Source organism: Amblyomma americanum, chromosome 11 (assembly GCF_052857255.1).
Source record: "Amblyomma americanum isolate KBUSLIRL-KWMA chromosome 11, ASM5285725v1, whole genome shotgun sequence".
Taxonomy (NCBI): domain Eukaryota; kingdom Metazoa; phylum Arthropoda; class Arachnida; order Ixodida; family Ixodidae; genus Amblyomma; species Amblyomma americanum.
The window spans coordinates 103,728,266-103,800,354 of record NC_135507.1 but is presented as its reverse complement, the minus strand read 5'-3'; the positions used below and the strand labels follow the sequence as shown (position 1 = coordinate 103,800,354).

The 72,089-nt window shown below is 46.9% G+C and overlaps 1 long non-coding RNA gene across 3 annotated transcripts; it reads right to left on the bottom strand.

Moving 5' to 3' along the window:
* Positions 1-23,573: 23,573 nt before the first annotated feature.
* On the bottom strand, positions 23,574-42,485 carry LOC144110577 (uncharacterized). 3 transcript variants are annotated; one of them, XR_013309876.1, is made up of 7 exons: positions 42,325-42,485; positions 40,258-40,309; positions 38,678-38,734; positions 28,472-28,638; positions 27,952-28,015; positions 24,717-24,822; positions 23,574-24,483 (listed from the first exon to the last, which is right to left on the bottom strand). It is a non-coding gene; the product is annotated as an uncharacterized LOC144110577 (long non-coding RNA). The 3 variants fall into 3 exon arrangements; XR_013309878.1 differs by lacking the exons at positions 38,678-38,734; positions 40,258-40,309; XR_013309877.1 differs by lacking the exons at positions 38,678-38,734; positions 40,258-40,309; positions 42,325-42,485 and adding an exon at positions 37,443-37,505.
* Positions 42,486-72,089: the final 29,604 nt, after the last annotated feature.

The following is a 72,089-nucleotide window of genomic DNA, read 5'->3' as shown; positions in this document are numbered from 1 at the left end:
ATTTCCTCTCGTTTTTTGGGTACCAACCGTGGCTGCAGTGGCTCGACAGGAGAAACGGGCCGCCATGTGGTGTGTCTAGCAGATGATCTAAAGCCCTTTCAATAATTCCCCGGTAATCGGCATTGCAGGACGACGCCTATGGGTTCGGAGACTTGGCGCTCACCGTCGGCATCGGGCACGTGGAGCTACAACGATTCATGGAGTGGAACGTGAACCGTACAGACTGCGTCTCCTACGGCATCTGCATGCTCACGCTCGAGGGCAAAGTACGGCAGCAACTTTCGTCGCCGCGGTCAGTGGGGTCTCCTGCTTTGGCGCCACAGTCTAGTGACAGGTTACAGCGTGGACCTGTCTTCACGGCTCGAGGCGGCAGACTACAGAAAGATGTTCCAAGAGACCAGAAGGAAATTATCGGGGCTCTAGGCTACTGGGAACATGCGGTGGTGCCCGTTTTGACTTCGCATGCCGGGGCCAGGCGTCGCTCGAATGGTTGTTTATAAGGCGGCTGTCTCGTGTGTTAGAGTGTGTTAAACTCTTGTCTGATAAACCTGATGATTATGGATTTTTATCGCGCAAGGGCATCTATGGCCAAAGAACGCCATGGCACAAGGCATTTTCCACTTCTCAAGGTGGGGTCAACGACACATTTCTCTAGCCTTTTACCCTAAGTCCAGCACGAGACCACCGGAATGCTTGTACCCATTGTGTCTCCGGTGGCTACCCGGCGGCACTGAGCATCGAACCCCGCACCTCCCGCATGCGAGGCGTATGATCAACCACTCAGTCACCTCTGCGGATGTCTGGCTGATAAACGCTGCTTTTCGTTAAGTTCGTAAAATTGTTACTGACACTAATGTATTGCAGGTATTATGACTGGCAGCTGCACTGAATTTGCGCATTGTTTCTAAAGTGCTGAATCGTTTGTGAAATCTTTTTTATGTGTTCGTGAAAATTACCGTTGAACCGTATTTCCCGAAGAATCGAAATTAAGGGGGCAGTCCAATCTGCAAGCGGTGTGTGTGTGTGGGGGGGGGGAGGGGGCGTTCATGGCATATGAGACACGGCAGCGCATTTCATTGTAATATCTGCGTCCTTGATACGTCGCGTAGAACCGGCTACGCGTCCGACTCTCACTCACGACATATATTGCGAACAAGTACTTCACTTTACACAAGGTCTGCGATCGTATTTGTTTATGGGTAGAACTCAAAAACAGGCACAAGATAAAACGTTTCGAGAGACTTCGCAGATGTTCAGACTACTAGCAATAAACCTAATAAAAAATTGAGACTATTACGCTCCGCCCTAAGTATATGACGCGATAGTACGTATAGGGGAATAGCCACGTATGCATAATTAGTCGTTCTCAACTGTCATTGATACCTGAGAGTCCTCACACCTTTCCTGGTACAGCGTAGTAGTGGTTAAGTAATGCAACCGACATCAACTTAGAAAGCATACCCATGAAGTGGAGAACGACGAGAAGCGCAGATAGATGGATGTTAAACCCTCAAAATTACTGCAAAATTACTGCAAAATTACTGCGTTTCTCATGGTTAAATGGTTTGTTGCAGGGTTATTTGTCGACCTTCAGCTCACATGTTGCATTTGCGACTGATGGCTCGGTGTGTGCAGGAAAGGCAGGCGTAGGTATTTACTCCCAGTCCCTTGACTGGTCTTTTTCTCTCCGTCTCCAAGATTTCACTCCTATCTATCTGGCTGAGTTTCTAGCAGTGGTTCTCGCTCTGCGCAAGGTACCAATTTCTTTATCAGCAGTAATAATAATTTCGGACTCGTTATCTTTATGCACTTTCCTCTCGGCGTCCACTGAATCGCAGCTCTTTCGGATACTAAAATTCCTGATCCCTCCACTCATCACATCAATTCGATTTCTTTGGGTTCCTGGGCACAGGGGTTTTCTATTAAATGAATCAGCTGATGCTTTAGCGAAGGCAGCCTTGAGTGGACCGATTGTTGACCCGCTTCCAACAACTGCTTACAACACGGCGGCACGCTTTCGACGGTACACTGTAATGAACGAATTGGGCGCATCAGCGCTTACTTCCTTGGACGAATTCCAGCACCTACGGTTCCCTTGGAGAAGCTCAGTCTGGCGATCGCGCAATCTTGAAGTTTCCTTCACGAGGCGTCGTTGCCGGGGTGCCGCAACTAAATTTTTACCTCTACAGGCCTGGTCTGGCGATCTCCCCATTGTGTCCGTATTGTGCGGAGCCGGAAACAATAGAGCACTTTCTTCTTTTTTTTGCCGTCGCTACTCACCGATTAGGAGGCGACTATTAGAAGTTCCAATACAGAATCTCAGTTTGCGCCTGTCTTCTGCGGTTGTTCTGTCTCTTGGCGCTTCTATGCTTGGCCATACCAATGGGAATGTTTGCTCTGCCGTTCAAAATTATCTCCTAGAATCAAAACGTCTACCATCATGAGCTTTCGTCCTGCCCATCCCATTATCAGCTTCTGTATTTCGGTTTTTACAACCACTTATAGTAATCCCTACCCATTCTTTGCCTAAATTTTGTTTGTATGACCCCCCTAACCTCCAGCAACCACCTCGGCTACGGAAATTGTGCGATCCAAATTTTGGTAGGTCATCCCATGCTTGCCACATGCAACTGGTCATTTAAATAGTCACCGCCTGGTTATGGCCAATCCCCCTTGTGGGTATGTGCCATTGTGTGAGGTCAACAACAACAACAACAACAACACTGAAACCTGCTTCAGTCGTTGCAAGATGTCCCATCCAGCATTTAAACTCGTGCAATTTACTCTCTCTTGCGTTTGCTCTAGGCACACAAGGAAAGATTGCAGAGTTGGACTGGGTTGGAAAGGTTGATGCTCAAAGCTGTCGAAAATTAGGGCTTTGTACTTGCTTAAACAAGACGCCAGATCGCCCTTGTTATCTTCTGTTACTGTCTCAATGTAAGTGCCATTTTCAAGAAGCTTCCATGCTGACGTTCGTACTTCTTTGAGCACTGCTTTCACAAAAAGGTCTGCAACTTCTTGCCTGGCTGCCACATTCTAACCACAAAGATCCACCGCTTCCTTGTGGTTGCGTGGATTGCATTTAGAGGTAAAAATGACCAGGAAACTATCCACAATTGTAACAGCAATCGTATTTTAACGTAGCTGCCGGAGTGGTCGACCAACTTCAGTGCTGATGGGGTACATTGCGAGGATGAAGAGGATTTTTCGCTCACGGCCGACGCCGCCGACGCCGACACCGGCTTTTCTGCTACACGAGGTCCTGAACGCTGTCGCATTAAAAAGCAAGTCTCTTATCCCCATTGCTACTAGCGAAGTGCTTGACAGAGACCTTGAGCCTTGGGCAAAAGGTCTCAAAACTGCCAGCGGTGACTTACTCCTCGAAGTGTGTGACAGCGTACAGTACTCAAAATTTGCAAACATTGTATCAAAAAGGAGATTCGTCTTTCTGTCACATCAGACGATCTCTGAATACTGTCTGAGGCGTCATCTCTGAAATAATGTTTTTCCACCTGTCTCAGACGGAAATCCTTGAAGGACTTACTGACCAAGGTCTCATAAATGTTCAGCAAATAAAAATCCGGAAGGATAGCAGGGAACTACACATGAAATACATGATCCTTACTTTCAACTCCAGCACACCGCCAGAAAACATTGAAGTTGCCTACCTGAAAATAGGTAAGACCATGCATACCCAAACCACGCCGATATTTATTAACCAGAGGTTTGGCCATGGCCCACATTGTTGTCGCGGCCACAAAACTTGCGTGAAATGCTCCATGAAAAGCCACCAATCGGATGAATGTTTTGCTTGATATAAAAGAAGTGGGCGCAAACGTTGGACAAGCACCGAGAAGAAACACAAATGACGACTGACAGGCGCTACTACGAACTGTTTAATGGGGTGTGACTACTGCGTATAAAAAATATGAGCATGCGCAGACAGTGGAGGCACGCAAGTCAAACAACCGGGTTAGGATATGTCGAAAACGAGTTCAGATAAGCACATTCAGCGGTATAAATCTGCAAAGAAGTATAACTAGCACAGCCGTCGGGTAACCTTTTAATATGGAAGGCCTCCAGCACAAGCCGAGCTTTCAGATTGGCGCTCTTGCCTAGAATCTTAGTGCTCTCAAATCACGCCCCACACGTGCTGTCCCAGCAAGAAACACGCCGCACAAGATTTGAGATTCTGTCATTATTTTCTAAATTTCTCTCATGGTCCCGTAGCCGGTCATTAATGCAGCGGTCAGTTTGGCCTACATAAGAAGACCAACAAGAAAGGGGTAAACTGTACACAACTCCTGTAGCGCATTTGACATAACAGATGACATGTCTCTTTTCACAGCCAATGTAGCGGCAAAGCTTTGAAAGCTTGTTGGGGGCTTTGAAGACCAAGGGTACGTGCTGCCCCACGGTACGCAAACTGTGAAGGAGACCATACTGCATACTCCAGGGATTGCCCGTATTGGAGGAAAGAAAAATAGTTTCTCTGAAAAGTAATGAAAACATTTCTTTCAAAGAAGCAAGAAGGCGATACGCTCAAACAGATTCTCCTACACTCCAAAAACAAACTTCGCCGATGTGGTTAGTGGACGCGGCGCTCCACTTGAGGTTTCGGCACTTGTCCAGACCACTCCACACTGCTCCGCCAACCTGAAAAGAGTCACGCAGACCCCCTTGGTTGGGGGGCCTCAAGACCTCTTCGGACAGGTCGAGGTCTAACTCAAAAGTGAACGTGCCTTCTGCACAGTCGTCCAGCGCCCAGTGCACAGTCGTCCAGACGTGTATGGCAGCCCCGTGCCATACACGTCGGATAGACGGTGGGGCTTCTTGGATCGATAAAAAAATTTGAGGCTCTGAGCAACGGGTTCAAATCTAATTTAATCTATTTTTCACTGCACGATGGATTTCATAATACAGTGGAAGTCTTGAGGACTCGTAAATAAATATAATGACATAAAAGATATATTAAACTCAATTTCCCCTGTTGCTTTATATGTGCAGGATGCCATATTAGATCCTCGTTACGCAATACTTAAGAAATATACTGTATTCCGCCGGGACCTAGAGGGGCGAGCAGACTCTGGAGGCGCAGGCATCATTGTCCAACTGGAGTTGCAGCCCGCCATCTTAAACTGAAAATTAGATTTGAGGCCATAGCGGCCACAGTGGTTGCTTAGAAAACCATTACACTTTGTTCCATATATCTGGAATAATAGGTCGAAGTAGCACACCATGAATTAGAGAACATTTTTGGAACAGCTTCCGGAGCCATTCGTGACAGTTGGAGATTTTAATGCACACTCTTGTTTTTGAGGCAGTGATGAAGCTTATAGCAAAGGTCAGGCCATTGAGAATTTTATACTAATATAAATATTTGTTTACTGAACACCCGTAAACATTCTTATTGGACACCCTGTCCAGAAAAAAATGAGCATTTTAGATTTGTCTTTTAGCTCTCTGTCTGTTTGTAGCAGTTTTAAATAGGATGTTTTAGACAACCCCTATGAAATCGCTCATGTGCGTGTGGAAACCGTCCTGTCATCCCCACCATCAGTCATCCCGACAAAACCACGGCGTTGGAAGCTTCATTTAGCAGACTGGCAACTCTTTAGAGCAAAAGCCACTTTAGAAAAAAATATTTTGAAAAATCTTTATATCAATGAAATAAATGAAAAATTCGCAAATTGTATTCTTGCTGCTGCAGACATGGTTATCCCTCAGTCTTCATAAGTAGTGCGACAGGACCATAAAATGCTGTCGACAGATTTGTAAAGCACAAAACCAAACAGAAAAGCTTCGGTATAATTTACAGATGCCCCAAACAGGAGAACCATATGAACTTTAATGAACCAATAGCTAAAGCTCGGTGCGTACGTTGCAATGCCGAAATAGCACCAAATCACGTCGAAAAAAAATGTGAGAGCAGGTACAGAAGGTAAATGCTCGCTACTCACATTTCACAGTTCTTCCTCTGCCAACAATTTTTCACTGCATCTAGTTCGCCTCACTGTAGAGAATCATTTTTAAAATATAAAAACACAGCTGAAAGGCAGACTGCCGACAACGGGCAGTGCTCACATATAATATAGCAAGCAGTACTTCAATTACACTACGAGAAATTTACGGCGTACTTTCTTCCGGCAACCAGACAGCACCCGGGCTAGGTGGCATTCATTACGAAATGCTCGCACATCTGTCCGAACCCGCTATAGACTCGCGTCTGACTTTTTTAAACAAAATATGGGTGTCCGGAGAGATACCGGAGGCTTGGAAAAATCCATTACTGTACCATTATTGAAGCCGGGAAAGGAACCTACCTCCTCTGGCAATTAAAGGCCTATAGCCTTGACAAGCGTACTCACAAAATGCTTTGAAAGCGTTCTGAACGTTATGTTAATGTTTGTATTTTAATCCTGTGAATTGCTTAACATTCATCAGTGTGGGTTTATTAAAGCATGCTTTACAACTGACCATCTTGTCCACCTTGAGAACGGACTCCAAGAAGCATTTATACACAGACAACACTGCCTTGCAGTCTCTTTTTATTTAGAGAATGCCTAACACAACATGGAGGCTTGGAAGTCAGCGGGAGCTCTGAGACCTCGGTTTCCTCGGTAGGATGCTGAAATTATTGAGTTACTTTTATGCGCGTTAGCTCTCACTAATCGCGTTTCTCGATTTCTTTGGAATTGCTGCCACCTCTTTCAGCGTGAAATTGCCAGTCTAAGGAATTCAAGATGGCGCCCCCTTAGTAAATCGATATAGCAACCCTATTGGTGATTGATTGATGAAATCATTACTGTATATAATTAGTAATTGATTGGTGACGCCACTGATATATCTAATAGGTGATTGGTGACGTCACTTATATTTAGGATGTCGGCCAATAATGATAATTAAATTGACGACAATAATTAATTCATGATGGCAGGTGACTTAGGCCGCCACGTTAATATGACGTCATAATCCAAGATCAATGATGTTTTAATCCAAGATCAATGATGTCAAAAGCCAATGTGCCGGACAGAAGTGAAAAACGTGATTATGACGTCATTTAATTCATGTAAACCAAACAGCTGACGCTCATCACTTCAACCTCTTCCAGAAGGTTGCGGCAACTTTTTTGTTCAACCGTTCATTTCTAGTACCCCTCGGTGCCACTCTTTCTAAGGATTTCACTCAAGATAACGGTGTACTTCAGGGATGCATTTATTCTGCGCTCTTTATAGGAAAAATGAACTCTCTAGCAAAAATAATTCGAAAGTTTATCATGTATTAGTTTATTTAGACGATCTCCAGATTGTTTGTACATCCTGTAGCGTTACATCGTTTGAGAGGCAAGGACAGCTGACAGTAGAGAAACTAATGTCATGGGCAGGCAATAATGGTTTCAAGTTTTCCACGCAAAAGCCAGTAGCGGTTCTGTTCTCTCTTAGAAGATTACTGCACACTAATACCACCGTTTATCAGAATGAAGTCACACTGCCACTAAAAGTTAGGAACAAATGTTTAGGAATAACTTTTGACAATTAATTCACATTCCTGACACACATAAACACCCTCAAAAAGAGAGCATCTCGATCCCTGAATACACTAAAAGTTCTGTCATGAAAACACTGGGGTTATGCCAGGACACGTCGTTTAGAAATTTATCGCTGTGTAGTATGATCTCTCCTAGATTATGAATGTGTAGTTTACGGATCAACAAGACATCGTACCTTAAACGACTGGATGCAATACATAATTTAGGTTTGCGTATTTCCACTGGTGCATACAGGACGTCGCCCATAAACAGTCTGTATGGAGAAACCAACGAATGATGACTTCCACACAGAAGAGCCATACTCACATGCTCGTACATTCTAAAAATCCGTTCACTGCAAAATCATAATCAACCAATTGCTACAAAGTGCCCATCCGGAACAGTCTTTAAGAACCAACCGCAAGCTGCCCGGCCACTGCTGTTGCGATTTGAAGATATGTGCAAAATCTTCGGCGTACTAGACAAATTGCCAAGCATTCCTTGAATACCTGATCCACTGTCACCATGGTACAATTTCTCTACAATTTGTGATATCACTCTTACACAGTTCCGTAAAACATAAATTCCACAACAATATATAACACTACAATTTCTTGCACCCCGGGAAAAGTACAGTATTTTAGAGATTTTTATACCGACACGGTTCATAAACATGTTTATGTTATAAAGAACAGTGGTGCAAGGGAATGGGGATGAAATACTAAGGCTTCCACCGTGTGCATTCATTTTCACTGCCGAACGTTACGGCATTTCTGCAGCTGCAGAGAAAATAGTAAACGAGAACCTCACGAAGAGTATTATTTGCACAGATTTCCTAAGCGTACTTACATCTCTTGATTCCAGAAATGCAATTACTCCTCCAGTTGGTTGCATCATACACAATATTGTAACACCATAACTCGAGGACAAAACATAAAACTGCTGAGTCCCGAGTTTTGTCGGAATGAAAGGCAACGAGAGAGCAGATTTTTCCGCTGATAATGCATGTTGCAAAGAAATAAACTGTAAATATGCCCTTTTAGGATTGCGGGAACATAGTACAACCGAAATTAATTTAAAAAGTCAGCCGACTCAGAACTACTTATCAAATAATAAACTACAGTAAGAAAAGTCGGTTTTAGTGAGTGGAAGTAATGAGTGCACCAGGAACGTTTCAAGGAAAGATTCTCTGCTCTCTCCAAATAGGCCACACACACCTTACGCACTGCTTCCTGCTAACGAAACAAGATAAACCTGTTTTTGAAGAATGCAGAGCTGAACTTGCGGGTAACCACATTTTATTCGCTTGTGCGAAACTGAAAAAAAAACGAAGGAAAAGGTACTTTAATAAATTTTATTACGAATGCATTCCATTTTATTTCACACTGTTTTAGGAGATAATGCACTTGGAGACATGCCTTGCGCTCTTGACTTTTTAAGAGAACCAGAAGTTCTCGACAAACTCTTAACTTCTGACCAATTGCCTTGCTAAATTTTTGGTTGGTGCCAGCCTCTTTCTCACTCATGAGAAGAAGGCTGAAGTCCTTAATTGGTACCTTGGGAGCTGGGAGATCCTTGCCCAGCCAAGGGTAACTACTCAAGTTACATACATACATGCATACATACATATTTTATTTTTCAAGAAATTGGAAAGGTATCCTGAGCTAAAAGCCATGTGCTTGACTAGGCCTACGAGCCCCAAAACATGGCAATAGCGTGTGTTTACAAACCGCAACCCTCTTTACTCCGTTTACGCTGTTTACCCAACCCTCTTTAAAGATTTTACTAATAGCCACCTCCAAAAGTTCTTTTCTATGTGATCACTAAGTGGTGCTAACTTTTTAGGCCCTGTGCACCACCAATGAGTTTTCAAAGTTCTTTAAATTTCAGCAAAAAGCTTTTAATATCTACTATTTGCTTTATCGCGTGATGGCCTTAGCTGGCTATGTGGCATGAAACACAACACAACATTTATATTCATTTCGATTTGTTTGTCAAATCTAGAGCACGTACTACGTCAGGCTCGAACGAATAAGTGACCTCTGCAGGGGGTGTAAAACATATAAGGGCTTCATTTCAGCTTAAGTACAGCCTCAGCACCTCCGTGCCGACCAGAGAAGTCCTCAACCCCCTGAAATCACCAATAAGCCTTCTAGCTTGAGTGGAGTCCAAGTGTGCTCAACTCGTTCGGGATATGGGTGGTCGCTGAAGTCGCCGATGCGCATTTCGATGTCGAGCAGTGCATTCGTCGGTTGGCCATCGCCATGAAGATAGCTTATGCAATGACTCTCGATATGGCGTCCCTTGGTCTCTATGCACTCTTCGGCCATGTAGAGGAAACTGCTCGAACTTGCAAACAATGTTTACGCCTTTTAAAAAGTTAATTTCTTCACCTCACCCCAGGTTCCTGGAACCAGTACAAATGCCTGCAGAAAGGTAATACGCATTTGCGGATTTTCTCCTGAACCACAGCCGGAGTTTAGCATTCACAATGGAAAACAAACGCAACGAGCATGGCAGCAATGTGGGCTAGTTGGTTGTACATTTGGTTTGAATATCGCACGGCACACTAAGAAAATGACAACTAGAACATGGGACACAACAAGCGCGCACTAACGACTGAGGCTTATTCTGGCATGAGGGTACATAAATATATCCATGCACATGCTGAAACAATCAATTCATTGCCAACGGCTGTGTCGCAGGCTCCTTCGTTTCTTGATTAGATGTAACTCCTCACTTGATAACAACACCTAGGGTCTGCTTACGCACTTGTCTTCACCGGCCTCCCATATCTCAAAGGCTTCTTTTATTTCTCTTTCTTTGTTTTCTTTCTCTTGTCACGCGGCGTGAGCTACATGGGTCAATCAGGCAGATGTCTAAACATCAGGTTGAAAGAGCACAGTAATAACCCACGAAAAATAACGAATCCTAGAAACCTCGCCCCCCACTGCGCAAATCACAAATGTTCACCTTATTTTGATCAGACTACAATTTTAGCTCGGGCAACGAAAAAGAAAGAAAGAGAAATAAAAGAAGAATTTGAGATGTGGGAGGCAGGTGAAGACGAGAGCGTATGCACACCCTCGGTGTTGTTATCAAGTGGGTAGTTACATCTAATGAAGAAACAAAGGAGTGTGCGACACAGCCGTTGGCAACGAATTGATTGTTTGAGCATGTGCATGAAATGTGTTTATGTACCCTCGTACCAGAATAAATCTCAGTTGTTAGTGCGCGCTTGTCCTCTGTCCCCTGTTCTAGTTGTCGATTTGTTAGTGTGTAGCGCGTTATTCACACCAAAAATACTCAGCGAGGACCTTCAGTTTCTATTCTCGAATATTTCCTGCTTGAAAAGAAAGTAGCTTGCCACAGCCATGCTCTTTCTCGAGAACATAGTTTGACCATCATCACTTATTGCAGCGTTAAATTTTTCCCTGAAACTATCAGCGACTAGTTGAATTTATTCAGCGTGCTTGTGTAGTCATCAGGCGTCGTGTTTTGAGGCTTTTTCACCAAGCTTGTATGCAGTGGACTTGCTGACCGGTTTTATGATGCATGTACCACCCGTGTTCTCGTCAACAAGAAACTTCCCTTCATTAAATGCTCCTTTGCAGACTATGCACCAGCAGCACTCCTTGGTAACCTCAAGGAGAATCTCGTGACCTATACCCACCGGAATTGTCTTTTCGACTGAGTGCGTTCTTTGGCGGTCCGTTCGGGGTCTTCTGGGGAGAAACTAAGCCACTGAGATACATTAGTGGATCCGTTCCGGTAAGTCCGGTCAAGCCCATGCTCCTGCAGATCATGGAAGCAAGCACGCGGGGTCGCCTCCTGAACAGCAGCCATCGGTACAGCATTCACATCCGCAGACCCCAGCTAACCGGTTGCGAAGAAGCACTCGTACCCCGAGACCACCCCGAAGCGGCAAGATACAATGAGCGTCGCAATGGCGCTGCCATCTGTAGCGACTGAAAGACATCGCAAGCTGCATCGCCATCTCGTAGGGATGATGAATATCCATTAGTTGTGCAAAAAACGCCTTTTGTGCTACTGGCAGTCAGTCTACCGGGAACGGCCTTTGCTGACGATTTAGTGCTTCTGGCAGAAAACACCCCAGACCTCCACGGGCTCGTCATGCTGAGCGCCACTCACCTTACTGGTCGTGACCTCACTTTTGACCCTAAAGAAATCCACGGTATTTCAATTCTCTGGCATGCCAGAGGCGGATGTGGTGCTCCAGTTTGACATGATACTGATTCTACGAGCTACTGAATACCAATACTTCAGAGCCACCCTCTCTTCGTCGCTAAATCACCTGAGAGAGCACAAGGATCACCTTAGGCAAGCCTGCCGGAGAGCCAGTGCCACGCTGCGCCGCTTTGCAGAGCAGGGATGTAACAGGCGCCTCCTCGTCCATGTCCATGTATTGGCATTTGGCAATGCGGTGGTATATATTTCGGCCTGCACGTGACTGCAACTGTCGGCCTGTGCTGACTGCAACTGTATGTATTTCGACTGGAGCAGGGGCAGCTCGAAGTAGAACGCGCGGAACAGTAATACCAACGACACGTGACTGCTGAGGCTATCCAAGGCGACATTAGGTGGTCGTCGTTCGAGGTCCGAAAAATCAGCATGAAGCTGACCTTAAAGAGTCAGCTTCACCAAATGGACGGCCCGAGGTGGGCGTGCCGTGTGTTTGTGTACATCGGTTTCAAGGATGGCGCGACCACGAGCACCTCATGAGTGGGCACGCGGAGCCGCAAGATTTGATTGCTCGCTAAGCCACTACAAGTGAGGCGTGCCAAGAGATGAAGTTGGGCGGTGCAGCACCGCGTTTGAGAGGCCGAAACCTCTCAATTGTGCGCTTCTATGGTGCAAAAGTCAGCGCTTGAGCTATACCGTGCCCGCAAGCCTCCTATATACTTGTCAAGGCCTGCTTTCAGGTTTATGACGTCATGATCCTCGGGATCTGCCAACAGCGCAGGACAGGACGAGGAGGAATAAAGATTTTATTGAAATAGCAGGCAGGTTCTTGCGGTTGAAGCCCTTATTATAAGGCCCCACTGGTTCTATCGGCTCGTTCGGCTTGGTGTAAAGTTGTCTGGTGGCTTCCCAGGTCCTGACGTGCGAGTCGCGCCTCTCACGACCTTTCAAGTTCGTTGCGTGTGACGACAGGTGAGTTTCCTTCTGCTGGTCTTTGTTTGCAGTGCCCAGTGATGTGTTTGAGGGTTGGTGTGTCACCGCACCAAGGACAGTAGTCATCGTATTGGGACGGATGTATTTTGCTGAGTCTATGTTGGGATACTTGTTTGTTTGTAGGCGTCTCCAGTCCTTGGATGGCCAGCTTGTGAGCTTAGGATGGGGGGGGGGGGCGCCATTGTCTGCCTGTCGCGTCTTTGGCTGTCGAGGATATCTCGCGGTAGCGTAGATGTGAGGTATTCCTCCCGGGTCGATGCGTCCGCGGCTCGGAAAATTAGTCCTCGAGCCAGGCGGTCCGCCCGTTCGTTTCCCTGTACACCTTCGTGAGCTGGGCACCATGTGTTGATGTGATCTTCTCGAAGACTAGTTCCTAGTATGCCTAGGACGCTCCGAGGGAGGACGCCCCTGAGAAACAGTCGGCAAGCTACTTGCGAGTCAGTGAGAACGCGTGCAGATTGCCTCTTGCCCTCTGCCGCGCATATTGCTAGTGCTACGTCTGCCGCTTCGGCCACGCCCGCGCTCTTGGTGCGGATCGTAGCCGACGTGATTGCTTGGTTCCCTCTAGTGACGACCGCAGCTAATGCTCTCAGCCTCAAGGGGTAGGGAGTTGCGTCTGTGTAGTGAGTTTTTAGATCGTTGTGTAGCCGTTCGAGTGCCAGCGCTCTCGCTCATCTGCTGCTCCGGCGGCAGCGACATCACTCCGCATGCTTTGTCCGCGACATTCCTCCATGCTCCGTGGTCCTTTCGCTTGGCTGTTAGGCTTCGTTGCTGCCGCCGAAAACGTGGTGTCTTTCTTGTGCGCGCGGTACCTTTCTTGTGGATGCGGCCGTTACCCAGAAATGATTTCGAAACAACTGCGTATACTAAGATAAAACTTTTATATCGATTCTATTTATGCTGCTATTTTTTCTTAGCACGCATTTCTGAATGCTGGAGAATATTATTCGTGCTCCTGCAGTTAGCAAACGATACGAAGCGTTGTGGATTTATCTAATTACTTACATCGCTGTTACTATTATCGCTGCTTTTCTGTGTGAAGGAGAAAGTGTTCGATACGTAGAATATTATCTCTGTAGGAATACGGTCATCAATTCGAACCGAAATGCATCGAGAATACGACGGCATATACCGACTCAAGAAAGGGAAAGTCATAGAAGTGCCATTTTCCGTGCCGCGCCTGCGACCGGAATCGGTACCGACTATATTTTCCAGCTGTTCTTCGTATCTTTGGAACGTACAACTGGCATCAAGAGAGGCGCTTCATGCCAAAAGGAGCCGGGGAGAATCCTCTCAGCTTTCTCGTGCTTTTGAGAATTTGGTCGCTTCATATGCTGAAGAAAAGAAAAAGAACGCTTTTCAACATTTCAAGACATGAAAATATGTCTTCAAGGAATTTCAGTGCCAGAACCTTGGGCAGTCATCTATGAGAACAAGTTGATAATGTTCCTCAACATTGTGAACTGTGAACCAAAATGAACCGTCACTGAAACCTCTGTGATTGTGTTTGGGACTTGCACGTCAGTGCATGATTTCAAGGTGGTTCAGCTTCAGTGAAGAGGATTGGGAACAGCGTTGTGCCTGAAAGTGTTAATGAAATGAGTTCACTGCTGTTTATTTTTGAAAATCTGCGCATGCTTTCCAATGAAAGCCAAAGTTGCGAGCACTTGCTGGCTGTCATAAATGAAATTCTTGGTAAAGCTGAAACTTGTTTAGCACAACACAAAAAAAATGCACTAGAATATTTGAAAGACCAACTGTTGTTGTTCAGTTCAAGTCGCATACAATATAGCGCACAACATATGGTGTACACGTGCGTGTTATACACGATTTAAGCTCATGTTTACAGGTTTTTAAGGAGCAAGAGCAAACAGACCTTGCCTGATTCAAGCACTAAAAAAAAGGTATGCTCCTCCTTTCATGTGTCTCCTGAAGCAGAGGCCTCAGAGAGAACATTTCTGCAATATGTCTCGCGCAGGTTCAAGCAGCTGGAACCCCACAAATACCATGCGATCCTGATGCTGGACGAAATACACATCAAGTCAAGGCTTGATTACAAGGCAGGCAGCATTTGTGGTGTGGTGGTCAATTCATGTGAAGCTGCAACATCAGCTCATGCATTCATGATACAGAGTCTCGTTAGTTCATTGAAAGAAGTCGCACATATCCCGTAAAACACTGATTGCTGACCAGCTTCATAACATTTTGGAGAAAGTCATACCGCGCGTGGAGGATACAGGTTACAAAGTTGTGGCAGTTGTCTTGGACAATGATTCACTTAGCGAGAAGACCATCATGATGGTTTCGCAGCCGCATAAATTAATAATTGTTTATCCACAGGCAGAAGGTCCTTCACGACCGCTTTTTTATCTGGTTGGTGCTGTCCACCTCTTGAAGAGCATGCAAAATACTTGGATAAATAAAAAAATCCAGGTACCTGCTTGTTTTACCCTTATTTTGACCTTTCGAGCAGCAGCGTAGGTCCTGATTTTGTCCATTGGGCGTCATTCAAAGATGTAAGGGAGCGGTACAAGCAAGAAGCAACAAAACGTTTGAAGACCTGGGTATGAATTAACCTCGAGAGCACTCAATCCAAACAATTTGGAGCGCCAAAATGTGAAGCTTTCGTTAGAGGTTTTCAATCCGTTTGCAGCGGAAGGCTTGAGAGATAACAAAAATGTATCAGCTCTATGTCAAGCAAAAGTGATTACGATGAAGCTTGCTGGGGGAAAAAAATGTATTGAGTTCCTCAGTGTGGTTCCGACTAAGGGAAGCTTGTCAGAAACGTCATCGCTGAATCTTTGCCGGAGCATGATGAAATAACACCATCCATCAAAGGGCATACTTACGAGCAGTTTAGCAGCTTGCTAGCAAACTGTGCGGCTAAGATACATTTCTGCAAGCTTTTCGAGGAGAGGAGTGACCTAGCACGCGTTGCAGAAGAGAGGAGAAAAAAAAGAAACCTCGTATTTTCAGTGAAAAATGAATAATAGTAATTCACTGTCTAGCAAAGCTAAACAGCATAATTCAGGCATGCTTGGAAGGTGAAACCAATCATTGTAAATTTGGTCTACTTACACTTTGTTGACTTAGTTGCCCGTGTAGTCTGTATTCTATGCTCCTAACGGCAATCAATAGCAACGCTTATTGTGTGCTGTCGGCAGCTGTAATATTAAACTGTTATACACATTTTATTTTTCCTGGTCTAGGAATTTAGGCATACTGTGTGATCCCTTCTATTCTGGGGTATAGTGTCTAAATATTGTTCGCATTTCGACGTGCTTTGACGAACTGATAACTGCACATGATTCTTTAAAGAATCCCTCTGTATCTAATTTGTGTTATGACAGGTGAACGTTTTTGATACGTGCAGAACCTCACTCCCTATCTAGACGAAGGCTGTACGTATGACTTAATGGAGCAATTTGACTTGCCTCTGAAACAGAGGAGCATTACATTTCAGGGCACTCATGAGTTGGGCGCTCAATTTGCTAACTCTGCCCTTTTGAATGCTCTAGGTTGCATTGTGTTGATGTTCTGACTACAGCATTGTGAATACTCTATGTAAATGTTGCGCAAGTCAATGCGGTTGTCATATGGGGCCATTTTAACGATTGTTCTGATTATTTTGTTACTTAACTTGGTTCTTGGTGAAGAACCGTGGCGAACGACGCCCGGTTTCAAGCAAGTAGCGCACGTCGTCCTAATGCTGCTGCGAATAGGCTCGACAGCTTTCTCAACTCAATATTCCTGCCCCACTCAGGCGCCCCCTGTGCAATTGTTAATCACTCTTTATTTAATGCTTTTGCGGAATACAACAAGGAGCCTGAATTGCTTTTGAAAAAAAAAGGAGACAGAGAGAAACCCTTTAATGGATAGGCCGAGAATATAGCCGACGTGTAAAAAAGCTGGCATGCTACTCGATGGGTGTGTGGGAGATGAAGACGGATGGAAAGCCGCACGAGAAATGTTAAATTAAAAAGAAAAAAAGAGGGAGAGCATAAAGTGCGGTCACTAAATGCCTAGTGAGGTGCATCGGCGAGAAACGATGTAACATAAGATATGACGAAGTGCGTAATCTGATATATGGGCTAACAAAGTCCACTGCCAGAAGAATGCATGACGGCAATATGCTAGATAAAATTAGAGCTTGTCAGGACGTCCAATTGTAGTGAAATACGCAAATAAAAAGTTCATTGCATATCTCTGTTGCCTAGGGCAGGATAAGGGAAATAAACGCTGTTCATGGTTAGATGCACAGGGGAGAGCTTTTACATTCACTGTTCGTAGTACGCTCGCTCGTAAACATATGCAGGGCGCTCAAGCCCCTTCGATCCACGGATCGAAGGGGCTTACGACAACGTCCTTCATGACGCCGCGTTTGTTGCGGTTTGCGACATAGGCGTTGGCGGCCGGCTCTACCTGTAGATTGTGAGCTACCTCAACGGCAGCTCAGTATGCATGTCTACGCCTGATGGAGAGACTGCTAGTCATCAGGTCTACCATGGAGTTACACACGAAGCAGTGCTCAGCCCAACTTTATTTAACGTGGGGTTGATTGGCCTACACTTCGATACTCCACTTTGATGTGAGCCATTGAGTTAGGTAGAGCGGAACATTGGGTCAAAAACTAACATGCATAAAACCAAACAAATATTCAGCGGTATATGAAGGGAACAGCAGTCAGTAGGTGGTAGCCAGGTGCTGGAAGTGGTAAAGGAAAACGTCTACTTGGGGCAGGTAGTCACAGCTGACCCAGATCGCTAGAGGGAAATAGCTAGAAGAATGGAGTAAAGCCCACATGACAGGTTCTCTGAAATCATGAATGGCTGTTTAAAATTATGCCTCAAGAGAAAATAGTACAACAGCTGCATCTTGCCTGTACTCACCTACGGGGCAGAAGCGTGGAGGCTAATGAAAAGGGTTCAGCTCAAGTTAAGGGCAAGGCAGCGAGCTATGTAAATAAAAATGATAGGTGTAATGTTAAGAGACCAGAAGCGGTCAGAGTGGGTGAGGTAACAAACGCGGGTTAATGTCATCTTAGTCAAAGCCACGAAGAAGTGGACTTGGGCAGGGCATGTGATGCGAAGGCGAGACAACCGCTGGTCCTTGATGGTAACGGAGCGGATTGCAAGAAGAGGCAAGCGTAACAGGGTCGGGACGAAGAAGGGTGAGTGGATGATATCAAGAAGTTTGCTGGGATACGTTGTCTGCAGCTGGCAAAAGACATGGGAGAGGCCTTCCCTGCAGTGGGTGCAGCCAGAGTGATGTTGATGATATTTGGTCTTGTGACTGAAGCAGTGATCAGATGACATCTGCATCTACGCTTTCAGCTTGGGACGCCCGCAGATGCGTAGAGATCAAGAGCTGTGTCATCTGCATCGAGGTAGCTACGGCTCAGGGTAGCAGTAGAAAATTGTGCTGGGGCTATATTCATGCGCAAATCTGCCTTTCACTGCCGGATAACACTCCACAGAGCTGAGATATTTTGTCTGCGTTTAAAGACTTTCGGTCGTTATATCTGCCCGCGGACGGTCATAGTTGACGCACATCAATATGCTCAACCAAAGAGAAATTTATCCATGTTCTTCGCTTCGTAGCAGGCATCAAACAGGATCTAACGGAGCGTGGTATACTAAGGTTTAACCGACCTGTTCGGAAACTACTTTCGATGCAGCCTTCCAGCACTTTCTAATATTAGCATTTCCTGCTAGCGGACGTCAGAGAGCGTTGAAGTGCAGGCGCTTGAGGTATGCCTTGCATTCAACGATGCATATCTAACAATTGCACGATTGAGAAAGCTCATACCTATACAATATATGAATATATCTGTCGCACAAATCACTTCGTGTATTTTCGATTACTTACCCCACACCATTTTGACCCACTCATGAGTCATTTTCGAGTGTCATCAGGCTATGCACACCTGTATAATCCCGTCAAGCCACCATGGGGAATGGTTCAGCGTTTGGTATGCCTGTATGTTCCCGGCACTCTAAATAAATCCATGATACTAGTCAGCGCACTGAAGCAACGTGCTCTAGTCTACATTTGGTGAGAATATGAAAGTACATTCTCATATACACAGACAAGTCTGGGCCACTAAAAGCATCGACAGCAGCTATGATGATACCCGCTCCGCAGAACACCCAACTTTCTTCTAGGACATAATTAAACTTCAACCTCAGTTGTGCTTGTGGTCCTTCGCATAGTGAATCAGCCTTTCTGTGGGGAAAGTTGTATATATTCAGAGAATCAGAACCTGCGCTGCAAATTTCAGGACATTTCCTTCCACACGGCCTACCAGTCTCTGGCACTAGATATCACTGACCTCCTCTCATCTCCTCAAGAACAATGCCACCCCATAGAGATTCAGTTGATGCCTGGACAGTGCGGGCTCGACCAAAATGATAGGGCCGACGCTGAAGCAAAGAGCGCCCTCAGCAATGGCCTCCGTTCAGCTTTGCCTATCTTAAGACCGGGCAGCAGTTTTCTTGTTTCGGACTTTATGAAGAGTGCGATGGATAGACGGCTAGACTGGGCGCAACCAGATCCTCGGCACATCCGCCCTAAGAGACTGGATCTGGCAATCAGTTTTTGACTACCCCTGGAATTACACGCCATCATGCGCGCTTGATGCATATACTCCGTTTAGACGTCGCTACTCAACGGATTGTTACATTTTTTTTTCATAGCCAAGGCTGTTGAGCATGTAATAGTTCTGTGTACAACATATACGCGCCAAACATTAATGTTGGTGGCTTTCGTGGAGAGTTTAGACAGCAGGACACTCTCGGACGACTTACTGCTGGGCGCTTGACTGCAGAGTTGGAAAGCGGTCGGCGTAATCCGGACTTTTTCACGCTTTTTGAGCGACATGGTTTTTGGCTTATCGTGGTGATCCCGTGGAATGTGCGCCTACATATTCTCGTCTCTCCTTTAACCACATCGTCACCCATCGAGACCCTCTTTCTTCCCCTCTTTCTCTTCCCCAGACAAGAGCAGATGGCCAGATATTCACCTTTCCGGCCGACCTTTCTGCCTTTCCAATCATTACACTTCGCTCTCTGTCTGACTTTCTGTGGACGAATGGTTTGTGGGAGGGATGGATGAGTTTTGGACACGGTTGCGGCTGCCGCGTTTTGGCGGAAACGACACTGAAAAGGCGCCCGTGTGGTGTGCGATGTCATCATTCTGACTACGCTACTGCAGGACGAAGGCCTCTGCCATGCCCCTCGTTTTAACCCTGCCCGGGGCCAGTTGCGGCATCCTTATCCACGCAAATATGATCTCATCCGCCTAACTCTCTTCCTCTCAACTCCTTCGCTTGCCTTTTCTTCGAATCCAGTTTCTTTCCTTTAACGACCATCGGTTGCCTTCCTTCGCAATACAAGCCATGCACAAGGCGATGTCTTCTTTATTCCGACTAGGACGCCATTAACCAGCGTCGGTTCTCTGACGCACAATCTTCTCTTCCTACCGTTTAACTTAACACCTATCATTTAACTTTCCAAAGGTCACTGAGTTGTTGTGGATTTATGCTGAATCATTTTCTTTCGCCTACATTCATAGGTTATTACCGGCAATATACAGGTGTTATACACTTTTCTCTTCAGGAAGATAGGGAAACTGTCATTAACGATTTCAGGCTGTTTTCCAAATGCGTTCCCCTAGTTCTGAAGTGTTGTGATTATTTCTCTCTCGCGGTCCGGAGCTGCGGTCACCAACTGCCCTTGGCAGACGCATTCTCTTACCACTTAAACTGCTTTTGTACCGATTGTGAACCGCTTTTCTTTTCGAAACTGTTCAACATTACTTTCTGCACTTTAATATTTAGACCCATTGTTCTGCTTTGGCTTTCTAATTCATTGATCATGCTTTGCAGTTCATCCCCTCAGTGGCATAGTAAGGCAATGTCATCAGCGAATCGCACATTATTAAGGTAATCTTCGTAAACTTACGAGTATAACATTGCTGTATGCCGCCAGCTATATTTTATTGATGAGGAATCTCACACCTAGTTCTCGTCTGTCATCTAACCAACATGCCCGCCTTTTAGCACTGCGGACGCCTCATCTGTCCTAACCTCACTAGGCCGTATGATATCTCATTTATTGCGCTCTAATTCCTCCAACAGCACTGCTAGAGTAGCGTCATAGAATAAGGTTTTAGTGTTAAGCGTTGCCAGGCTCAGATTTAAATGGCAGCCTGTCCACATTCAGGGATTGACTGCATCCGCTGCAGCGTCAAAATTTTCATTGCCGTCTTGGTCGGCTTCCACGCAGCTAGAAGGGTGGTGGGGGAGGGGGCGGCTGAGAGTCGAGGGTGAGAGGGTGTTTTCGTATAGATGGCTATGACTAAGCACCACACCATGATCCCTAAATCCTGGTGATGGAATCTTATGTCGGAACCGCGCCGCTTGCCACCGGCATCACGCCGCACCCCAGGTCTGGTCATGCAATGCAATCTACACGCTGCTTCGAATTTTTTTTAAACGGCGCGAGGGGCATAGTGTACCACTGCACGACTGTTGGAAATTCTCTGTGAGATGTTACAGAACATTAAAAGGTCCTCAGGTGGTCGAAATTACTCTAGAGCCCTCAAACACGGCACCTCTCTTCTTTCACTACCTCCTTTCATTCACGCTGTGGTTGAGGTGTTAGCCGAGAAGTGATACATTTACCACGATTTTGTTCCCCTCAAGACTATATCTTTTAAAGATGAAGTGCAAAAATAATGACTACAGTATATAAACCCAAGAAAGGTAGGCTAGTGCAATGAAGCCTTCGTTGGCACACTACACCAGCCATATTCCACGCATAATCTGGTTTTCGTAGTCTGCTGCAGGCTCAACCCTTTACTGGAAGTTGCGCGTGGCGGAAATGATTTCAGTTTCCACTTAGATTGATGCAAGTTTAAATTGGCGTGACGCACAATTTTTTCTTAGCGTGATGGTTTCCTCCCTCCCACTTACCTGCAGCTATCATGCAACGCGTTTCATCTTGGCAGTGTACATATATTACACCGCATTCCAAGGCTATGATTTTACTTACGTGATTAACTTCTTCTAACACCGAGGCAGCTGGTGAGACAATTTGTTTCAGCTACGCGAAATCGGTTTTGTTCTTTGCACTTGGCATCAGCTCATGGGACACTGTGGTCAAAGCGCTTTTCTCTCTTCTACTTGGCTACCTGCCATGGGGACAGGCGGCAACCTGCCTACCGGGTTGTGGCAGCCTGCCATCCTCAAGCTTCGACCGCAGACTGCGAATCTCTTGCTTGCGAGAAGATTAGTACTAGTGCATTAAAAGAAAACAAAGGGATGGCCAGTGCAGGGCGGCGATTAATTTGGACCTTCGGGTGTTTTTTACCTTGCGCTGACATACCATATCACAGGGGAGTCTTTTGGCATATTGTTTCTCCCCAAAATTCATCGCTGCCCCCGGAGTCTCATTCCGCGTTCTCATGTTTAGCAGCCGACCGGATTGGGTCTTCAGGGAATGGTTGAAGGAGATGGAATGCAGAGAGATTAGCCGGGAGTAGCAGCAGTGAGTGCGAAGCGACAGCTTGCACAAGTGTGCAGTTCGGACCTGCTAAACAGCCAGCCACACCACAGAACAGCCCGTAATTTCTCGCCAACAGCTTCTATTCTAGGCAGTTGCGAGATGAAGTTTCTGGAGTCTGACGGTAGGAGCCACCTGTACCCAGTGTTGGCCTCAGCACTAGCTGCATATCAGCTCTCTGCTGACCACCAAGAGACTGCAATACAAAATAATCATTTCCACACCCGAGCGCGCAAGTACCTACGGGCGAGCACACACTTTTGGGATCTTCTTCTAAATAGAAATTTTTTTAAAAAAGACGATTGCTCAATAATCTCAGGCATCACGGCATGCGATGCTACACGTTCTCTCTTTGAATAAGTGGGAAAATTTTTTGAGTGCTGTAAATGTGTGCCGGTTGAATGTGGAAATAACTGCGCAGCGAAAAAGGAAACACGTACAAAACAATAAAAACACGGACAAACGCTGCAGTCATAACTTATTTACTTTACTGATGCATGGAAAATATAAATTCTCCGCCTGGCATGCGCACAGAATACAGAGGCAAAGAAGGAAAGACACCTGCAAACGCCAACATAGAACATTCTACATCGTGTGATGCGTGCTATCTTTTGGCATGAAAAAACGTCAGATTCCTATCTGAACAAGTAAATTGAAGTATCGCTTGTGCAATTATCGCTGAAACCTTAAGTGATTTTCTGATCCCTGACAATTTATTCGCGCAAATTCGGATGCCTTATTTCATCCTGGTGAAAACTACTTGAGCCATGCCATTAGTTCTTTCTGATTACAGTAGGATTCATAGCAAATTTCATTTTTTTTTCAGTATAGAAAAAACAATGCCAACAACTACATTTCAAGTTCATAAATTGGTAGTACTCAAAGTATTGGATGAAAATTGCCAGACACTAGTTTGGCTTAATTTTATGAATAAATAAATTTGCCTTGGATAAGAATAATCGGATGTCAATTAATCCCAGAAATTTGTTATGCAGATAGAAGAAACACCCCACTGTGAAGAAAATAGCTTTATTTTATTCCAGCTCTTAGCTTCAAAGCAGTAGTTTAGGTATTGAGGTCATCAGGTGTGAAGAGGCAATATTTAAAAAGCGTCGTATAGTTACGCGCACATTTTGTTGACCAGTCGGATATATGTTTCATCACTCCTCGTAGGCGTCAAATGATTGACCGCATAGGTTTAAATGAATTGTGTTTTCCTAAATTATGATTTCATGGTGACCAAATCTGTGGTTGAGTGATGACTAGGAGCTTCAATAGGACGGCTTTGTTTATTTCTTCGTGAATTTTCTGCATCAATGTATCTCTTCTACAAATAAGCGCATTGAAGGCGCTACTAGCTCCTTTGACGTAGCTTGAATTTCTCAGAAAATTTTTTCCGAGGACGCCACCTTGTATACTCTGGGGCAGTGCTGGCGGAAGAGAATGTCGACAGCACAGCGAGATCCCGGTGATACCTTCTCATTTTTGCTCAACTAGTTCCACAAGTGCACACCGTAGCTATTCTCTGTTTTCTTAAGGACTGAGGCGGTTTCGTTGGGTTTAAAAACAGCCTTCCACTTTGCGCAAGAAACGGCTAAGAAAGTCTCCGGCTTCAAGAACCGCACACGATGAGAAAATACGCAGTCTTATAGCAGCTCAATGAAAAGTGCAGGCCCACATGATGACCAATTCTGAGGTTCGTAAACTCGAGCACACTTATCAATGAGTGCTCTGATCGCCGGATGCCTCGCATCAAAAAACTGAGTGCCATTGGCGAGATCCAACTCGTCCTTTTCAAAGACTAAGCTGTTCCTTATGCCTTTAAGTGACTTTAAGATGATCGTGTCTGGGTCCAGGTAGACGCCACCTCGCTTCCACATCACAACTGAGCGCAGGAAGTCTCTAAGGTGTTCCACGGTATAGGGGCCCGTCTTGAAAGCCTTGCTCTTCGTCAGGCTGGTCAAGGGAGTTGCTGCAAGCTCCTGGTTTACGTCCAACCGCTCCGACTTAAGTTATTCAGTGAAGACACGATGTTGTAGTACGCGCAGTCGGTAATATTTCCGGTCGCCAGTAAATGAACAGTGAAGTCTGGATTGTGCAAGGAGGCCGACTCTATGCTGCAGGCTACCCTAGGGTTCAGTGTTCGCCGATTGGCAGTTTCCAGAAACCATATGTCACTGCTCATCGCCTTCGTACCTGGAAGCATTAAAAAAGGGAGGCACATAAATCACACATCGTTTAAAAGAAATAGATGGGCAGAATCTCTAGACTACTACAGTGTTAGCTTGAGTGCATGGAAAGATGACGTAAAAAGGCGACAGAGAAGGGTGTACGGAGTCACGTCCTCGATCCGATCTTTGGAAGGAATTTAACGAGACTGGATTCAAAGCTCATGCTCATGCTCAGCTCATGCAATGTGAGCTACTCACCGACGTAATATATCGTTTTTCTTAAAATGCTGCATCTTTCTTCCCTGGCCTGGTAAAATGTGCGATTATGTTCCTGTTTTCCCAGCTTTCTGCAAAATTTGGCTTCCTAGGGATACAAGACAAATTTTCAATACTCTGACATGGTTTAGAATAGCTGGTTATTGTGAGCTAGACTCTGTAACATGGTCAAAGCTTCACAAACATGTCTGCAAGTGGAAGCTCCGCAAGTCAGGTACATTTCAATGAAATGCGTAGCAATAAATTACTCATTGTAACGCTCATTGTAACGCTTATCGAGCGGATTTTGCCAATTACAATCGTAACACATGCAACTGATCGTTTTCAGCAAGTCCTTCTTGCAACTGAGATCACAAGGTACTTGACGCCCTAAATGAAGTTTCCAAAAAAACCGATATAATCAAATTTGCGGGAACTAAAGCGCTACGTCGTGATGTTGGTTAAGCAGCAGCGAGACACGCTCATAAGGCCCTTTGTCTATATAAAGGATGGCTTCACAGAGGAGGCAGTTCTCCGTGCACGTAAAGACATGAACTCTCGTAGATAGCACGGCAGCATCCGTCCAAACATGTGCGCATATATATATATATATATATATATATATATATATATATATATATTATCCTCGAAGAATATACCCGGGTGTTTCAGCGAGCACTTTCAATGTTTCCAAAAATAGGCTTGTCTGGGTAAAAATATGACTTCGCGGCATATACTGCTACAAGTGTTCGCGGACACTAGAAAACCGGTGGATCGTCTTAAGGAGTGAGCATGTTAACTAATTTTTAATAATTAACTTTTTAACAAGTATAGTTAGGCACATAGTTGTGGTTAGAGATTTGTAGCCAGTCGTTAGTAATAGCCATATCAGACTAGAATTTCGTAACCGCGATTACCCTTGCCTCTGTGACTCGACAAAATTTGGCTTTTTCGACTAGTTATGTGCAGTGGAAGGGTTGCTTTGCCTGTATGCTTTCGAAAGTGCATGTGCTTTCGCACGATGCATCCAAATTTGTCGAGTCACAGCGGCAAAGGTAATCGGGTTTTCGTATTGGTAAAAACTGCTATGGCCATTACTAAGGACAGGCCACAAATCTTAAATTGCGACCAGTTGCCTGCCTGCGATAGTTAAGAAGCTATTTTGTCAGAAATTCGTTAACCAGCTTACTACTTAAGACAATTCACCGGATATTCGTTTTCCGCCAACACTGGTAATACTATGCCGCAAAAGCCATCTTTATACCACAAAAAGACTACAATGAAGTAACAGCGCTAATAACATGGATGAAGAGCAAACAGGACGAGTGCTAACTGGCAAATAATGTTTAGGGACGGTAAAACAGAATATTTCCAAGCCGAGCAGCAACAAAACCGCACATTCCTCAAAACTCAACCCAGTACACATGCCCTGTTCAAGAAATATAAGCTCATTATCTGTTGAAGCAATGGAAGGGTCACTGACACATTCTCCTCTATAACCTGATGTGTCTGGCCTCAATTATTTCCCGGCTGATCTTTGCCGGATGGGCATCTCAAATAACTGTCTGTGAAAGAAAAGGAGGACAGCCTTTACACCCCTTACAATGCGTAACCAGGTTTGATCACCTAACAACCTCTAGTGATCTCTCCTGTTCCCGTATCCGAACATGAATACATCTGCCAGCTTGACCCACATACACTTTGTCACAAGATAACATAATTTTGTACATCACACCCACTTTACAAGGAACATAAGCATACTCATGCCTCACCAGAGAAGTGTTTCTTTCACGAACCTTTTTCCCTGCTTTGGTCTTAACACATGCTAAATATCTTAGACAACTTATTCAGTGCTGAGAAGACCACACCATCATCATTCCTACCTTCTAGCCCCATTTTTCAAATTATATGACAGCCTATGTACATATGGCAGAACCACAGGTCTTTTAGCTTCTCGCTGTCCAACCTCCTCCTGCTGCCACAAAACTGCGCACGACTGTTTTACTTTTTTCAGCAGCTCGTGACACTTCCTTATCACGACGTGACTGGGAAACATTGCGTTCACTAGCCTTGTTGCTTGTTCTTGGAAGCTAAACCGCACGCTATGAAGGCATGATTTCGGGAGGACGGGCCCCAGGCTGGACACAGCCTGGACACTGAGATTTCTGGACCACACCTTGATGTTTCTTAAGCACTCTGTGTGTTGGCGGTATTCGCATAGGACTCCTAAGCCGCTGCTTGATTATGGGTCTCATCATTTGAAGCTTGTAAAAGATGGCATCTCTGATTTCAGGCTGGAGTCAGTCCTGCCAAAATCATGCTTTCACGGCATCAGGTTTAGCTTCCAAGAGCAATCAACAAGGCTAGAGAACGTATGGTTTCACAGTGACGTCATAATAAGAAGGGGTGACAAGCTGCCGAAAAAGTAAAAAAAGTCTTGCGCAGTTTTGCGGGAGCAGGAGCTGGTTGGACGGAGAGAAGCTAGAAGCCCTGTGGTTCTGCTATGTGCACATAGCCTGTCTATAATTTAAAAATGTGGCTAGAAGGTATGAATGATGTTGGTCTGGTCTTCTGAGCACCAATTAAGTTGTCGAAAGTATGTCGCATGGTTAAGAACAAAGCAGAAAAAAGGTTCGGGAAAGAAACACTTGTCGGGTGAAGAAGCATGAGCATGCTTATGTTCCTTCTAAATTGGGTGTCATGTTGAAAATCTCGTTATCTTGGGACAAAGTTTATGCGTGTAACGCTGGCAGATGTATTAATGTTCGGTTACGGGAACACGAGAGCTCTAGTGAGAATCAAACTTGGTTACGCATTGTAAGGGGTGTAAAGGCTGCCACCCTTTTCTCTCACAGATAGCTATTCTTGATGCCCATTCGGCAAAGACCAACCTGGAAATTATTATTTCCAGACATATCATGCGATTAGGGGAAGAATGTGTCTGTGATCCTTCCACTGCTTTAACAGGTAATTTGGCAAGATATCTTGAACAGGGAAAGTGTACGGGGTTGAGCTTTGATGACTGTGGTTTTGGGGCTGCTAGGCTTGGATATATGCTGAGATTTCTTCGCTAAACGTGAGTTTCGAGTCAGCGCTCGTACTGTTTGCTATTCGTACACGTCTTTAGAACTGTTTATTTATTATGTCACTCTAATAATATGCCCAGATATCTCTTCTAAAAATACTACTTTCAAAAAAAATTTTTAAAGTCTTTCCTCAAACCCCTGGATAGACTTACTTAACAGCAGTTCCCAACAGAAGACCGCAACGAGATATCACCCCCGGCCTTGCGACTTGACTTTCTGCGGTAAATATAGCTTGGTAAAGAAGCAGTAGCATGGATGAGCATGCAAGTTTCTATTGGCTGAAGAGGCCAAAGTATACCGGACCCTAAACGATACGCTGTTAGTGTTGTGACGGAGAAGAAGACGATGACTTGTGCAGTGCATGCCGGCATTGAAACCATTCTATAGCCATCTGTCATCTCATTCATAGGCTTGCCGCCGCGTAACAGCATTATTTGTGCTGGCTGAACCAAAATTCCCAGTTCTTAAATGCGGAATCAGTTTGAATTTGTTGTGTTTACTTTGGTTCATAAACAACCAATACGAGTTTTTTACAAGTGTCAGTCCTTGAGTTCCAATATTTCATTTATAAACTTTTGTAGAACTTCGATTTTTCAAGATCTCTTAATGTCGCTGACATGGCCTCTTTGCGCTCGAGTATGTACGTTAACACATTCAAACGAAAACCTTTACCCTTTCGTTGATGGTGTAGGGGAACCGCTATTTCACAGTTGGGTTCTAACGTGTTCGAGAACTCGCCAGAGCTTGGGCCTAGAAAGCGCTGCACTGAAGTGCGAGAAGGCAGTCGTTGTACCATTTAGACTCAAACAGCAGGGGCTTCAGAGTACTGGAATTGCCACCTGAAACCGAGTGTTTTAGAATCGGTCACCGGTCATCCTGAGCACAATAATACAAAATACCAAAATTGATTATCAATATGAAGCACTGCTAAGCTTCTAATATGGCTGCTCGACAGATGATTAGGCTTACGTCTTAATCTGGTGCGGGAAGCACTAAAATGAAATGTGCGTTTACACCAGTATGCGCTGCTGCTACGCGAGTTTGCTGCCTTTCTGGAGCAAATAATCTCTCAATGCAGGTTATTGTGTGTGCTGCGTCGTTAAAACGCGTGCTGACGTTCATCACCGTACAAGCCCTCTTCATGAAGACATCGACGTTATGATCGAATCCATGCGACAGGTTTCGCTGGTCGGACATTCGAACCATTCGACTGCAAAACCGCTTCTGACATACACCAATGCGGCTGTAATTGCCTGTTATTGTAATTGGATTAAAAGTAGAAACTGCTGTGTGCAGTTAATTTCACCCTTATAGTGTTTCGTGGAACCCGCTTGGATGCAGCAATTTTGACTGAGTTAAAGCGTGGACAGGCCCCGAAAAAACATTTTACATAAGGGATGAAAGATGGAAGAGATTCCGAAAGAAAAAAAGATTTGAAATTCGCGGCAAATTATTCTGAGCATATTAATATAGGTGATGAACGCCGCCTCAACGTCGCCTTGTTTTCATCATGTCCACTTGATTTCCCGATCAATTAGGTAACTGAACCGCTTTAGTATTTGTTATAAGTTTATGGATGCGAAGCAGCGTTTCCATTTTCACTGGTTATCGTTGTTGTGTCAAGGTCTTCTGGTTTGATTTATGAGGGTTTAACGAACCAAAATGAGGGACGCCGTTGTGAAGGGCTCCGGAAATTTCTACCACCTGGGGTTCTTTAACGTGCGCTAACATCGCACAGTGCACGGGCTTCTAGAACTTCTCCTCCATCGAAACTCGATCGCAGCGGCCGCGATCGAACCCCCGTCTTTCGGGTCAGCAGCCGAGCGTCCTAACCACCGAGCCACCGCGGTGGCCTCGAGATCTTTTCATTTAGACAAGTGTTGCACCAATTAATTACGATAATGGTCTGAAATCTTTTCACAATGCCCTGTTGTCAGTAGAATGGGATATGATCACTAACCTTACAGATGCCACAGAGGCTTACGATATGTTCATTGATATTGTGACCCGCTATACCACAAAAGCTTTCCCTCTAGAAAACATAAAAAAAAGAAAAAAAGCTGGAAGTCATGGATTACAACTGAGTTAAGCAATGAAATGAAAACGAGGGAAAAGCTATACAAACATTTCTTTTTCGCACGAGATCAGCCGATGACCTTGTCGCATTCAAGAAGGATCGCAATAAGCTAACAAAGAAGCTGCGACATGCACACGCAGGATATTACTCATCTTTCCTGGATATTAAATATCGCCAACACAGTGTATACTGTGGTCAAGGTAGAACACTCTTAAATCGTGGCCATTCGCATAACGCTTTGTCGAATTTGCAAATTAACGGTAAAGAGTTAGCTGGTATTAAAGCAGCTGACACGTTTAACCTATTTTTCACAAGTATCGATAGTACTCGTTCTACATCCTTTCGTGCGAGTAAATATCTATGCTCTCATAATGACCCATCACAATACACCTTTAGCCTGCCAAGTAGGATGACGTTGTGTCTTTTCTAAGAACTTTAAACAACAACAGTACCCCTGAGCTTGACGGTTTTCTGGTACGCCCAATTAGTTATGCAGCTGACATTATTGCTGCAATTCTCGTCGGTATTTTTAACATGTGTTTCAGAATCTGCAAATTTTCCAGCGAAAATGCAGTCTGCCAAAGTGAGCGTTCTCTATAAATGGAGATCTTAATTATCTGCAAAATTGAAGGCAGGTATTGAGTTTTCTGATCTTTTCAAAGGTGTTTGAAAAAATGTTGCATTCAAGGATGTCAAAGTTTACTGAAACACACAATCTGTTAACATCACAACAATTTGGTTTACGTAAAAACGAAACTATTGAGGTAGCCTTGCTAGAGCTAGAAGAATATATATTAACGGATTTTGAAAGCAAAGGTTTCACTTGGGGAATTTTCGTACACTTCTCAGACTTTGATTTAGTTGACTATGCCATTTTGCTAGATAAATTATATCATGGCGCACGAGGACAAGCATTATATTATATCAAATTTTACCTATCCAACAGAGCACAAGTATTAAATATAGGTACCTTTACTTCTAGGCCTACAAATCTCTCTGGTGGAGCGCCCAAGGGAAGTATTTTAGAGCCTCTGGTTCTTAAATTTTATCTTAATGACATTTTAAATATCTCTCAGAAAAGGTTCATTATCTATGCAGAGGACCCCAGCATTTTTCTGCTGGTAATAATATTCATCTCCTCCTAGAACAGTGCATTGAAATCCTGAGATGAATGGTCGAAAGTAAATTCAATGAAGATAAATGAAGGCAAAACAAACGCAGTTATATTCAGGCCAAAAAATAAGCATCATCTTCCGCATCAAAAATTGCAATAAACTTACGAAGCATTGAAATAGCTAACATCAAATGCCTGGGTGTTATCTTCTGTGTGACCCTGTCTTGGGATAATCACGTTGAGGAAGTTATAACCAAAATAAGTCAAACAACTGGTGTAAGAGGCCGTTTATGATTGGATCCTTTCCACACGCGTTAAACTTTGGTTGTATAATTCACTTTTCTATTCACATTTAAAAAATTGCCAGGTAGTATGGGGGAATACAACTTCCACTAATCTAGAACATATCCAGCTTATACATATATTATTGTGGGCAGAGAGAAACCTGATACAGGAGAAATGCCTTAGACAAACATATAACACCTCCTATAAAGCATCGACAATAACTTTAACAGGTCTAGCGTAATTCCTTGCCGCCGTTGTGGCTGAGTGGCTTCGGCGCTCGGCTGCTGATCCGAAAGACGCGGGTTCAACCCTGGCCGCGGCGGTCTCATTTTACAGAAGCGAAATTCTAGAGACGCGTGTGCTACACGATGTCAGTGCACGTTAAAGAGTCGCAGGTGGGCGAAATTTTGAGAGCTCCTCACTGCGGCATTCTCATAGCCTGAGTCGCTTTGGAATGTTAAGCCCCGAAAAACCAGACCATCTGGCGTAATTGCAGCTCGCAGTCTCTACATACATCGCTTTAGTCACGTGTACAAACTGCAAATCATAGAGGTATCAGCAATCTAGCTAATCTCTCCCAACTGTAATGGAAAACTCCAATCTATATCATAAGACCAGGACAGCCTAATACCAACAACGCGCTCAAACGACGACGAACAGTACCTTAAGTACATTGTATTAACACTTTTTAATTTTTACAGCTCGATGCGCCTTTATCTTATTATATGAACACACAAGGAACTCCGGCTGATGCATTCAATTCGAATGCAATAATCTCTGTGTTTATATCTGCTTTTACATCTGTTTCATGAAGGCTTTAAGGAATGTGAGAGTGAGCAAGATGGGATTTATGTATATGTACAGTGCTATATGTATATGTTTATAATATGTGCCTATGCATGCATGTATGCGTATGTGCTGCTGAGTGCGCCGAACTAAGGCATTTCAGAGTGGTAAAGATGTGCAAGGACAGCTTTTTTCTACAATCCTCCGCTCTGTGCATTTCCCTCCTAACAAGATGGCAAACAAACAATTCAATTTAAAATCACGGGTGCCGGGAAAAATTTCAAAGTGTCTCTGATTCTCTGAAGCATTGGAGTGCTGTCGCATCTGGGTACCTAGACTAGCCCAACAGAAAGAGATGTAGTCTGGACCCAACGAAGTGATTTATATTAGGAACGAGAAGAGGGAAAGATGAGCGGAAAGGCAGGTAGGATAACTAGGCGATGCCCAGTATGCGACCCTACGCGTGGAAAAGGAAACGAAGGGAGGGCTAGAAATGGGAGAGAGTAAAGGGAGATCACTTTTTCGCAGGTCCGTAGGCCATTACTAACAGGGTGCAAAGGACACGCACTGAAAGTTTACTGCTTTGAACTGAATCCTGATTTCTTCAAGAGCTTCAAAAGCGCCTTCACAGCTGTCCACGGAGCAGAAGACTTCGTTCAAGCACCCGGAACATTGGCTTTTGTAGAAAGACGAGAATCTAAGTGGTGGAGTGTTGCAGCTAGGAGGACCCGCTCACCCTCAAACCGGTATCAGTAACTAAGTAGGTGCTCAATTGCATCTTTGCACCGTCAGATGTCACACGCAGGAGAGTTTGACATTGCGACTAAGTGGGAGTGCGAATTTGTAAACTCCACTCCAGCCACAGACGAACCAACAGCGTAGCGTCGCAGCGCGAGAGCCACACGGCAGAGGGGTCGAGGCAGTGCAAACGGCATGCCGATGTTTCAGAGGCGGACGATGAAGCTAGTGTTTCGTTCCAGCCAAGGACTCTCAGATGTCTAGCTGCGTCGGCTCTTGTTAGTGGTATCTGAACAACGTAGGCACTGCCGTAGGCCGATCGAACTGCAGCGTCAGTTACACCATTTCAGACAATGTCACTGCGTCCTGGTAGCCACGCGAAAATGTTTTCATGGGCAGACGTGGGCAATGCTCTTCGGTTTACTTTTCCTCTCACCTTCGCTTTTGAATTCATAGCCCTCCCTCGCCCTCATTTTGAAAAGTTATCCGGTCTTTCCTCACTCTCACCCTCAGTTCGAAAAAATTGCTGGTCTTCCCTCGCCCTCACATCGTCGGCCCTCCCACAGCCTTAGTGGCAGTCGATTTAAGGCGATATTTCTGAGTATTGAACATACAACACAAGCCCTCAAGGCATTACTGGAAGACAGACTAGATGCTTCTACTCTTGTGTGTGTGCGTGCCAGTGTGTTATTTATTTGAGCTAATACGTGAGACCAAAGCGAGACACTTACCAGTTGAGCCCCAAAACATCACTTACTGAATATATATTCCCTGCACTTATAACATTGCATTGCTATCCATAGGCGCTGCTAAAATTGGTGATTCCGTTGTTAAGTGTCTGTGTGAAAACTTATGTACGGCAAGAATATTTAGAAAAATCAGTTGCTTCTACAACGACAATTCCAATAAATGCTTAGCACATTACTGACTCAGAACAAGGAAACTGTGTAGGCCGCCTAATGACCATTACCGAATTACACTGCGATAGCACTGTGTCTTCTGAATTTCACTGCTTTTAATTCCCCGCCATTGCGTGCGGTTTGCAGCATGCTCGTGTGACGACGCTTCAAAGTGCGCGGATGGAAGGTGACGAAGACCACGCTTTAAAACTACAGCGTGGGAGACTAGCACTTTGACACGCGTGAACGCGGGTACGTCACGAAGACAATGCCACCACAGCTCGAGAGCTTGGCTGTTTGTAAAAGCCAGATATAAACATTTCTCCCAACTGATTGTTCATCTGAGGGATGTGAATCACTGACCGGCTTTAAACCGGACTGGCACTCCCTCTTGGTGGTGTGCTAAGCCTTACCTCACGTCTAGAGCTCTGTTGCGCTGTCTTTTTTCGATGTGTTTCGTGGCGTTTATTAAACCTTTGTAAATAATTTAGTTACTATAAATTCATTATATACTCATTATAATAAATACCATGCTTGAAAAAAACCTTTGGCAATGGCGTAGTGGTCTGAAGCAGAGCCAGCGGAACTGACTTTTTATTGCCACCGCGGGTTCGGATCGCGCTCCACAAGCTACAACGTTTTCCATTTTCTTAGTGTCTTCCCCCAGTGTGATGCCTGCTTTTCGCTCCAGCGAGGCTCTTATACTATTGCTTAAAATAAAATATTGTTCACACTACTTTAAAATCAAATGGCTCGCTAAATGCAGCATTTGGGCTGAATAATGGTAATCACTAACTCTTCGATTCTGGAGTCTGTCTGTCCGAAGCCTGCTTCCAGCACGTGGGCCACCTTGTTCACGTGGCGTTTTCACGCCACAAGCTACCCATTAGATTGCGAGAAAAGTGCCCATCGTGGCAGTTCAATCAATGTTTTTTTTTTTTTTCAGGCGATGTTTATTGCCTCAGGGCATAAAATGAGAGATGAGTAAGATGCTTAAATAAATGAAATAATGGTGGGCTGATCTAATGAAATCAAGAAGTAAACGATGGTATAGACCCTGTGTCTAAGCAATATAGGAATTAATGATTAGTCGCCATTGATTTCTCAGGAACAACATAGGTCTCAAAAAGAACGCGGGTGGAAGCACCTGCCATCGCAGAGAAGGGGCGCGGAGCTTAACCGTAGAACATCTGCGCAACGTGCGGAATACGGACTCCCATGTATCTGTGAATGTAGAGAAGGACGAATTCTACCGCAATAAAGGTCTGAAATGATACAATATCACGCAAACTTACAAGAGATGATATATTAACCAAAGTAAGCCAGTTCAGGCCAAGCAAAAGCTAGAAAATGAAGATAAACCATGCAAAACTGGGGCTAATGGTGCTAGCGCACAATAATTCGTGGTTTACTCCAAGCTAAATCGCTCGCGAATTTTTTCTTGCACGTTTACGCATTACCCAAATGCTGAACGTCTAATTCCCTACAATGCCCGAAAAAAATTTGGAATTATGTTCGGGCTGTAGGTTCAACGAAGCCATTCGTCTGCGGGTTGTGCGGCGTCAAGTGGCGAAAATGGCCAGAACGAAGGCGCAGGAGCTCTTCCACAACGTCGGCCGTAAACTGGGGGCCACGGTCACTGCTACCGACGCGAGGAGTTCCATGACGGCTGGCGACAGCGCCAAGAATAAAGTCAGAGACAGCAGCAATGGCGGCGGAAGGTATGGCGTCAGTTTCGCAGTAACGGACGAGGTGATCAACGCGCACGAGCGGGGAAATGGGCCTAGCAGGTAAAGACCCACTTGCTGATATGGTGTGCTGGGAGGCGTCACATGATGCAAGCGTCCCAGCGGGGAAGTTGTGGGAAGTTTCAACCGCTCACATTGCACGCAGGTGCCAACGTAACGCTGAATTGTGGGACGCATTTTTGGCCAGTAAAAACGTTCGTTGACCCAGTTAGGGGTCCTGGCAAATGCGATGTGCCCAGCCATGACGTAATCATGCAGTGCGTGCAGAACAGAGGAGTAGAGAGTAGCCGGAACGACGATGAGAAAGCGCGCTATACCGGACGAGTAATTCGTTCGGCAGAGTAGACAGTCGCGAATGCGAAAAGCGGTTCCAGTTGTCGGGCCTCTTGTTCAAAAACCGGCGCCAAGTGTTAATCCTTGCGTTGTTCGCTCTTTAAAAGTGCCAATAAGCGTGAACTGTTTACAAAAGTCTGCTAGTATTCGAATGTCAAACTCGGCCGAGCGTTCTACCATTGGCGCTGGTAGCAGGAAATCTGTTCCCGCTGATGGCAAAATCTGGCTACGTGTGCGATCAGACCACAAAGTTAACAGGTGAGTCGGGAGTATGCTCGGGATAACACTCCTCGCAGCCAGTGCCGAAGGGGCCGTCGTACTCCTGCTTCGTATGATGGCATTGCGGACGAGATGGCGCAGTGGGGCAGGAACGGGTGATACGAGCACCTTCGTTGAAATCGATGCGAGGTTCACAGGTAGGGGCGTGACTAGACAAACTTCAATGAGAGCAGCGCTGGGCCGGAGCTTCCTGTAGAGAACAGCTCTCTGAGAGAACTTCACTGCGGCGCCTAAGATCTCGATGCCGAGAGAGTTCATCACGGACAAATTGGCGGATGACGTCAAGAAGGTACACAACATTCACAGGGTCATGGTTAACCACGCCAACGACGGTGGTGACACTAGGCAGTCGGCCGAACTTCGGAGTAATGCGTCGGAGGTTAAGAACTTCAAATGAGCGGAAATGCTTGAGGTCTGTGGCAGAATCCAAGTTGTCTTTACTAATACCAAAAATGTGATCCTATGCGATGCCCTTTAGGAGATTGCCGCCAGCGCGGTCTTCTTGAGCATCCGTGGATTAACCACTTTTCAAAGCTTCAGTACCTCCTCTATGTATGTCGAGCGTGTCTCACAATGTACTTGCGCTCTCTAGAACAAGGACAGCGCATTCCATTTTGGCAATGGTATCCCAGAAGCAGCTGCGTATCTCTTCCACAAAATGGTACCGACTCGTTAAGGACGCTTCATGGCCTTCAAACCAGATTAACGCAGTGCCTTCCGGAAATAAAACGGCACTGGCCAGCTTAACGATGACATGCCATTGGTTGTATCTGCACGCCTACTGGTTAGTGGTGAGCCACTCATCCACGTCTTCGCCATCCTTTCCAGGAAAGGTCGTTGACTGGCGGTAGTGCTGCCAGGTGCACACTGCTGCTCCGGGGTAACTTGCGCCGCCTTTCTAGGATATTTTCGCAGGCAACAGGGGCAGGTAAGTCTTCCGCTCCGGCGATGTAGAGGGCCGTCTGTGGTGATCGACCCACTAGCACCTTCATCACACTGTTATAGGTTTTATTTCGAAAGACTATTTACGAAGGCGGCTCGACCAGTGCTTGATGCGTCAGCGCGAAGATACCGATATTTTTTTTGTGTCCCTATTTCTTTGTTGTTCCTTGAGGATCCATAGGTAACGCATGACAATATAAAACACGCACCAGCCTCGATACAAAGATTTTAGGCAGCGGTAACCAAGGAAGCTAAGCTCACTGGAATTGAATCAGAAGACGCATTTTCAAAATTGTGCGTCATATTATACTTCCTACAGATTCCGGCTGCAAAGTCAGCCTACTACCTCGCAAGGTTCTAAATAAACTTCTCAGAAAAGTTCCTACTGACTGTACATCCGGCGCCTACATTTAGGTTCGCTGAAAATAGATGTTTCCCTTACCTCGGAAAGTTGCTGCACGGTGAAGTGGCCGCTGCTGAAAAATAAGGCTTCATTGCGACCTCTGTAAGTAAAACGTTGAGCCCATCGGTAACTAACCGAAAGCAATCACCGAGCCTCAAATCAGTACTCTAGAACGTCATATGATTCGTGGCGCAAGGATTCAAATACCAACCTGCATTATCAATTCCATCATAAGCCTGCAGCCTGAAAGTAATTTGTTGGGGTAAATAACATGTTACCGCAGAGTTCGAGCATTAGCGGCGAAAAGGAAATTGAGCTGCATTCGTATTCAACCCGTGGTGTGTGCGTGTTGACTTCACATGGGCCTCGAGAGTGACTGAATTTATGGAAGCTGTGTGGCAGAGTCCGGACCAAGCCGGATTACGCTGAAGCCATCGCTAAGGTGGTACAGGAGATCGCAATGCGGGGCCGACTATCATATAATAATAAAACATACCTTACAAAAAAAACGGGGCTACGGTGCCACTGTTACCTGCTAAACTATTATACACTGCTATTTCACGCGACAGCGAGCGTATAGAGCTCGTTCGGTCGAAAAGCCGCTTGCGTAGTCGGCACCGCTTGCCGGAAATCATCGAGGGCTGCGTAAAAGAATCGTATCATGATAGTTTGTGCTTCTAGTGATTGATTACTGGTCGGTGTGTAATAGGCGATGAAGAGTTGATGAAATATTGTAATTAATTTATTAAATAAAGAAAAAAAATGAGAAATTGGGAGTTCAAATGTTTGAAAATGCTCGAAATAAAAAGCCAGCGCTTGGCAATGCTAAAAAAGAAAATATAAAGCGTGTAATTTATCCATTGTTTTATTGGGAACAATTGAATAAAATGGGAAATGCGTTCAAAGGTGTGTCAACCTGCTCAGAATGGAAAGCTTAAACCCCAACGCTATCGCCTCATACCCTTAAGCTCCGCACCCATGTCTTTTTACACGCTATGAGCTTACTAAAGACCTGAAATTACCGATATCGAAATTCTGCGAGACTTTGGGGCTTTGTATATTTAGGTGCTTTTCTTGAGTACTTATACGTGCCAGACTCTAGAGCTAATGCCGGTGAATCGGCGTTTAAGTTTTCGGATTAGCATCTTAACATATTAAAATGCAATCTTTACCACGACGCTGCATGCTGTACATGGTACAAAGTCTGTTACATTGAGAGTCTCAGACGGGTATCATCTTGTTCAACACTTGCGGGTGCAGTGAATTGCACAGACCTTCTATCCGGCTTTTGTTCGATGCAGAGCTGGAGACCGGACGCCTGGTAAGAGGTTCTGAAATGGAACGTTTTAAAATTCGCAACATTGGTCAAGCCAACAAAAAAAATCCAACCTGGCTACCAAGATAAGGAAGACAGAAAGGGTCGTGGTCCAGGAACGACAAAGAATAGATACAAAATAGCAACTACGGTGTGCAGTGCGTATCAATTTTATCACACCTGAATCGCACAAAAAGCTTGATGGAAACATTTATGAGTAGCGATCGATTAGGAAACAGGCTGTGAAACAGAACGCTTGAAAATTTCGGAAACGGTTACTCACAGCACATTGTATCAAAGATGAAAGCAGTCTTACCCCTGATTTCAAATGGCTTCTGTTCTTACGTGAACAACTTGCTTACAGCATTAGTTTGATTAAGGGGTAATTTTGCTATCGGTTTCGGTCGTGAAGGGTTGTGTCCTATTTAGGATATTAAGGCGACAGACATTTATGGTTCATGCTGGCGTCCGCCTGTTAGATCACGTGGCCTAGGTGACGTTACCTTAATATCACGTGACCTAGGTCCACGTGACCTTAAGATGACGTGAAATCACAAGCTCACGTGACATCTAGTCGGAGCGCGTTTCGATGTCACGTTTCGATGCCAGCAGCTATTCTCTATTGTGAACTGAATTCAAGCGCGGCAAATTCAAATCAGTGCAATGGGTCGCAAACAGCTTCCGCCTTATCGCAGTTAATAGATATCTAAGTGCCTCCCGCGAATTTTTTCTCTGGTTATCGCTGCTAGTTCGCGGCTGGGTCACCCAGTGTTTTCTGCGAACTGCGTGAGAAGAATGTTTCAGAATTTCGCGTTCACTCATAAAATTTATGCAACGTTCAGGAAGGTTGTGGCTGCTCATTTCTTTTCGGTCAAATGTTTACAGTTTCAGTGATCTACTTTACATGTAAGCAAGCTCGTATTATAAAAAAAAAGTTGTTGAATTGTTTCGCGTAGAAACCGACATGAAGTCAGCAAGCCTACCATTTCATTTCAGTCGCATGTTCATGAAGTTGGATTTTTTGTTACACCTTTGCAGAAAATAGCAGCAAGGTCTTGTGCTGCTGCGTAGTTGAATTTTTTTATGAGCGTTGCGTGCATGCATAAGGCCTGCATTACAGCGGCCTTCAAGAATGCGGATGTTCGTGGAAGAAATAATGGGCCTTTGAAAGCACGCCGAACTTAATACGACATTGAAAATAGAATCGTCTGCTTGGTCACTTTAGACACAAAAGAGCCACCTTTCAGGATTTGACCGGAGTCCGAAGGATGTCTGCCGTTATGAACGCGGAGCACCACATTTAGAGAACCAGCGGTTGCCGTATGAAGCCCAAGCAAATGCAATAAGCCTGGAGGACTTGCGATGACCGTCAGCTTTGATTTCGATCGTGTGAATCCGGCCTCTTCCTAAGATAGTGGCGTTTAAAAAATTGACATTCATGAATTCTCGAGTGATCCTCCGCCCGCATACAAGGACCAGTAACTGTTACTTGCCCTAGGATGATTTTGTAAGTGTAGAGACGTCCGTCGCGGTACGCACCGGCATCAACCTCACGATATTCGGTGACCGTCCAAGGCAGGTCTGAGAGTTTCTGCAGGTTCAAGGAAAGAGATCAGCCTTTGGATGAGAGGCTGTTTCACATCGAAAGACCCATTACCGACGGCGATGCGAAACTGTGCTGCATATTGTTTATAAGCCACTGACAGCCGAAGGCGAAGCATTTGCACAGCAGTCATGATCAGACACAGATTTTCTACGACGGTCGGGATTGAAGCCAGTCCTTTAGGTAGAATATTTTGGGGGATCTCTGCCGGCTTTAAAATGTGTGCGGCAAAACTCACTGGCCAATTTAACCTGACTCTAAAGAAGGGTACGTCAGCGCAAAATACGGGACGAAGGAAGAGAACGACACACAACGCGCTAACAACTCATGTTTAATCTGCCAGGAGCAAAATATAGACCCAGAAAATAAACACAACAAAGCAAAACAATCAATCTCAAGTCAAGAGGAGAGGTAGGTGATTTTTTTCTCGATCAGGTGAAAAGATGGCTTGCTGATAGAATTCTGGCCCCTCTGCTGAATGATCAGTGATACGAAAACTTCCCTCCATTTCTAGGCTTTGTATATCTTGACCACGGTCGTGGGCCCAGGAAAGGCCTGCAAGTTTTTGAGAGACAGTTCTTACAGTGTGCAGCTTGATTGCTGCCTGTGCCCATGTTAATTGATCTGCCATGCCCGCTTAATGTGGTGTTCTGACAGCGAACCGTTCGCCCTACGTATGTTATGCCACAAGATAATAGCACATCATGCACGACACCGCACTGAGAATCGGAGTATCGTTCCGGGTTGTTCGGGTCGCTTGAAAGTCATAAGGGTCCGTCGTTGTTGGCACGCAAGAGGAGGAAAGCCGAACGGCTTGTTCCGCCAGCATCCGAAACAGCAGTCATGCCGTATGTTCACAAGCTTTCACATCGTATAAAGAAATGTGCGGGACGTGCTGGCATAAGAGTACTTTTTAGAGCGAAGCTGTACACCTCTACCGTCCAAGGAAATTTTCGTGTCGTGGTAAGCAACAAATGCCGGGATAAAGAAAAACACGCTTGAAAATGCACTTCTTTTGCAAGCAACAAAACAATTTTACTGAATTGTAGTGCGCGTTTTAATATGTAGCACATTGCATATTTATGTATCAAAGGCGCTGCGTAAATCTCCTAGTTAATTTATATATACAATGGGAGCACCGTCCGACACGTTCCTGTAAACATTATGTTTGCAGCTACTTTGAAAGGGGTTGATGTCATTCGAAGCCCTCGTGTGAAGTGCAAATCACATAATGTATGATAACGGCGTCTGCAAGCAAATATTATTAGGGGACGATAAAAAGCACGAAAAATAAAGTGTCCCTACCCGTGCGAGTGCAAAGCACGTTCCTTCTCCCCGCGTGTTTCCCTGTAAAGATTACAGTGGCATTTTCGTGTCATCGTTGTAAGGTAAAGACGCCAGGCTAAACACTTAATGCAAACAGCATACCTCGATTGAAATCATGCATACAGCAAGCAGCTCAATTTCATTTCACATGTCTCTTGTTTGACTCTTTGCAGAGCCACGTGTGTGAATTTTCAAGTCACGTTGGAATGGGTAATATGGTGTCGATTTGCAGCTTCGCTTTCCAACCACCTTCACAGCGCGGATGAGAGCCACATATTTTTTTGACTCGAACGAGGTGAGTGCCTTGTGATAGCATATCTTCGCCTAAATTGGTTTTTGAGAGAAAGGATGAAGGCGCAGTAATTGTCTCACGTTTCGGTGGAAACCGGTACCACGCCGTGAGGCAAGGGAGGATGGCGGGAATGAAAGAACAAAGAGAAAAAGAGGTGCCGTAGTGCAGTGCTCAGAAATTTTGACCACCTGGAGATCTTTGTCGTGCAATGACATCGCTTAGCACACGGGTGCCTTTTGCGTTTCGCCTCGGTTTTAAGACTGAATTTTAAGATGCAACACTACAGTTTTGCGGAATATGTGATCCTTATCAAGCCAATTTGCAACTATCAAATTAGTAGACTTTTCCCCCTTCTACAAGTTTGAACTGCTGGCATTGAACTTACTTGTGTACTTCTTCTACGGGCCAAGTGTCCACTTCCAGGAAACAGTGGTCAAGACAAGGACCAAAGAAGACACTAAGAAGATAGCTTGCTGACGGTTGAATTGTTTCATTTTCCTCAAGGTAGTGGCACTTGAAACTGGCTCCAGGACGGCTGCGCCAGCCACTCGACTGGAAAAGAAAAATAATTATTGATATGTTTAGTTAGGCCAAATGCGAATTAGGCGTGCTAACAATTCGGTTTCTATTTCGGTTTTGTTGTTGAGATCTAATATTCGCGGAATGCAGTGGCTCGGATAGCTATATTGCTTTGCGGAATTGGTAATTTTCTGGTTTTGTTTTTTAGAACCCTGGGACTCCTCTCTTAGTGTAGTGGAGCAGCTGTTAAGAGATGCAGCACTGCCGATCGGGGGTACTTGAGCAACAGAGAAGAGAGAGAGAACAGCAGTTGGCATCCTTCATATTCACACACACACACACACACACACACACACACACACACACACACACACACACACACACACACACACACACACACACACACACACACACACACACACACACACACACACACACACACACACACACACACACACACACACACACACACACACACACACACACACACACACACACACACACACACACACACACACACACACACACACACACACACACACACACACACACACACACACACACACACACACACACACACACACACACACACACACACACACACACACACACACACACACACACACACACACACACACACACACACACACACACACACACACACACACACACACACACACACACACACACACACACACACACACACACACACACACACACACACACACACACACACACACACACACACACACACACACACACACACACACACACACACACACACACACACACACACACACACACACACACACACACACACACACACACACACACACACACACACACACACACACACACACACACACACACACACACACACACACACACACACACACACACACACACACACACACACACACACACACACACACACACACACACACACACACTGCGCGGGTTGCCTATATCTGGGTGGACATGTGCGCTGCCGGCTACAAAGACAAAAACAAAAAACCGAGAAACACAATTTAGTAACGTGTATTATCGGGCTAGTTGCTTCAGCGTTTTTGAAAAAGACGTTGCGCTACAAGTACACCAGTAAAAAGACGAGGAGACGAAGGACGGGCACCAAATTCCAACTGTTTATTGCGAAAGTGAAGCCCTTGTATCTATAACATCCAGCTCCGCCAACTTAGTTTCTGTGCCTTGTCGTTACTGACGCTTATCGCAATGCACTCTCGTGCTGGCATATAAAGCAAACTCAGCCGCATACAAAATTGCAAAAGTATCGCTCACACGCAGGGGTGCTTTTTCTTTATGTGAAAGGCTTCTAACACAACCTTCGCTGTATGCTCTTGCTTCCGCCTAGAACCTTCGTCCTTTCCATTCGGGGCTCCCACATACACGTGCTAACATGCACAACCAAATTTGCATATTTATCGTGATTGCTTTGTACCTTTTTGCCGTGCTCCCTTAGACGGTCATTGATGAGTCGCCCCGTTTGCCCTATGTACGACAACCCACCGGAACGGGGCATCTCGTTTACCACTCTTTCCACGCTGCGGACGTAGGCTGTATGATTCTCTTCTGTGCAGCCGCGTGCTTCAGAACCACAAATCCGGGGTGTGAGTTTTTACAACTTGTCAGGAGCAGAAAATATCAACGGAATCTTGCGTCTGTTAACCACTTTCTTCAGATTGTGTGACGTATTCTGCCCATATTGCATACCTATTGGTTTGGCCGTGGAGCCCTACTCTTCAGAGATCTCTGGAGAAGTGCCAGGTTATGTTTTTTTTGAGGAGGGTTTCAGCGACGGCAGTCAACACCACTCAAGGGAAGTGAGTAGCCAATAGGCGGCCTATTTGGTTATATAAACTAGCATGTTTCTGGCGCGGACCGGACTTTGAGAGCGAAGACTGATTGCATGAAGACGCGAAAGCCCGTTACACATTTCTTTTATTGCACCGAGTTGAAAGGGGACAGTTCCTTTCTAGTCTGGGGGTACGTTCTTTTCGAGTACCCCCAGCATAAATGGTTCTCTTGGAACACCAGTTTTAAGTCTGAGAGCTGTAGTTGCCTATCACTTGCGAGTTTATTTGTAAAACCTATCAGATCAACAACGACTAAATCATTGAAGCATTCACTTCAAAAGGCTCGTGTAAACCAGCATTTAAAAGGATCACAAAACACACATTTTGACAAATTAAAAAAAGTCCTTCTAAACACAAGTGCGCGATTTACCTGTCCAAAGCTGCTAAACAGATTTTTTTTTATAAAATAGGGACGACACAAAACACAACAAGATAAGGTTGCTAGTTGAAAACAATAAAGGGGTCATTGAGATACTGCTCGAATACCTTCAAAACATTTTCCAGGTATATCGGCGGCATCTCGGAAGGGCATTTGTCCTCTAACTTCATTGCAAGGTTGAACCGTTGCAAGGAGCTCAGCATGTGGCACAAAGTAAAGATAATCTTCTTAGTGGAGTGAAAAAGATGATCTTGCTCCTTTATGTGCTTCTAAGAATTCGGCAACATCAAGAGAGTTTTTTGCTCGCAAGGGGTCGCCTATATTAAGAAAGTTTACATTCCTTTGCAAAACACTGATAACCTTATGCTGCCAGTTTAGGGGTACCTTTATTATGTGTCCACAGATACACTGCGTACGGTCTTGCAGTGTATTCGGGCGTAGCCAGCACCTCGAGAGCGAGGAAACTTTTTCGTCATCAGGCGCAGCGTAGTGTCGGCGCACGTCGGTAGCGGAACCCGTGACAGGTGGTACACTAGTTTTCCCCGGCGAACAAAGACCATCCAGGCGATTTGATGGAGAAGAAAGAACTCTGGGTCGTAATACGTCTTCAGCCGGCTGACATGGACAGTTTTGCGGCCGCGGCGACGCAAGTCCGCAGAGGGTGCAACGGGCGCAGCGATGTAATTGACAGGAGACCCTTGCTGGAGAACCAGGTAGGGGCTATCATATCGAGCAAGCAGTTTCAGCGAAAGGCCGGGAGTTGTGGGAGGTACCCAGAGCCACACAAGGAAGTCGGTTGGATAGGATGTGGAGGCCCGGAGGGTCGCGGTCATGCTTTTACTGCCATTGGTTCTTCGTGGTAAACAAGCGAGTGAGCTAACGGAATCCTTCGGCGCACGTGGTCATTCCGCAGAGTGGCGTGGACTCGCAAACGTCGGGGCGGTAGCGAAGAGTATCCATCGTGCAAGGCGGCTCACGGCCGTACAGTAGAAAGGAGGGATAGAATCCAGTGGTTGTTTGCGGTACAATGTTATACACGTAAGTGACGAAGGGAAGAACCTGATTCCAATTGGAGTGGTCGGCGCTGATGTCTATGGCCAGCATGTCACTGAGGATTTGGATAAAACACTCTGTCATGCCGTTTGTCGGAGCGTGGTAAGACGAAGCAGTTCTGTGGATAATGCGGCGTTCCTTAAGAGGGCCTCAAGAGCGTCACACAGGAAAACGCATTCACGGTCGCTGAGCAGTTCTTGAGGAGTATCATGGCGAATGATCAGTTTGTTTAGAAGAACAGAAGAAACGTCACAGGCGGAGACAGACGGCAATAGTGATGTTTCAATATAACGGGTCAGATGATAGACGGCACGATAATATAACAATGACAAGCGGGAGTGCAAACAAGGGGCTGTAGAGGTCTATGCCAACATGATCAAACAGGCGGGTAGGACAAGGTAACAGCCGCAGTGAAGCAGGCGAGTTGTGACGAGGAGCTTTACGCCATTGAGAAGACTGGCTAGACCTCACAAAGTGGCGAAAAAGGCGGGACATGCCACGCTGCAAACGCAGACGCGTATAGATTTTCAGTACGGCACCGTGTGCACACTTGGGGTCCGCATGGAAAGCAGCGCAAATCTCTGTGCGTAGATGGCGGGGAATGACTAGGAGCCATTTGCGTCCGTCGAAAAGGTAACTGCGACGGTAGATTGGGCCATACTGACTAGAAAAGTGACAGATTTACGGTGGAGTGCTTGGGACGAATGAGCTGTAGAGGTACTCTAAAGATAGTCTAGAAGAGCGGCGATCCAAGGATCTTTTCGCTGCTCTCTGACATACATACAGTAGAGACAAGTCGGAAGCCGACACCTGGCCGGCAAGGCCAGCCAACAGAGGGCATGGTGCTCGATGACGATGTTGAACGGGAACCGTAGACGTATGGACGAATACGATAGCAAGGCGATCGAGTTGGTGATACATATTTGAAAAATTACAGCGCGGAACACGGGGGCTTCAAGGGCAGAAAACACAGAACAAGCGCTGAAATAAAGTTTAATCACATCAAACAGGCAAATAGAAGCGAACAGGCAAAAACCAAACATTAAAACCACAAAGCACGTGCACTATGTTGGGTCAAGATAGGAAACCTCATTGTCACGCAGGAGCTGGGATGGTTTGCTGACGCACAATCTTGATTTCTTTCTAATCATGTAGGCTTCTACGATTTCTCTGGTGAATTGAGCGGGGTGTTTACACAATATATCACTATAGTACAAGGCAGGAAAACATGATTTACACTCTCGGCAATGATCAACTAAATTCGTGGAGAGGTTAGAATCTTATGAGTTTAGTTGTTCTCTCAGTCGTGTGTTAATATACCGTCGTTTTTGACAGCTGTAAATTTGACCATTCAGCGATTGTCCTGTGTTTTCTACCCTTGAAGTCCCCGCCTTCCGCGCCGTAATTTTTCAAACATGGACGAAATTTGCCTATGGCCCAAAAAATGCCGAAACATTCTCTTTCTCTAACAGATTATTGGGCCCCCGCTTTGTTCATGGCCCGACTGGCATATGCGACCACATAGTATGGAAAACCAAGTTTGCTTTGTGTTAGAACGGCACCTAATCCAATACCGTTACCGTCAGTATGAATTTCAGTTGGCGCAGTCGAGCCTCGAGATAGCAGGCGAAACCAAAAGGTGGCGCACAGTGTCGAAGGAGTCATCGCAAGCCGGTGTTCAAGTGGAGAGGTTGCCGCTGGCGGAGAGTAGCTTGGTCAGGGGAGTGATGATCGAGTCGAAATTCAGGATGAAACGGCGAAAGTAGGAGCAGAGGCCAACGAAGCTACGAAGCTGGTTCTTTGAGGTCGTAAGAAATTAGAACTGTAGCGCAACCAAGACGAACACAAGAAAGGGGCACACAGGGCTAGCGCTGTGAGGTCAGCTTCAGAAATTCGGCAATTGCAACAAGTTTGCCGAGGTCGGGAAGAATACCGTGCTAAGAAACGATGTGTCCCAACCAGGAATCATTTTTGCTCAGAATAGGTCCCAGCAGGATGTCATGTTTGTGAGTTTTTCATGAGAGGAAAACTGAGAGAGAATTCCGTTTACTTTTGGCGTTATGATTGTCCAGATTCAGCAATTGCAAGTACGCGGAGAACTTATGCAAAGAAGAAGACGCACATTCGCACCACAGATGATAGCCCTGCACTTCAGCCTTTCTGCTATCGCCACGGTATGCCTGTGCCCGACGACAAAACAGCCCTACCCCTTGCCTTCAGTACGTGTGGGAGTGGCAGCTCCTCATCTTCGATCGGATCCGAGAGCCAGAAATTCCTTGCGCACCCTCGACAACCGGCGTATTTGCTAAACTTGAGGGTTACCTTGTCACGTAGCACAGCTTTGCCGTGGCCCCCTCGCAGTCTCCGCGCCACAAGCCCCTGTGTACTGGCCTTCAACGATTCGGTACTCCGGGCCTGCTGAACCGCCGCCTAGTCGTCCTTTCTCCCCAGACAGTACGGTCCGTTCTAGACACCGTTCACCTTCACCGAGGCGCCGTTCCGCCTATCTTATTCGACGTCGCTCCAATGCTACTCAGGTGCAAAACTAGGTGCTGCAGTTCCTAAGGAGAGAACTGCGCCCCGGCGAACTTCTCAAGGCCTTGTAAATCACTTAATCTTCGTGAATTTCCTATCGAGGACATATCTGTCTTGGCGCTTGTGGACGCCGGAGCTGCAATTTCTGCTATGGACGAAAAGCTTTCGGACTCATAAGAAGGGTAAACACGCCGATCACGGGGCTATCGCTGCGGACGGCCAGCGCTCAGCACATCAAGCAGTCCCCCGCGCTCTGCTTGAGTTGTAATGTAGGACTCCTTCTACACAATATAGTTAATCGTGCCGCCTTCTTGTTCCTATGCTGTTATTCTGGGATGACATTTTCTTCCACGCTATGATGCTATCATCGACTGGGATCGAGGGGAAGTCTGGTGTGCTTCTCTGGCGAATCCTTTGCCGGACGCTACTCTTTGTTTTGCCGGTGTTAAAGCCCTCGTTGCCGAAGACATCAACATTCCCCCATGTTCTTGCGCTCTTGTTCGCCTTTCTTGCCACTCTGTCAGCAGCGATACTTTCCTCTTCACTGCAGCCCACACTTTTCTGTACCGCAAGTGTCTTCCCATGCCATACGCCGAGCTCGCTCTGCCCGCTGGCCTCTCGATACTTTTGGTCTCTAAATCATTTTCTTACCCTTCCGCTTTGTGCCTTGGTGAACGCCTCCTGGTGTGCAGCCCATCGCATTTCTTCTCATCCGTGAGCAGACTGACGATACACCAAAGATCGCAATGAACGCGCTCAGCCCACCTTTCTCTGCGCCAGATCCCTCTTCTACCGAATTTTTCTTACACCCATGAGTTGCCAATCTTGTTTTGAGCAGACGCAGTTTGTCTGCGCTGTTCCGTGGAATTCTCGTCCTGTGCGCGCAAGATCCATTCGTAAATCCACATATTTGTTTCGATCAGACGTATAACGTCGAGAGTTACTCGAGGATACGTTTTTATCTTAGGGAGTTACTTTGTTGGCCTTATGCGGGACTTTGAAATCCAAGCCAAAACGTGAGATCGCTAAGCCTCGCAAGCACTTCGGCACCGGGCCCGGCGTCCGTCGCCGTGTTCCACCTGACCGGCGAGCAGCTACTCCGCTACGGCTTCGACGATAGATGTGGACCACACTCATGGCTGCGCCCCGAGTCTGGAGGATTCGGAACTGTTCCGAGCCGCAGCAAACAATGCGAGACGAACTTTGGTAATTCGTAGCCAGAACCTGGATGCAAGACGATATACCTCAGGGTAGGACAGCGTGCACAAGGCCACTCGTCTCCGGAGGCGTACAAAGATGACCGGATATCCCCAGCGGCGGATTCCACGAGCCGCAAAAGGCCCCCGAGACTGCCTGACCTCGACAAGCATGAATTTAAAGTGATTATCAAGCCCACAGACTCTTTGCACCTAAAAATGTGGGCGGAGAGTGTACACACACTTAACCTCGCGTTCTAAAACGCGTTATGTGGCAAGACGCTACGTGCCAAAAGTTGCATCAGTGTTATCGAATAATAATAATAATAATAATAATAATAATAATAATAATAATAATAATAATAATAATAATAATAATAATAATAATAATAATAATAATAATAATAATAATAATAATAATAATAATAATAATAATAATAATGATGATGATAATAATAATAATAATAATAATAATAATAATAATAATAATAATAATAATAATAATAATAATAATAATAAAAATAATTTTATTCAACAAAACTCGATACAATAGCAGAAACCAGGTTCGCCTAAGCCATCATTGTGGCTTGTCACGCGAAGCCTGACAGTCGACAGCCAAACTCGGCCGCAAAATTGTCTATATTTTTTTTTAAAAGGAGACACTAAAGATACAAAACAGACAGTAAGTAATATCACATCAAACACAAAATAGGTGAAAACCGAAAAGTTTTGCTGTGCATAGAAATTGAACTATACAACTTAGTTATTCTAAGTACCATTTCTTTAGATTATTGCGAATATCACGTATAGACTCTCAGGAATTAATTTCAGAGGGAAGAGCATAAAATATATTTGGAACATAATAAGCTCGAGCATATTTACCAAATCTGGTCCGCGCGCGAGGAACTAAAAATGCAGGAGCCTGACGTAAAGGCCGGGGAAGCACAATGGGGACTTTAAAATGTATCGCTCCAGAAATGTTTTAGTACAATAATAATAATAATAATAATAATAATAATAATAATAATAATAATAATAATAATAATAATAATAATAATAATAATAATAATAATAATAATAATAATAATAATAATAATAATAATAATAATAATAATAATAATAATATTAATAATAATAATAATAATAATAATTTCTTTTTGGGGAAAGGAAAATGCGCAGTATCTATCTCATATATCGTTGGACACCTGTACCGCGCTGTAAGGGAAGGGATAAATGAAGGAGTGAAAGAAGAAAGGAAGAAGGGGTGCGGTGGTGGAGGGCTCGGGAATAATTTCGACCACCTGGGGATCTTTAACGTGCACTGACATCGCACAGCACACGGGCACCTTTTGTGTTTCGCCTCCATAAACACGCAGCCGCCGCGGTAGAGTGCGTTTTTGTGGAGCTAAAACGCTAAGGCGCACGTGTTGTGTGCGATATCAGTGCAGAGAAGAGCACTGACATCCAAGAGCAAAACATAATTTTTGCGGCAATTTCCTATGTCGAAGACGCCGCAGTATTTGCGAAGATCAATCACATCAACTTAGAAGGAAAAATATACAACCCCAGTGCCTACGTGAGCACACCGCAGGACTCGTGAGAAGGGGTGGTGCACGGTATTGACCCCAATGCAACAGATAAGAGACCTAGAGAAAGACTTTTCCTCGGAAACCCACGAAATACTAGGCGTCCGAAGGCTCCACAGATCCAACTCGGCAGTGATACCCTTCAGTGGATGCAAAGTCCCTTTCTTTGTAATTTACGGGTGGATCGAACGTGCCCTAGGTCCAAGTCAAGATCAAAGTATAGAGAGCATCGCAACTCGTCAGGCCGATCGAGACCGGAAGAGTCAAGGCATCGTAAAGAGCAGGGGACCACCAGGTCGGTCTCCTTTGCAAATCAGGGGGATCCACCTGCAGAGGAGACGCACATGCACCTGGGAACGCGGACCTTCTTCTGGGAAGCAAGACGACTCAAGAAACATCGTAAAGGTGGGCTATGCTGGGTTGCCTTCATCCTTCCCCGGAAACACGATATCTAAATGTTTAACGACCTGAAAACAGAAACTATTCAGCTAAAAAAACAGAACGAAGCATTGCGAGTTAACTTAAATTGGTCGAGCTGCACTCACAAACAACTCCCGAGAAAACACTCGAAACCCGGCCAAACTCATAGTCAGTTTATCAGCGCGTCATTGCAGAGCTGAGGGCTGACAGGGAAGAGCAAGATAAAAATTCCTACAAGTTATGCAGATGGTCAAAAACGAGCTAGCATACGAATCTGCCAAGACCAGGAAATACATCAACTCCGCCATTGAAACAGTCCGAGACGAATTAAAATATGAACTCAACGAGTGCAGCTTCCAAACTAGGAGATCCAAATATGCCGACAGGCACCCTCTTTTAGAACAGGAGAATAATAATGGACATGACACATGGGGGACAGTAAACTGATTTGGCAATGGAATTGTTAAGGATTCAAAAAGAAAAAAAAACAAGCATTACATTTTTTACCAACATGTCGGAGACGACACCTGCTGTAATAGTACTTCAAGAACCAAATACGGTCATCAGCATGAAGGGGTACAAAACTTTCCAACACGCGCATAGCCTAGGAATATTTGTTCACTACGAGTTTACCGCAACGTTCCAAGAACCACTAGCCGAAAATATCTGCGTTGAAATTCTTCCCATACACAGGGGAAAACGCAACTTGCACATACTGAACATGTATAGTCGCCCCAGGGACTAGTGTCGTTAGATAGCCACGCTATTAAAGAATTTTATCAACAGGGGAGGTAAGAGCTCCCTCGTCATAGCCGGTAATCTAGATGCGCCCCATCAAGCATGGGGATATCACTTTAACACGCTGAAAGGTAGGAGGATCCTTGAGATCGCTAACAAAGAAGGGCTCACAATCTTAACGGATCCCCTGAAACCCACCAGAGGAGGCCATAGCACTAGCAGAGACACCTGTCCAGATCTCACGCTAGTGGAAAACTGCCAGCAGACCACCTGGTCTAACGCTAGGGAGTCCCTGGTCAGCGATCACTTCATCGTCGCCTGCAATGTTCATGGAGTTAATTGTCGGAAACCATTTGACAAGGCTAAGATTGTGAAATGGGACAATGTGAAGAGATGAAATCGCACGTCTCCCGGACGAACATATCACAGATATTGAGGCAAGGACAGCGCGGCAGATGAAAACCGCCTCAAGGCACTCTGTGACAGTGAACACGGAGGAAACTCCGGCGGTTGACACGCACCTGTTACATCTGTCTGTGGGAAGCCCGGATATATCTAACAAGGTGGTGTAAAAGGCAAAAGGTAAATCGCAAGCTGAAGATCAAGATTGCAAAACTCACCAAAGAAGCGGATGACTACGCACATAACCTCGCCATCCAAAACATGCTCAAGCTGCGTGATGAGCTCAATGGTAGAATGGGAACGGCTAATGCATTGGGACTGCTCAGATGCCTTATCGAGCCGAACGCAAACCAAAAAAAGTAAACAGACACGCGCTGTAAGGCCTTGCACACCTAAAAAAGGGACAATGAAGCCCTGATTGCAAAACTTGCACTGAAATTTCTCGATCTGGGATCCTCGTACCCTCTCCCTGCGTACACCGGCGCAGCCAATCTAGAGATGGACCAACACGTTACGGTTGAATAACTGACGGCGGAGCTCGAAGTCACGCGTAAGAATACCGCTCCTGGTCCAGACCAGATAAACACCAAGATGATCTTTAACATGGACGACATCTCCTCAAGAAAATTAGTGAAATACTTCAACACGCAGTGCTGGAACAAGGGCCAGATCCGCGACTCCTGGAAACTGGCTTTAGTACGGTTTCTTCCCAAGCCCAAGAAGCCATGCGATATCGTTCGCTTACGACCGATCTCTCTGACGTCGTGTCTGGGTAAACCGTTCGAGAGGGTCGTGAACGCCAGGCTGTAGAGACTCCTGAGGAATGATGATATTCTCCCGGTTACGCTGAACGGATTTAGGGAAAAGCTTTCTACACCGGATATTCTCCTTCATATCACAGAGGATATTCTGGGCAAACCCGGCAGATGACAGGTGAAGGCCATCCTTGCGCTCGATTTGAAAGGGGAGTTTGACAATGTCAACCACCAGGGAATACTGGAGGACCTTAACTGAGTCAACTGTGGCGACCGCACATATTACGACCTGGTGCTGCAGCTGTAATGAAGGACAAATTCAAGACCGGCTTCAGGAAGCAGCGAATGTCGTGTGCCAGCATGCGGCGAGGCAAGGTTTACCATGCTCTCCCTAGAAATCCGAGTGGCTCCTGATCGACCGTTGCAAGAAACTGAATAAGACACTTTGACCGTGCACTCCCTCTGTCGCTATTACGGTCCAAGGTATGAGCTTTCTGATCAAAAACGAGATCAAGATCCTGGGAGCCATCATACTCAGCGGCAACACTAACACTCTTACAATCAGACAGCTCCAAGCCTATTCCGGACAAGCCTCTAGAATGCTACGCGGGGTAATCAAGAAAAGAAATGGGCTAAGAGAGAAAGAGTCCCTAAGGTTGGTTCAGGCTTTCATTCTCTCTAAGATGACATTGCTCACCCCGTACTGACGGCTCAGCAAAAAGGAGAAAGTCCAACTGGATGTTATTATTCGAAAGGCAGTTAAGACGGCGCTGGGCCTCCCTTTATGCACATCCACTGAACGCTTGCTACAGCTGGGTATCTATAGCACCATCGACGAACTAAAAGAGACCCACCGTGTAAATAAAAGTGTCAGGCTCTCAACATCTAATACTGTAAGAAAAATATTACTAAAGCTAAAAATCCGTCCATCCTGGGAAGTCGCCGACAAGACCGACATGCCCATGCAGATGATATCACACATCACGATTCACCCCGTAGCAAAGCGCATGGATGACGAATACAACAGATGACGCAGACTAGCCAGAGCTTGACACCTCTCTAAGCGGTGGGATGGAAGCAAGGACAAGATCTACGTCGATGCGCCTGGACCCGTTAACGGGGTCGCGGCAACTGCAGCAGTTTCACCCCGGGGGGATAAATTGCAAGCAGCCTTACCCAAACGGTGGATACCACAGCGGCTGAAAAAGCAGCTGTCGAATGACATAAAAGAACAGCGAGGCACCGATTATGTCCGACTCACAAGCAGCGGTACGCAATTACCTCAGAGGGCGCGTCGGCGCTCTGTGTTGGGTTATTTTGGAAACGTATAATCTTTCCAACGTCGACATGTTCTGGACGCCAGGGCACATCTCAACGATGGGCAATGAAGCGGCCAACAGAGCTGCTAGAGCTCTCCTCCTCCGAGCGTCTGTCACGCAGCCTCTCTCTCATAAAGTTAACAACCCCTCACACTTACTAAGCTACGTAGAAATTACGGAGTACTATAAGATCATAAAAAGGAGGTATCCTCTTCCTCACAAAACCCTTAGAAAATTTGAAGAGCACATATTAAAGTGACTAAAAGCAAATAATCTGCCCAGTACCTACTTGATGAGAGAATTGTACCCAGATGCCTACGATTCGTCCCGCCCCTTCGGTGGAGCAGATGGCGCACTATTTCACGCAGTTTGGCAATGTCATGAAAACCCAGACTTGGACAGCAATCCCGATTCTACATATGAACTTGAACTTGAACTTGAAATTTATTTACAAGAAAGGCTGGTGGGTCAACCGGGCTAAAAGCTGTAATCAAACAGCTTGACGAGGCCCAGGCAACCCTTACAAGGCAGCATAGACGAGACCACTAAATAATATTAATACTAATAATTATGATGATGGGCGCTTGGAGGCAACCCTTCATAGCCCCAGTCCCCTCGACCAGAAGTCGCTGGTTGAGAAGGGACCAATTATGATGGCGTCCAATGGGTTCTAGTAATGAGCCCTCCTAGTATTTTGCTCTTAATAAATGTTTTTCCTCCTCCTCTTACACCCTATCGACGCCAATCTTGCTCCGCTGCAAAGGACTCAGCCTCTTGTCCTCCTTCATCAGTTTCGCACTTCCTTCGCCGGTCACAATTGCTTCTTGGTCCGAACTTCCACTGTCACCCATCGCATCAACACTGGCGCCCAGGTGCCGCTGCGGCAGCGCCCCTATCGTGTGTCTGCAATCGAGCGCCAGACTATTGAAGAGAGCAAGTCGACCAAATGCATCAAAATAGCGTCATTCAACCCTCAGGCAGCCCTTGGACATAGCCTGCTGTCCTTGTGAGAAAAATAGATGGCTCCATGCGCTTCTGTCTAGAATACCGCCGCCCTGTTGAGATTACGCGCAAAGACGTCTCTCCCCTCCCACGCAGAGAGGACGCTCTAGACAGTTTGAAATGGTCGGAGCTCTTATCTTTCCTTGGTTTACGCTCTAGGTGCTGGCAGGTTTCCATGGAAGAGGCCATCCGCTCCATAACAGGTTTTGTGACCCCCGATGGCTTGAATGAATTTACTGTGACGCCTTTCGGCCTTTGTAATGGCCCTGCGACCTTGGAAGGGATGATGGGTACCATTCTGCGTCGACTAAGATAAAAGATGAGCCTGTGCTACCTCGACGCCATTGTAGTATTTTCCTCGAGTCTGACACCCATCTGTCCCACCTGAAGCACGTTTAGACCTGCCTCTCTGACGCCAGCCTGCTGCTAAACTTGAAGAGGCGCCGTTTTGCTGCACGTCAACTGACCATTTTAGGCCACGTTGTCTCCAAAGAAGGCATTTGTGCCGACACGGCCACACTTCGTGCCGTAGCTGCCTTTCCCAAACCTACTTCCATCAAAGACATGCGCAGCTTCCTAGGTATATGCTCGTACTTTCGCGGATTCATTCGCAACTTTGCTTCGATTGCTGCGTCTTTAAAAACTGTCCGGCAGTTCCGATTTATCGTTCTGGTCTCTGGCGGGCGACAATGCCTATAACACCTTACGCCGCCTGCTCAAGGCACCTCCCATACTGCGCCATTTCAACTTGACCGCTCCTGCCGAGGTCCACACGGACGCTAGAGGTGTCGGCCTCGGTGGCGTACTCGCCCAGCGCATCTCTGGGTTCGATGAATGCGTCGTTGTCTACGCAAGCCGCACACTTACGAAGGCTGAATCTAATTACTCCGTGAGTGAAAAAAAAGAGTGTTGGCCATCGTAAGGGCCGTTGCCAAATCCTGCCCTGCCTCCATGGGCGCTCTTTTGACGCTGTGACGGACTATCATGCGCTTTGTTGGCTTTCGGCCTTAAAAGACCCACCCGGCCGCCTTGCCAGGTGAGCTCTTCGTCTGTATGATTATGGCGTCCGCGTAGTCTATCGTTCCAGTGGCAAGCATCAAGGCGCTCATGCCCTGTCCCACTGCCCAATTCCAGCTTAGATCGCCAGCGTTTCCACCTCTGACATCTCCCCACCGTCGCTCCACTTGAGCGACATGCCCTTTGCCAACGTGCCCGACCCTGGATCGCTTTTCTCTCCAACCCCACGGCTGCTTTTCCGTCACGTCGTATGCGCCGCCATCCTTCGCACCTCGCGATTCGTGATTATCTGCTATATCGCCGCAATTACAGCTCAGACGGCCGCTAGTGGTTGCTCGTTATTTGTCGCCACATGCGCACGCTAACATGCGCCTGGTTCTACGGTGGCCCACAATGCGGTCACGCGGCAAAGACACACCAGAATCTGGCTGCGCTGCTACTGACGTGGCATGTACCACTTTGTACTTGAGTAGGTACGCTTCTCCTCGCCTCTCAACGACAGAAAACGTCTCCCTATCGTTCTGCTGGAGAGTTTCAGCCTTTCTTATTTCTACGGGCCGCTTTCGTACATACCCTGCGGCTGGCAAACGTTGGGCTATTGTTGCGGTTGATCGTCTGAAGAGGGAAGCAGAAACCTCCGCCCTTCCTTCTGCCTGAGCGACAGACGTTCCTTACTTCCGTTTGCAGCGTTTCGTCCTTCTTCACGGTGAACCTCGTGAAGTGCTTAGCGAACGAGCACGCGCCTGGCTGTCCGATGTAGTCAAAGCCTTGCTCAGCCAGTGGAGCATTATTCAATATCCGACCATCCCGGCTTATCATCCGCAGACAAACGGCGTCATCGAGCGATTTAACCGCTCCCTCAGGGACATGCCTGGTACCCGACCGTGGCTGCAGTGTTTCGATGGAGACGAAACGCAAAGGCGCCCTTGTGCTGTACGATGTCAGTGCACGATCCCACTCTCTCTTGCTTCTTTCACTCCCACCTTCCTTTCTTCTGTTACGGCGCGGTTCTGGTGACCACTGAGATATGTGAGAATAATGATGCGCTATTTCCTTTCCTCAAAAACCAATTTTTTTCAATTTACGTGGCTTCTAACCACTCGAATTGGGATCTAGTCCTTTCTTATGTGACTTATGCATACAGTACCGCTCAGCAGTTTACTACCGGCTTCTCTCCTTTCTGTTTGACGGCCATCCTCCATTTGCTACCATAGATTCTATTCTGCCTTACCAACCTGACGCCTGCGAATATACGCTGGTTTCCGAAGCCGCGCAACACGCAGAAGAATTTCGCCAAATCGTCCGTTCACTCACGACTGACACTAAGTATAGCCAGGAACTCCGCCACGACAACGCTCACACCACATCGTAATTCTCTCTTCGCACCCTTGTGTAGGTCTGGATACCGTCAAGAATTCCTAGACTCTGCTCGGAACTTCTCTAGAAGTACCAAGCCCCTACTGCGCCCTGGGCCGCACATCTCATGTTAACTACGTCGTCGAACCCCTCATGCCGTCACCTGATGTCCGTCGCCGCGGCCGTAAGCCGGTTATATGCAGCGCCTCCAGACTTGCTAATACTTCGCAATCTCCTGTTCTCTTCGGAGGCGATTGTAAAGTAGACGCATATTTCGTGGGAAAGACGAAGATGGCCATGCGCTTCAGCCGTAATGCTATCGACACACGTGTCTGTGCTCGACCTGGCTGAGATCGGACTGTTTTCGCCACTGCTCCTGTCTTCCCAGTTCCTTCCGAAAAACCGCGGTCTTACACATCATAAACCCCTTTTTTACTCTCACGTCACCCTTTTTAGTGGCAATGAAAATCTAGTAGAGCGTTTGTACTTTTTGGTGTTCTTGATGTATGTTACTTGTTGCTTATTTTTATTGTATCCTGTCTTTTTGACTGCCATGAAGTGTTCTGTACTGCTGCAAATTCTTTTTCTGAATGGTGTTGAAAGGTTATTTTATAGGCATTTTGTTTAAGCTGAAGTGTATTTAACGAAATCTGTTTCTAACTTTTTGTAGCTAAATGTGTTTTTTTTTTTCAAACTACTGCCGAATTGTACATGAGGGGGCCGGGCTTCGTCAAGCCGCAATCTTGCGGCTTTTACCCGCCACCACCTCTTTCTCCTTGAGAGAGAAAATAAAGATTTGATTTGATTTGATTTGAAATAGCGCAGTATCTGTCTCACATATCGGCGGACACCTGGATTTTGATTTCTGCGTCAAGAAATGGCGCAGTATCTGTCGCAAATATAGGCGGACAATAATTGGTTTTAATATTTGGTTTCTTGGAGGGAAAGGAAATGGCGCAGTATCTGTCTCATATATCGTTGGACACCTGAACCGCGCCGTAAGGGAAGGGTAAAGGAGGGAGTGAAAGAAGAAAGGAAGAGAGAGGTGCCGTAGTGGAGGGCTCCAAAATAATTTCGACGACCTGGGGATCTTTAACGTGCACTGACATCGCACAGCACACGGGCGCCTAAGCGTTTTTCCTCCATAAAAACGCAGCCGCCTGGGTTTTGGTTTTTAGGGTAAGGAAATGGCGCAGTATCTCTCTCACATATCGGCGGACACCTGGTTTTTGGGTAAGGAAATGGAGCAGTATCTCTCTCACATATCGGCGGACACCTGGTTTTTGGGTAAGGAAATGGCGCAGTGTGTGTCTCGCATATCGGCGGACATTTGATTTTTGGTTTTTGCGGTAAGGAAATGGCACAGTATGTGTCTCACATATCGGCGGAAACCTGGTTTTTGATTTTTGAGGCAAGGAAATGGCGCAGTATCTGTCTCACATATCGGCGGACACTTGGTTTTTGGTTTCCAGGAAACGAAATGACGCGGTATCTCTATCGCATATCGGCGGAAACGTGGTTATTGGTTTTTGGGGCAAGGAAATGGCGCAGTAGCTGTCTCGCATATCGGCGGACACCTGGTTTTTGGTTTTTGGGTCAGGAAATGGCGAAGTATCTGTCTCACATATCGGCGGGCACGTGGTTTTTAGTTTTTAGGGTAAAAAATTGGCGCAGTGTCTGTCTCACATATAAGTGGACACCCGGTTTCGGGCTTTAGGGGTAAGGAAAGAGTGCTGTATCTGTCTCACATATCCGCGGACGAGGAGCCGTAGAGGAGGGCTCTGGAATAATTTCGCCCACCTGAGGATCTTTAGCGTGCAATGCCATTGGACAGCACAAGGGCGCCTAAGCGCTTTGCCTGCATTGAAACGCGGCCGCCATGATCGGGGTCGAAGCCGGGTACTCCGGATCCGTAGCCCAGCGATGTAACTAGTGAGCCACGGGGGGGGGGGGGGGGTGTCAGCCCATTTTCGATGGAGACATAACGCAAAGGCGCCTGTGTGGTGTCGGATGTCAGTGCACTTTAAAGATCCCCAGGTGGTCGAAATTATTCCGGAAATCTCCAGTACAGCACCTCTTTCTTGCCTTCTTTCACTCCCTCCAGTCCGTTCCCGTCGGGCGTTGTAGGGGTATCCACCGAGATATTCGAGGAAGTTACTGCGTCATTGCCTTTCTTCAAAAACCGTTTTTTTCATCAGCCACGGTGGCGCCTTGGCTAAGGCATTCATCTACTGAGCCGGTGTATTCGGGTTCGAACCCGACCACGGCGGCCTTGTATCGATGGATGCGAAACGAAAGAGGCATGCATGTGCTTTCCCCCGCCGCTGTGGCTCAGCGGTTATGAGTGCTCGGCTACTTATCCGCAGTACGCGCCTACATTGAAACACGGCCTCCGCGGTCGGGTTCGAACCCGGGATCAGTAGCCGAGCGCCCTAAGCACTGAGCCACCGCGCCGGGTGCTTGCGCTGGGTGGCGGTCCCTGTTCCGGGACGCCATTGGCCGGCGTTGCCACCCGTGCTCCCTGGACCAGGGCCCACTGGCCCTCCATGTCCGAGCTGGACAGGGCAGCCTCGCAGCCCTCTCTAGTTGGCTTACTTATAACGGCTTTATGTGTATTGTACTGGCTAGCACACACGATCTGGTTTAGGTAAGCATACTGCCCGCAGAATTTGGACCTGCCAGTGAATGGAGGGTCCACGTCTTTTAGTATGGCGGGATTTAATAAATACCCGGTTTGGATCTTTGGCGGGTCCCGGGAGTATGCTCTAACAGAGGCGTAGAAGGTTTAGAAAAAAATTTCCGCTGTGGTTCAACCCGTGTCAATTTAGTAACATGAGCGAAAGCAATAATAAAAAGGAAAGTGCATGGGTCTGCCCACTAGGTCAAGCTGGGCCACAATCGCTGCCACGTGCAGACAACAGTAGCGTTAAAAGATATGTGAGAGGAAAGATTGAAAGACAAGCTGTGCGTCGCAACAACCGCATCATCCTCCAAAGCTACGATGACGGCTTAGCAACAGATACCCCCGGTGACAAGGCGTCCTCGCCGCATTGGCGAGGGCTTCTAGATCCCAGCCTCGTAAGGCCAGGAAGCCACCTCCCCATCCACAATGGTAAGCACGCGCTACACGCTTTTATCTTGCAAACACTGCGTTTCCGGCAGTTGCGAACGTGACATCAGCTCCGCATGTGCAGCTGTGGCTTGGAGGAAGCGAAACACGAAGGCGCCCGTGTGGTGAGTCCGATAAGATGAATTTAGACTGAGAATGGGAGGCAGCCAGGGTGATTGCTAACTCCTCGGCGTGGGTTGCGCTGGGGCATGAAAAGTGAGGCCGCCCACCTGTCTTGCCTCGGGAATGGCTGCGGTCGTGTACCATCGTCCTCTGGAATGGTGGGGCCCGCAAAGTCTACGTACAAAACGCTGTGTTTGGAGACATACTGGCGGTTCAGGGCATTCGCCCGCGCCTGACGGCGTCCATCTGGGTCTTTTGTTTCCATTTTGGAAGGGGTCAACACAGAGGGCGCCTCTCTATAGTTCGGACACTCGTACCCTTTCCTCAATGTGATGGTCGTGTTGTATGTATAGGCGTGCCAGAAAGTGACGACCGGACACAGTGTGAGCTGCTCCCCACGCAGCTCCCTCGAGGGGCCTGTCGGAATTATTAGCTGGGCTGGATAACACCCTGAGCGCAAGAAATACTTCAAAGAGCAACTTGAGATGAGGACCCTCATGATTCGATTTTTCATTTGGGCTCCAGGGCCCCAGGGTTTTCCAGGAAACTTCGCCGCCAACTGGCCGCCCGCGTACTGACTAACCGGGCCCCCGACGTAGACCCTACCCATCTGGATCTGGACACCTGTCCTCTTTTAACATTCAAAAACTGCTCATTACCGGTACTCGCACCTGGCTCCTCTCAAGTGGTTAAGGAAAACGCGCGAATGAATATTTCTTACCACTCTTTATAACAGTCTACTGTGCCCGGCAGTACACACACATTTCGATCCTTCCTTCTCTGCTCTCTGCTCTTTCTGCTGAGAGGTGGCTGACGCTTTCCACATGGCTTGGGCATGCATTCTTCTACACGAGAGGACTGGGAGGCTGGACCTAACGGGCCGTAGTCCTGGTTCAGCGAGCTCGATTGGCGCTTCAGACCAATGGGGTCCCTGTATAAGGGACTCCATCTAGTATTGTAAGGGAGCGGCCCACTGAAGGCTGCTTCCCTGCTACGGGTCAGCTCCGTACCACCTCCGCGGAGGGACCGGACGGACTGTCGAACAAGACGCTCAGAAACCTAGACCCCAACTCTGTCGCGGTTCTGACATACCTATTGAACACCTACTGGAGAGAAGGCGGGATACCCGAGGAATGGAGGCATGCACGGATGACATTCATCCCCAAACCGGGAAAGAAACTCTGGATCGAGAATCTGCGGCTCATCTTTGGCACATCTTGCATCGGAAAACTCATGGAGCATGTCATCCTTAATCGATTGCAAAATTACGCGGAAGACAGCGACCTACTGCCTCCCAGAATGATTGGCTTTAGGGCTAGCTTGTCCACGCAGGTTGTCCACGCACAGAGCTTGCATTAGGCGGCCTCAAATCGGAGCCCAATGCTTTGGAAAGCCGAGGCACGCCACAAGGCTCGGTGCTTTCGCCTTTCCTCTTTAACCTTGCACTCATTACACTACCCCCCTCCCCGCTCCCCCCCCGACTCGCCGCCTTGACGGGGCTGCAGTGCATCTTATACGTGTATGACATCACCATATGGGTAACCACATGGAATGACAGCCAAATAGAGGATATCCTCCAGCAGGCAGTCGACAGAATTGAAACTTACGCGTTGGGAGCGGGCCTTGAATTTTCACGCTGGAAATCAGAACTGCTGGTTGTTAGGGCCAAGCCACGCGGTAGAAACGCAAACATTGCCCCGCTGACCCCTCTGAAAGTATATCTGCAAGGACATCCAGTCAAGAGGGTCCAAACTCAAGCTTCGACCGCAGACAGCGAGGCTCTTGCTTGCGAGAAGATTAGCACTAGTGCATTAAAAAAACAAACAAAGGGATGGCCAGTGCAGGGCGGCGATTAATTCGGACCTTCGGGTGCTTTTTACCATCCGCTGACATACCATATCACAGGGGAGTCTTTTGGCATATTGTTTCTCCCCAAAAGGCATCGCTGCCCCCGGAATCTCATACCGCGTTCTCATGTTTAGCAGCCGACCGGATTGGGTCTTCAGGGAATGGTTGGAGATGGAATGGAGACAGATTAGCCGGGAGTAGCAGCAGTGATTGCGAGGCGACAGCTTGCACAAGTGTGCAGTTCTGACCTGCTAAACAGCCAGCCACACCGCAGAACAGCCGTAATTTCTCGCCAACAGCTTCTATTCTAGGCAGTTGCGAGATGCAGTCTCTGGAGTCTGACGGTAGGAGCCACCTGTACCCAGTGTTGGCCTCAGCACTAGCTGCATATCAGCTCTCTGCTGACCACCAAGAGACTGCAATACAAATTAATCATTTCCACATCCGAGCGCGCAAGTACCTACGGGCGCGCACAGACTTTTGGGATCTTCTTCTAAATAGAAATTTTTTCTAAAAAGACGATTGCTCAATAATCTCAGGCATCACGGCATGCGATGCTACACGTGCTCTCTTTGGATTAGTGGGAAAATTTTTTGAGTGCTGTAAAAGTGTGCCGGTTGAATGTGGAGATAACTGCCCAGCGAAAAAAAACACGTACAAAACAATAAAAACACGGACAAACGCTGCAGTCATAACTTATTTACTTTACTGATGCATGGAAAATATAAATTCTCCGCCTGGCATGCGCACAGAATACAGAGGCAAAGAAGGAAAGACACCTGCAAACGCCAACATAGAACATTCTACATCGTGTGATGCGTGCTATCTTTTGGCATGAAAAAACGTCAGATTCCTATCTGAAGAAGTAAATTGAAGTATCGCTTATACAATTATCGCTGAAAGCTTAAGTGATTTTCTGATCCCTGACAATTTATTCGCGCAAATTCGGATGCCTTATTTCATTCTGGTGAAATCTATTTCAGCCATTCCTTTAGTTTTTTCAGATTACAGTAGGGTTCATAGCAAATTTCATTTTTTTTTCAGTATGGAAAAAGAAACAATGCCAATAACTACATTCCAAGTTCATAAATTGGTAGTACTCAAAGTATTGGATGAAAATTGCCAGACACTAGTTTGGCTTAATTTTATGAATAAATAAATTTGCCTTTGATAAGAACAATCGGATGTCAATTAATCCTTGACATTTGTTATGCAGATACAAAAAACACCCCCTTGTGAAGAAAATGACTTATTTTTATTCCAGCTCTTCCCTTCAAAGGAGTAGTTTAGGTCGTTTTAATAGAGTTATGAGGTATCAAGACGCAATCTTTAAAATGCGTCGTATAGTTACGCGCACATTTTGTTGACCATTCGGATATATTTTTCATCACTCCTCGTAGGCGTCAAACGATTGACCGCATAGATTTTAATGAATTGTGTTTTCCTAAAATATGATTGCATGGTGACCAAATCTGTGGTTGGGTGATGACTAGGAGCTTGAATAGGACGGCTTTGTTTATTTCTTCGTGAATTTTCTGCATCAAAGTATCCCTTCTACAAATAAGCGCATTGAAGGCGCTACTAGCTCCTATGACGTAGCTTGAATTTCTCAGAAAATGTTTTCCGAAGACGCCAGCTTGTATACTCTGGGGCAGTGCTGGCGGAAGAGAATGTCGACAGCGCAGCCAGATCCCGGTGTTACCTTCTCATTTTTGCTCAACTTGTTCCACAAGTGTACACCGTAGCTATTCTCTGTTTTCTTAAGGACTGAGGCGGTTTCGTTGGGTTTAAAAAGAGTCTTCCACTTTGCGCAAGAAACGGCTAAGAAAGTCTCCGGCTTCAAGAACCGCACACGGTGAGAAAATACGCAGTCTTGTAGCAGCTCAGTGAAAAGTGCAGGCCCACATGATGACCAATGTCGAGGTTTGTAAACTCGAGCACACTTCTCAATGAGTGCTCCGATCGCCGGATGCCTCGCATCAAAAAACTGAGTACCATTGGCTAGGACCGACCCGTCCATTTCAAAGACTAAGCTGTTCCTTATGCCTTTAAGTGACTTTAAGATGATCGTGTCTGTGTCCAGGTAGATGCCACCTCGCTTCCACATCACAAGTGAGCGCAGGAAGTCGCTCAGGTGTTCCACAGTATAGGGGCCCGTCTTGAAAGCCTTGCTCTTCGTCAGACTGGCCAAGGGAGTTTCTGCAAGCTCCCGGTTTACGTCCAACCGCTCCGACTTAAAGTTATTCAGCGAAGACACGACGTTGTAGTACGCGCTGTGGGTAATATTTCCGGTCGCGAGTAAATGAACAGTGAAGTCTGGATTGTGCAAGGAGGCAGAATCTATGCTGCAGGCTACCCTAGGGTTCAGTGTTCGCTGATTAGCAGTTTCCAGAAACCATATGTCACTCCTCATCGTCTTCGTACCTGGAAGCAAATAAAAAAGGCAGGTTATAAATCACACATAGTTTAAAAGAAATGGATGGACACAATTTCTAGACCACTACAGTGTTGGCTTAAGTGCATGGAAAGATGACTTAAAAGGCGACAGGGAAGGGTGTACGGAGTCACGTCCTCGTTCCAATCTTTGGAAGGAACTTAACGAGACTGGATTCAAAGCTCATTTTTATGCTAAGCTCATGCAATGTGAGCTACTCACAGGCGGAATATATCGTTTTTCTTAAAATGCTGCATCTTTCTTCCCTAGCCTGGTAAAATGTGCGATTGTGTTCCTGTTTTCTCAGCTTTCTGCAAATTTTGGCTTCCTAGACATACCAGACAAATTTTCAATACTCTGACATGGTTTAGAATAGCTGGCTATTGTAAGCTAGACTCTGTAACATGATCAAAGCTCCACAAACTTGTCTGCTAGTGAAAGCTCCGCAAGCCAGGTACATTTCAATGAAATGTGTAGCAATAAATTACTCATTGTAACGCCCGTTGTAACGCTTATCGAGCGGATTTTGCCAATTACAATCGTAACACATGCACCTGATCGTTTCAGCAAGTCCTTATTGCAACTGAGATCGCAAGGTTCTTGACGCCCTAAATGAAATTTCCAAAAAAAAGCAACATAATGATATCTGAGGTAACTAAAGCGCAACGTCGGGATGTTGGTTAAGCAGCAGCGAAACACGCTCAGAAGGCCCTCTGTCTATACAAAGGATGGCCTCAGAGAGGTGGCAGCTCACCGTGCACGTAAAGACATGAACTCTCGTATATAGCACGGCAGCATCCGTCCAAGAATGTGCGCATATATATATATATATATATATATATATATATATATATATATATATATATATATATATATATATATAAATATAAACGCATTTGGTTGCTAGAGGCAAAAATTCAAAGTTGAAAACGCTTCATTTAGCCGTAGATTTATTTTGAGTCGACGTTTCGGACCGAGCCTGTCCTTTCTCAAGAAAGAAAATTATTTATAAAGCAGCAGAAAAACAACCGTGCCGCCGGTGGGATCCGTACACACGACCTCCGAATATCGCGTCCAGTGCTCTTACCAACTGAGCTACGGCGACGGCTGTCCAATCTGCTTTATAAATAATTTACTTTAAGGGCAATGGATTGGCACTAGAAATTAAAAAAAATAGAAAAAAATTCCCTCAACACCTGGGATTTAGGTGACTGTTGGTTTCCTTAATATGTTTGTCAAACGATCCCCTCATTATTTTGTTTGTCTGCTAATAGCTTAACGGGGGTCTCGGTTCTGGCTGTCTTGATGCCATAGGTAGCATAAGAGGGCTCTCGCACAGTTTCTGCTCTCGCCATTAGATGACGTTCTACGTCACACTTGCGGTATTACAGGACGTGCTACGTCCACCGCTATGGACGAGTGTGGCGCTGGTGAACACTCAAGGTTCGCTTACACGCAAAAACATAAATACCCACGAAAGCAGCAGATTGGACAGCCGTCGCCGTAGCTCACTTGGTAAGAGCACCGGACGCGATATTCGGAGGTCGTGGGTTCGGATCCCACCGGCGCATGGTTGTTTTTTCTGCTGCTTTATAAATAATTTTCTTTAAAGGCAATGAATTGGCACTAGAAATTAAAAAAAATAGAAAAAAATCCCCTATGCATCTGGGTTTTAGGTGACTGTTGGTTTCCTTAATATGTTTGTAAAACGAGCCCCTCATTTCATTTGTTTGTCTGCTAATAGCTTAACGGGGTTCTCGGTTATGGCAGTCTTGATGCCATAGGTAGCATAAGGGGGCTCTCGCGCAGTTTCTGCTCTCGCCATTAGATGACGTTCTACGGCACACTTGCGGTATTACAGGACGTGCTACGTCCACCGCTATGGACGAGTGTGGCGCTGGTGAACACTCTCAAGGTTCGCTTACACGGAAAAACATAAATACCCACGAAAGCAGCAGATTGGACAGCCGTCGCCGTAGCTCAGTTCGTAAGAGCACCGGACGCGATATTCAGAGGTCGTGGGTTCGGATCCCACCGGCGGCATGAATGTTTTTCTGCTGCTTTATAATTTTCTTCAAAGGCAATGGATTGGCACTAGAAATAAAAAAAAAAATGGAAAAAATTCCCCTATGCACCTGGGTTTTCGGTGACTGTTGGTTTCCTTAATATGTTTGTCAAACGAGCCCCTCATTTCATATATATATATATATATATATATATATATATATATATATATATATATATATATATATATATATATATATATTGTTACGGTGTGGGATGCCACGGGGTGGCCACGGGCCCGCCCAGAGAAATATAGCAGCAGTACGGAGGAGAGCCGGCGAAGCACGACCGGCGGCGGCCAAGCTTTCTCGTTTTATCTCCCTCGTGCTAGAGCCGCGCGCTCGCCGCTCGCGCTCCGCCTCTTCTTTTATTCCCGTATCACCTTTCCACCGGGGGGGGGGGGGGGGGGGGGCGGAGAAGTCCCGTTTATGGGACTGCATTGCGTGGGGAAGGCATGGAGCCAGCAGGCGACGACGGCACTGATGAGGACCCGGTAGCTAAGTCGGAGTCACCGCAGGCGCCGTGGACATATCGCTTCATGTTTGAAACATGTTCTGGGAAAATGTGGTGCACACCGCATGGTCGATGCTCTGGCAGGTCTTCGAGGCGGTATGTCACGGGGCCGAGTCGGGCAACGACACGGTAAGGGCCGCGGTATCAGGGCAAGAGCTTTGCGGCACGGCCAGTCGCACGGATGGTGCGGCGAACGAGGACCAAGTCACCGGGCCGGAAGGGGGGATGTGGTGGTGCTGCCGCGTTGGCCGCTTGCACAAGCGCGTGAGCCGTGAGGAGGTTGCGCTGGGCGTCGAGGCGAGCGGAATGAAGTCGTTGAGCAGATTCAGCTGGTGACGCAGTAGGATGGGGAAGGCCCAACTGCGCGTCGAGAGGGATGGAGGGCGTTCTGCCATAGACGACTGAGAACTGCGTCACATGCGTTGTTTCTTGCCCTGCAGTGTTGACTGCAAAACGATCCCAGTTTGTGTGGGACGGAGCGACGTAGGATGCGAGTATATCCGCGAGGGTACGGTTAACACGCTCCACGAGGCCATTGCACTGCGGATGATTGACGGATGTAGTGGAATGCGCAATGCCGAAGGAGCGGAGGGCTCGCTCGAATTCATGGGACATAAAGCAGCTCCCACGGTCCGTGATGAGGCGCCGGGGAACACCGTGCCGAAGAACGAGATGCTGTTCCACAAACGCGACGGCATGAGCGGACGACGTGTCTGGAACAGGCAGTGCTTCGACCCACTTGGAGAAGTAGTCGATCGCAACCAGAACATACCGGTCGCCGGCACGCGTCTCCGGAAACGGGCCCAAATGATCCAGTCCAACCAGCTCGAAAGGTGAACTTGGTGGCGAAAAAGCCTGCGGGGGTGGCTTGGTTACACCTGTGGACGGTTTTCTGTACTGGCATGTCTGGCAGGACGCCACGTGTTCCTTGACATCTCTGGACATATTAGGCCACCAAAACCGCTCCGACACTCGTGCGTAGGTCTTGCCGCGACCAAGGTGACCAGCCGTGGGAGCGTCGTGTAAGCCGCGCAAGATTTGCGGCCGCAGTGTTGCCGGCACAACTGGCAACCAGACGGGTGGTCGACCACGGAGCCGCTTCACATGACACAAGAGGTCGTCCTTCATTCGATAGACCCGGCGTAGTTGGCGGAGGCCTGCGCCGGCGGCGGTGCCAAGGGAGTGGATTATGGCAGCAATGGCGGGATCTTGCGTTTGTGCAGTCCTCAGGTCCGTCAAAGCCGTCACGGAACAAGGGTGGCGAGAAAGGAAATCGGCATCTTGATGGGCAGAGCCGCGCCGATGCACTATTGTGAAATTGTACTCTTGAAGTTGCAGGGACCAGCGTGCAATCTTGGCATTCAAATGTTTGGCGGACTGCAGCCAAGTGAGAGCGCTATTGTCCGTGACTATGGTGAAGTGACGGCCGTACAGGTAGGGACGGAACTTCTCGACGGCCCAGACAACGGCGAGGCACTCGAGTTCTGAAGAGTGGCGGCGGCGCTCAACGTCGGAAAGCTGGCGGCTGGCATAAGCTAGGACTTTGTGGTCACCAGACTCGTCTTCTTGCAGGAGGACAGCGCCGAGCCCATCTTGGCTGGCATCCGTGTGGAGGACGATGGGGGCCGATTCGTCGTAATGGGCCAATGTAGGAGGCTCGAGGAGGGCGTGCTTGACGTCAAGAAACGCGAGCTGTTGGGCCTGCGTCCAACTCCACGGTGCATTCTTCTTCAGCAGGGCGGTCAATGGAGCGCTGCGCTTGGCAAAGTCCGGAATGAAACGACGGAAATACGAAGCAAATCCACGGAAACTTTTGAGCTCCTTGGCGGTGGTGGGAGCTTCGTAAGCTGTAAGCGCTTTTAGCTTTTCAGGGTCGGGACGGATGCCATGCCGGCTCACAACGTGACCCAAGTACGTCACCTCCGCGAAACCGAAGAAACATTTTTTTGGTTTTAAGCGAAGCCCAGCAGAGGTAAGGGCTTCGAGGACGAGTTTGAGGCGTCTCTGGTGTTCTTCAAATGTAGCCGCGTAGACAATTACGTCATCCAGGTAGACCAACGCCATAGTCCACTTCAAATGGCCTAAGACTCGGTCCATGAGACGCTGGAAGGTGGCTGGAGCGTTCGAGAGACCGAAGGGCATACGGTTGAACTGGTAAAGGCCGTCGGGAGTCACGAAAGCCGTCTTTTCCGCATCATCGGGGTGAAAAGGCACCTGCCAGTAGCCCGAGAGCAGATCTAGCGTGGAAAAATAACGGGCCCCCTTCAGGCGGTCAAGCGCATCGTCGAGGCGAGGCAGCGGGTACACGTCGCAATTAGTAATAGCATTTAGCTTCCGATAGTCAACGCAGAAGCGGAGTGTTCCATCCTTCTTGCGCACAAGGACGACAGGGGAGGACCAAGGGCTACAAGAAGGGGCAATGATTCCCTGGTCAAGCATGTCGCACACGTGCTGCTGGATGACTCTCCGTTCGGCTGGCGCTACACGGCGAGGTTGGTGATGAACGGGCCCGCGGTTTTCGGTGTTGATCCGGTGTTGAACCCAGGAAGTGCACCCGAGTTCACCGGCGCTGAGAGCAAGGCAACTGCGATGCTCGAGCAGCAAGGTCTTCAGAGAGGCGAGCTCCGCGCAGGTCAGGCTGGGTCCAAAGTTAAATTCTTCCCATGATAGGATCGCCGGCGCTGGAGGGTGGCGAGGCGGGGCTTCAGGTTGCAGAGACGCCACTGGTGACCCGGGGTCCAAAACTGAGGCTGTACCCAATTGCGTGCCGGGAGTCAGCGCGAGAGGTACGCCGCTGATGTTGAGTATAAATACGTGGGCCTCTCCTTTGAGCACAGGCAGAAGGCTTCGAGGGGAGGTCATCTGACGGGCTGGAGCTGAACACCGGATGGGTTCGAACAGCACGTCTGCTGTGACCGGACTGTCAAGCTTGGCATACACCCACGTTGCCGCACCCGGTGGCAGGGTCACGGCGGACGCCAAAGTCACGGTAGTGACGTCGAACGGCTTGACTCGACACGGCCACTTCGTCGCGAGGTCACGCAGAGATGCTGAGGCACGCTTGGTCGCCGACACCAGGGACTGCCACAGGGCGACACCGAGGCTGGAAACCCGGCTAAGCCAGCCCGGCCCACAGAGAGTTCGGCTCGCCCGTGGTTTGGTTCTAGTAAAATTAAGGACGACTCCGGCTTGCTGGCACCACCCGCACCCGAGGACCACTGGCCAAATAGGGCTGTCTGCGACAACAAACTCGGTGGAGATGGTATTTCCGAGTGCTGTCAGGTTGACGACGACACGTCCGACTTGCTCCACAGGGGTGCCGTTAAAAGCTAAGAGCCGGGTTTTGGCGGCTGGCAGAAGCAGGTGGGGCGCGTTAGCAACAAATGATTTGTGCAGTACATTGACAGCCGCTCCAGTGTCAACCAAGGCCTTTACGTGCCGGTCAAGCAGGGCGACGTCGACGAGCACGTAAGGAGCATCAGTGGTAATCGGAGCCGACGAAAGGAGGGGACGCGGAGAACGAAGGAGTTTGGGGACGGAACGGTGCCCCCGGAGTTCCGCCAAATCGTTTCCCGACGTTGGAGGGCCGGCACAGTCCCTCGCGTAGTGTCCCCGCAGGCCGCAGCGGAAGCAGGTCATGCGGACGTCGTTACGCAGGCGTCGGATAGAAGCCGCAGTTGGGGCTGCGGACCGAGGAACCTGCACCCGGACGCTGCGCTCGGCAGACGGTGGCGACCCCCGCGTGGCCAGCAAAGTCAATTCCGCCTCGATGGCGAGCGCCATGGCGGCGCGGACGGAATCAGGATGGCCAGAGCGGACCAAGCGCTGCACCTCGGGGAGTCGGATGGCGTCGACAAACGCCTCGGTGCCGACCAGGGCCACGGCGTTCTGAGGCGCTCCCGGCAGCGACT